This window comes from Salvelinus namaycush, unplaced genomic scaffold (genome assembly GCF_016432855.1).
Source record: "Salvelinus namaycush isolate Seneca unplaced genomic scaffold, SaNama_1.0 Scaffold638, whole genome shotgun sequence".
In the NCBI taxonomy this organism is placed as follows: domain Eukaryota; kingdom Metazoa; phylum Chordata; class Actinopteri; order Salmoniformes; family Salmonidae; genus Salvelinus; species Salvelinus namaycush.
In genome coordinates, this window is record NW_024061351.1 from 852 (window position 1) to 60,267 (window position 59,416).

General features: G+C 43.5%; 3 protein-coding genes across 3 annotated transcripts in view; 1 reads left to right on the plus strand and 2 right to left on the minus strand.

Annotated features, from left to right (window-relative positions):
• LOC120042221 (spermatogenesis-associated protein 5-like protein 1) overlaps nt 1–5,462 on the minus strand; it is a gene marked incomplete at its 3' end in the record, with an annotated part of 6,287 nt that extends 825 nt beyond the window's left edge. The window contains exons 1-5 of the mRNA XM_038987083.1: nt 5,336–5,462; nt 2,105–2,604; nt 930–1,596; nt 409–594; nt 1–172 (exon numbers count right to left, since the gene is read on the minus strand). The exon at nt 1–172 is cut by the window's left edge and continues 113 nt beyond it. Of these exons, the coding sequence (XP_038843011.1) occupies nt 1–172; nt 409–594; nt 930–1,562 (991 nt within the window). The remainder of the gene's footprint in view (nt 173–408; nt 595–929; nt 1,597–2,104; nt 2,605–5,335) is intronic.
• A 4,864-nt stretch (nt 5,463–10,326) lies between these two features.
• On the plus strand, nt 10,327–37,411 carry LOC120042219 (NAD(P) transhydrogenase, mitochondrial-like). The gene is made up of 23 exons (XM_038987081.1): nt 10,327–10,480; nt 11,271–11,458; nt 21,870–22,099; nt 22,657–22,874; nt 23,020–23,107; nt 23,303–23,391; nt 24,228–24,415; nt 24,644–24,777; nt 24,887–24,987; nt 25,242–25,332; nt 26,958–27,111; nt 27,211–27,372; nt 27,757–27,867; nt 27,961–28,106; nt 28,209–28,404; nt 29,471–29,704; nt 30,872–31,032; nt 32,034–32,213; nt 32,435–32,594; nt 34,870–34,951; nt 35,331–35,449; nt 36,249–36,364; nt 36,995–37,411. The coding sequence occupies exons 2-23, from the start codon at nt 11,323–11,325 to the stop codon at nt 37,139–37,141; spliced, it is 3,243 nt and encodes a 1,080-aa protein (XP_038843009.1). The 5' UTR covers nt 10,327–10,480; nt 11,271–11,322; the 3' UTR covers nt 37,142–37,411.
• Nucleotides 37,412–40,194: 2,783 nt separating this feature from the next.
• LOC120042220 (tRNA-uridine aminocarboxypropyltransferase 1-like) lies at nt 40,195–45,617 on the minus strand. Its single transcript, XM_038987082.1, has 5 exons — nt 45,533–45,617; nt 42,394–42,700; nt 41,903–42,046; nt 41,391–41,709; nt 40,195–41,199 (listed from the first exon to the last, which is right to left on the minus strand). The coding sequence occupies exons 2-5, from the start codon at nt 42,676–42,678 to the stop codon at nt 40,970–40,972; spliced, it is 978 nt and encodes a 325-aa protein (XP_038843010.1). The 5' UTR covers nt 42,679–42,700; nt 45,533–45,617; the 3' UTR covers nt 40,195–40,969.
• Nucleotides 45,618–59,416: the final 13,799 nt, after the last annotated feature.

Genomic DNA, 59,416 nt, shown 5'->3' on the forward strand with positions numbered 1-59,416 from the left:
GCAGTTGAGCGACCAGCCGGTTCTCGGGTGCGGAGGATCCAGTCCGTCTGGGACAGAGAGAGTCCAGCTCATCCAGGAACAACACACAAGGCCCTTCCTCTGCCGCTGCCCGCGCCCGACCAAACACCGCCCGCAACCTCTCCTCACTCTCCCCTGGCCGAGACCCTACTACCTTGGGCGTGGAGGAGGCAAGGTAAAGTACAATTACATTCAGCCAGTATGTGTGTGTATTGTGTAACATCGAGCCCACAAGCTAAACAACATATGTAAGAAGGCTGGGTAAATCTTGCTTCATGTAAGCAAGTATTCAAGTGTGTGTTGTGTAATACTCTGTGTGTGTATATGCATGCATATTTATGTGACTGTGTGTGTGCGTTCATGTTTATATGTGTATATATGTACTCTTACCTCTGGTCCTCGGACTGTGATCAGGCTGGCCCCCACCTCCCCCACCAGGCAGCGGACCAGCAGGGTCTTTCCGACCCCCGGCGGCCCAGCAAGGAGCACTCCTCTGGGGCAGGACAGACCCAGGGAGCCCAAGGTAGCAGGGTACTGCAGAGGCAGGCGCAACATCTCTCTCAGACACGCTGACACCTAGAATCGCAGACAATAAAGACATGATTAGACAGACACTGAAGGGTCTTTCTCTCCTTCACCTCAATAGTCTACAGTGACTTCCTCCACTCGTCTCCTCTCCTCCAACTGCACTGACTAACTGAAGACTTCAGGAGAAGAGAAAAGAGATTCAAGAGGCATCCTAGAGTCCATATTGCTTTCACCTACTGAGTCACATCAGAGTGAACGATGTGACAATTGAAATTGACTATTGAGGAGGACAGGAGAAGACGTCACTGTAGATTATTGAGAAGGAGAACAGGAGAAGACATCACTGTAGATTATTGAGAAGCAGCATCTTCCTGGGTCCTCACCTCCTCCAGTCCTCCCAGTAGGACCTGGGGCTGCTCCTGGAGCTGTCCTCTGTAGTATCGGAGGGTCCTCGTCCCCATTATTTCCACCCCTGTCTTAGATGTAACCAAACCAGTCACGGTGGACTCTGGGTTCAGGCTCTCGATGACGATCAGTTTAATGTCCGTGTCATGGTCACCCACATCTATCACGTGCTTCTGGTGGACATATGTCCCTTTCAGCATGTCCTTCACTAGTTCATGGATGAAACTGGGAGGAGTGGTTTTCCGGAACTCCACACTCTGAACCACCACTGTTATTCTGATGCCTTTCAGCTTGGGGCAGGAGACTTGGGTGAGGCTACGACTTAGGCATGGGCTGGGGGGAAGTGGGCTAGAGCTGAGGTGTGTGGGTGTAGCTTTGTTTAAGATAAGATTTGAAGAACAACATTTCATGTCTATCTGTATGAATCCGTCAGCCAGGTCAGGCCTGGGCCAGGCAGTACAGAGACAGGACCCTCCAGACAGAGCCACCAGAACAGGAGAGCCCAGCCCCAACCCCAGGGAGGACATCAGCCCTGGGCCCAGTCTGACCCTCTGGGTTCCCCGGTCCGCTGGGTCCATTGGGAGCACTCTCAGAGACACCTCCTCCTCCATCGCCGTCACAGCTGGAGAGAAGACACAGGCTTGTCTGTGGGAGGCAGAGATTGAGAGACAGGGATATGGGGTTTATTCATCAAGAACTCTCTCAATGAAATACAGACACTAACTGACAGACACACACAATCACATTTACTTTTCTTGTTTATGAGATACAGATTATTTTCAAGTTATTTTCATCATATATTATTGTTTTTGTTGTAGTTTGTTTTAGTTTTAATATAATCTTTCAATAATTAATAATATTCATGACGTGACAATATTTTTATAAATACACATTGCATAATAGAAGGCAGACATTTCAAAGATAAATACTGACATTTGTTGGACAGAGATAATCACCTGAACTTTTCATACATTTAGAAATATTAGATGGCAGACCACTACTGATAAAAAAGTTATGCTTGTAATTTTGCTTGTATACAGTTGTTAATGACCTTTTTATTTAATGATACTCATTGAGGGCTGTTTTTTATATCTCTTTTCGAGTCTTTTTGTGGTCCCCTTTTCCTGAGGGGAAGAGACAGGCTATTTCTTACCACTGTTTGATGGATGGGTACCTTCGTTGGAGCTGGAAGTGTCTGGGGGCAGAGGAGGGTAGCCACTAGGGAGATGGGAGGCAGCCGGAATACTGGCAAGGTTTGGTGGATCGTCATCATGAGCCTCCATTTGAGTGGACCAGTCTGCTGCAGGACCTGTGTCATCAGGGAGGGAAGTGTCTCGTGATGGCTCTTCCCTGGCAGACTCGAAGCTGTCATCGTTCTCCTCTTCATTGTGGCTGTTGCTCTCGGGTTTGTGATGTTTCTCCTCTTGACCTCTCTGTTCCCTTGTCCTGCAATCCTTCACCTGGTGGTCCATGGCATTACAGATTTAGCAGCGGGTGGTCTGTCCTGGGTAGAATATTCTGCTGCTGTGTGGCCACAGTAGGATGTTGTTGGGGATCACGACAGCTTCACCATCAGTTCTTCTATTCGTCCGGACCTTGTACCCCCTTAGGCCATACCCATATACCATTGTCGTCTACTGGTTTCATGGCAGGCTGAAGGAGAGTGCAATAGCGTTGCAGATACAACTCTGTCATGGTCAGAAACTCTTCCTCTACAGAACTTCAAAGGTATAGCCTTCTCGTCCACGTTAAATTGGGAACTCCGCTTCCCAATCACTCCATTTCTGCTCATGTGCATTTTCGTTGCGCCGATTTGGGAGGGTTATTTAGGAATAGTGGTCTGCAGCAGTGATCGAACTATAGGTTTTCTGCCACACCGAGGTAAAGACAGTTTCAAGTTGGATATTCGACGGATATTCACGCTTTCAAACCTCAATAGCTTTCAAACCACTTGAGCCACAGACTCCAAATAAGTGTCATTATGTTGGAAAAGTTGCGCACAACAATGCACAGGTCTTATTTTCACGATTTGGACATTAATTCGCTTTCCAAAGCTAATTAACATGTGGAAATGTGAGCAGCATTTTGTATTCCTAGTTGAATTAGTTAGTACAAACTTTTTTTACATTTGAATTTCAATAGCTCATTGGTCATGTGACATACTTGACTCAAACAAGGTCCAGAATGTCCACTGACTACCCTTCTATATTGCACACCCTTTAGTTAGTCCATTTTCATCTCACAAGATTTTACATACATTTTTCAACATTTAGAATTTCAATAGCTCCTTGGTCATGTGACCTATTGACTTCAAACAAGGTTCAGAATGTCCAGTCAGTGGGCCTACACATTGCACACCCTTTAGTTAGTCAATTTTCATCTCACAAGATTTTACATAAATTTTTCAAAATGTAAAATTTAAATAGCTCCTTGGTCATGTGACCTGCTGACTTCAAACAAGGTTCAGAATGTCCACTGACTATGCCTTCATAATCGCACACTCTGATGTTTGTCTACTTTCATCTCATGCTATTAGACTTAAATCTGTAAGCCTGAGACCCAGTAGGTGTGGACATTGCTGTACAGTTGACAGCCACTCAATTCTACCACTGACTAGTCTCTCATGCCCCTATGAACGGGGACACAGGGCAATAGTTTTTAATCTAAACCAGACCTTTTTTACTGGAGTACACTAATCCCTAATTGGGGCTCTTTTCTTGACACACAGTAGCAGCTTACCAGATAAGTCAATATCAAAAAGTATTGTTGTAAGGGTGTATTACGTCCTGTGCTGGCCCCATTGTCATATCCATTTCTGGATTCTGGGTGGTAAAATCATAGCTGAAAAATTGCCTATGTATGTGTAAACTGTATGTGGGGAATGTCTTATGTCTGTCCTACATGTAGTGTTGGTTCATGGAATATTCCTCAACTGCATAGATCATAAATTGCTATGCAAATAGAAGTATTATGTTCAACAACTGATATTTTCAGATATTATTTTGACAAACATACTTTAACACACTTTGGTGGTTACAATTCATTCTCTATTGTCATAGATTTGATGGGCACTGTCATCTGTGATCTTTGTGATGTGACTTTCTTTAAGTACGTACTGATGAAACTGTCACTTAATATTTTTTTTCTTAAAGTCTACACTCTACATTTATTCACTCTGTGATAGGGTTGGATCCTATATGCTATTTTTATTATTGTCCTGTAAATGGTTCAGTGCCTATAATTTAGGCTGTGTGTATAATGGGGCATGACGGAAATTACCTCTATTAGATTATAGTGTTAAGGGAATCAGCATACAGTTTTGGCCTGTGTATTCATTTGCCTGTAACTAATCAGAATCCCATTATGTTTACATAAAAAAGAGAATACTTCAAAATGAGAAGATCCTGCCATGGAAAAGACGACTGGGTGGACATAAAGTGTGAAGGAAGGGAAATAACTCACACCATACAGCAGGACACCTTCAGCTGCGGGGTCTTTGTAATGCAGGTTTGATAGTTATATTTTCTATAATGAATGGTTAGATGTTATGTGACAATTAGGTCAAAAACTAAATTTTATTTTTTGGTGTAGATGGCCAAGGAAGTTGCACAGAACTTCCCCAACAAACCCCTCCCAAATTGATATAGAACCTTCACAAAAACACATGGAGCAACTGCGAAAATAAATGGCTGATATACTAAAAATGTCTGGTATGTAATGACATTTAACTCAAAGTAATGTAAATTCTTTCTTTTTTATGTATTTGTGTGGGACAGCCCATATGTTCAGTTCATGCCTATGATTTCAGAGTTCAACAAAGCCTGCTTCATGTGTGCCACTGATAAAGAACCTGGATGTGGCCCAAAGACTGACTGGGTTAGTAACTTTATTTAACATGTTTATAATCTTTTGACAACAGTGACGGCATGTAAGACAATTTATGATACAACACAATGGATGGCTAATCTGTCATACTGTATTGATATTTGATATTTATATTATTTGTTTTGAATGTTTTGCTGTTGGTGGACGTAAGGAGAACTACAGGCGAATATCCAACCTGAAACTGTCTTTACCTCGGTTTCAGCCACATACTCTCTAGTACTAGGCACCTCTCCTTCCCCAACGAAGCGCAGCCTGACCCAGAGTTGCTAAGGTCGGACTGCAGAGCTCCCAAAATTGGGAGCCATGATGGAACATTTGCTCCGTTATAAGTTGTGAAATCACATTTACCATCACCAAAATAGTTTAGCAACCCTATCCCAGCCTGATATCTACTTATGCTGTCTGGTCACGGTGGCTAGCTGGCTGACTTCTCTAGCTAACAACACCATAAAGGCCACACATATAAAGACACAGTAGCTAGTTAGCTATAGCCACTTACCAATATGAGTACTAAACGATCTTCAACCACGTTTGTTTCACTCTTATTTCACTAGACGAATAGTTTGACAGCTAGCTAGACGCTATCATGCTGCATTTTTATGTTTACCGCAGCCATGCGTGTCGAAAATGAGATGGCCAACAATAAGCATTCCCTCGAACGATTTGTGGGGGTTAGCTGGTTAGGGATTATAATTAAGATATTATTTTACATGGTAGTTTGTTTAGAATGGTAAGACTAGAATATTTGCTCGAGAGTTGGTTAATGAATAACTTTGAAGTGATGAAACATCTTGGAAGCAGATGCGCGGAAGTTTCCGCCTCTTTAAAACCCCGGTTTTATCACAGTCGCCCAGCTACATAAAGCTATCATTCAAAACATGTCTCACTGGCGTCATCTTGTGTACAACAATATGCAAACAACTTCTTGTGCAACATTACATTATTGATGGCGATATAGCTTGTGAAAAAAACATGGAGTGATTTTAATTACAGAAAGTCCTTAGAGCATTCTCCATTAATGTCACCAAATCTCGATGAATGTCAGCCTGCAGCGGTATTAATGTGGTTATGAGAGACTCGCATAGTCTCCATTTTTTTATATTTTTAAATATATTTAAAAAAATATATTTATTTTTATTAACAACAAATCAATACAGGAAATACATGAGGGAACACAAGTATATATGGATAATATACAAAGGACAATTGAGCTAGGGGGTACAATATCACATTACACAAGGACCTTGTGTGACATACATACACTTATAATTCTAACAGCTTTTTTGTTAGTAGAGTATTTAATTGTCTTAAAATACAGTTCAATTTCTTTTTGTAGGGTAATAAAATGTGTTTTTTGTTTGTAAATGTACATTTGTGAATATGAAATTTGGCCAAAAGAATATTGAAATGTATTACATTAAAAATGTTTCAGCTTATTCCTATCGTAGGTAAAGAATCCAAGCAGTACATTTCTCCACAATAGTGTAAGACCTTCATAAATGTGTTCAATTATAAATCTACTGATGTCTTGCCACAGTTTTCTTACATGAATACAATGCCAAAAAAGATGCAACACTGTTTCTGGGTGGTCATTACAAAAAGAGCAATTTGAGTTGATGTTTTCCTTAAACTTCTTCATATAATGGTTGGCAGGATAATATTTTTGAATAATTTTAAAGGAAACTTCCTTAATTTTGTTAACAAGTAGGTATGTGTGTGGCAACATCCAAACTTTTTTCCAACAGATATTATCAATAAATCCATTCCAATAAGGCATGACATAAGGTATACAACATCCTGCTGAAACAAGGTTCGTATCGCTCTGTTGTTGAATGGACCAAAAGAGAAACAAATCTTTCCTACTGATGAGTCAACAGGGTCAATGGAAGGCAGGCTCTGAGGGTCAGGTCTTGACACGTTCCTGAATAATAAAGCAACACCTGAGGGAATGGCATCTAAAACAATTGCAAAATCTTTAGGTGTTACAGGGACCTTGTAAAGTGATAAGAATTCCTTATAACTGAGTAAGAGACCCTCTGCATTACCAATTGGCTCACCAATAGGATATTATTTCGGTACCAAAATTCTAAAAACAAAGAAGTATTTTTATACAATATATCCCGATTATTCCATATATAATATCTGTGTAGAGAAAAATTATGTTTATAAATTAAGGACCATGACAAGAAAACCTGCCGATGAAAAGCAGAAAGTTTCACTGGAACTTTGTCAATACTATCATTGCAAAACAACATGGTAGGGGTAGGGTAGGGTAGGGGGCAGCATTCGGAATTTTGGATGAAAAGCATGCCCAAAATTAAACTGCCTGCTTCTCGGGCCCAGAAGATATGATATGCATATGACTGTTAGATTTGGATAGAAAACACTCTAAAGTTTCCAAAACTGTTAAAATAGTGTCTGTGAGTATAACAGAACTGATTTGGCAGGCGAAAAACCTGAGAAAAATCCATTCAGGAAGTCGTTTTTTTTTGTTGGTTTTTGTAGTTTTCTATTCAATGCCATTACAGTATCCATTGCCTTAGGACTCAACTTGCAGTTCCTTTGCCTTCCACTAGATGTCAACAGTCTTTCAAAATTGTTTTCAGGCTTGTATTCTGAAAAATGAGGAAGTAAGAGCAGTCTGAATGAGTGGACCCTAAAGTGTCACAGAGCTTTCTCATGCGCGAGACCGAGAGAGTGCCTTTCTTGTTTTCCTTTTAAATTGACGACGTTATTGTCCGGTTGAAATATTATCGATTAGTTAGGCTAAAAAACAACCTGAGGATTTAATATAAACATTGTTTGGACATGTTTCTATGAACTTTACGGATACAATTTGGATTTTGTCTGGTTTGACTGCGTTTGAGCCTGTGGATTACTGAAGAAAAAGCGCAAACAAAACTGAGTTTTTTTGGATATAAAGAGACTTTATTGAACAAAAGGAACATTTATTGAGTAAATGAATGTCTGCTGAGTGCAACCATATGAAGATCATCAAAGGTAAGGGATTCATTTTATCTCTATTTCTGACTTGTGTAACTCTTCTACTTGGCTGGTTACTGTTTTGTAATGATTTGTCTGCTGGGCTATGTTCTCAAATAATCGTAAGGTATGCTTTCAGCCGTAAAGCATTTTTTGAATCTGACACCGTGGTTGGATTCACAAGAAGGTCATCTTTAAACCTATGTAAAATATGTTTTGTTTTCTGAATTTTTATAATGAGTATTTTTGTATTTGAATTTGGCGCCCAGCAGTTTCACTGGCTGTTGAAGAGGTGGGACGCTAACGTCTCACGTACCAAGAGAGGTTTTTAAGGCCACCAAAAGTAGAGAAGACATGAGGAATAAAATTTCCAGATAGAAGTGGGACTTCTTATGAATTGTTTAATCCAATTGATCTTAAAAGTATTATTTAAGGTAGTAAAGTCCAGAAAATTCAGCCCACCATTCTCATAAGTGTTCATTACAACAGTTTTCCTAATGTAATGGGTACGGTTTCTCCACAGAAAGTTGAAAAGCATCTGGTCTATCTCCTTGCTTATTTTACTGTCAAGATATAAAGATAGAGCGCCATATGTTAGTCTAGAGATACTTTCAGCCTTGGTTATTAGGACTCTTCCTTTTAAAGATAAGTCCCTCTGTAGCCATTGATTTAGCTTTTTCTGTTTTTTTTTTAATAAGAGGGTTAAAATTTAGGAAGCCTCTAGACTTCTGATCCTTTGTAATGGTTATGCCTAAATATGTAAGTTCTTCTTTTACTGGAATACCATAATATGAAGGTGTCACACAATCTTTAACAGCTATGAGTTCACATTTATTAATGTTAAGGTATAGACCAGACGCTTTGGAAAAGGATTGTATCACATCGATATGGGAATTTGGTTAGCGTCTTTCAGAAAAAGTGTAGTATCATCAGCCAGCTGGCTTATAATAATTTCTTTACCAGCTATGGAAATACCTTGTACAGGACTATTATCTAAAGAATTTGCAAGAAGTTTGGTGATTCATAAAACAGGTACGGAGAGATAGGACAACCGTGCCTAATTCTTCTCTTTAATTCAAATCTAGGCGAGGTGCCATATTTCAATTTGATAGAGCTGTTACCATTTGTATAGAGAGTCTTAATAGCCTTACAGAAAACATCCCCAAAGCCAAGTCTCTCAAGGGAGTGGGAGAGAAACTGATGCTCTACTGTGTCAAATGCTTTATAAAAATCTAAAAATAATATGAAGCTATCCTCAGTTATTAGGTCTGAGTAGTCAAGTATGTCTAATACTAGTCTGACATTGTTAGAAATATGTCTGTTCCTCATGAAGCCAGACTATGTTTCATCAATGATTGCATCCAGGACTTCTTTAATTATTTTTGCAATTAGTAAGGCTAATATCTTATAGTCATTATTAACAAGACAAATTGGACGCCAGTTATCGATGAGCAGCACTCTTTTTTAGGCTTAGGTATCAGTGTTATTAACCCCTGACTCATTGTAGGAGGGAGAACATTGTTTTTAATACTCTCTAAAAAAGACTTCAAATAGGAAGGGAGCTACTTGTTCAGAAAATAATTAGTAAAATTCTGATGTAATTCCATCAACACCTGGTGATTTATTGTTCTTTAGATGTTGATAGACTCTATAATCTCTTCAACTTTGATGGGTTCATTACACTGTTTAGATTCTATATCACTGATAGAGTGAACATTATTCAGTGAGTTAAAAAAACATATCTGTGGATTCCTGACTGTACGTAGATCTATACAATTTTCTGTAAAAATTGCTACAGTATTTAGCTATACATTTTTGGACATCTGTAATAACACCATCAATGTTTAATTTATGGATAGTGTTATTTTTAGAGTGAAATTTCTCAAGTCTAAAGAAATAGGATAAATTCTGTTCTCCCTCCTCAATCCATTTTTTCCTTGATCTAATTAACGCTCCTTCTGCTTTTAATCTATATATATTGTCCAGTTTATTTTGTAACTCAATTAGTTCCATCTTCTCCTCCCCCGAGAGGCTGGCTGGGGACCTTTGAGAAAGGGAAGTTATCTTAATGATCACCTTTTCCTCCTCAGCTCTTCTGGTCTTAGCAAGATTACTACCATATTTTCTAAGGTATTTGGACACCTCAAATTTAAAGAGCTCCCAGTTCTTGCAATAAGATTTTTCTTCACATGCCCTTTTCCAAAAATGTGAAAGCAGATCCCTAACCTCAAACTTAACTATATCATTATTTAATAATGAGCTATTTAGCTTCCTGTAGGATGCTCTACCAAGGTTAGTATCAGGGGTAAATATTTTGATATCAATGTAAATGGCCCTATGGTCTCGCATAGTCTCTATTGTCAATGATATATGCATTGTTGACGTTATAGTCAGAACTAGGAAACTCGGAAATGTCTGACTTGCTAACTGGCTGTAGTTGTACACGTGCCGCGCTCAACCAATTAGCAAGTCGGACATGTTCGAGTTTCCTGGTTCCGACTTTCATATGAAGGCGACAATAAACCTGCGATACCGAAACTTTGTTCCGTGCACCCGACAAATGAAAAAGTGAAGGTCTTTCCGACAAAACAAATTGCCCTACTGTATTTTATAACTGATCAAGCAGGATCTGATTTCCGGCTGAGACGAAAACTACCAGAAGGTTAGTTCAGAAATCTTTTGTAGCTACCCTAATAAAAAAACTTTTCTCGAACTTTTTTGTTTATTCTTGCAGGAATGAATGGAAGCAACAGTCATGCACGGACAAAATGTATAGCTACAGGTTGTTGTAATAGAGACTTGTGTCCCAGTTTCCCACCCTGTCTGAGTTGTACTCCAATGGTGCAACAGCAGCAGAGAGCGAGAGAGTGAGTGTATGAATGAATTAGAGGTTGTGTGTAGATCTACTGCCTGTCTCCAGCCTCTACCCCAGCCCTACCCTTTCTGTTCCTGTCCCTACCCAACCCCCTCCCCTGTCTCCAGCCTCTACCCCAGCCCTACCCTTTATGTTCCTGTCCCTACCCAACCCCCCTCCCCTGTCTCCAGCCTCTACCCCAGCCCTACCCTTTATGTTCCTGTCCCTACCCAACCCCCTCCCCTGTCTCCAGCCTCTACCCCAGCCCTACCCTTTATGTTCCTGTCCCTACCCAACCCCCTCCCCTGTCCTATGCTCTCACCCAGCAGTCAGGAGTGCTCTTGTCACAACCACACTGTCATATTTCCAGATCTCGCGTAGCTTTGTGTAGTGTGTATACAGCCCTGCGTCCTGTCCTGCACAGCTGAAATGTCACACTGCCGTCGCTAGGCCCAGCAGCTGAAGAGAAAGTGTGTGTGTGTTCAGGACTTTCCGGGGGCAGTTAAGATAAGGAAGGCTGGCTGAGGAAGCAGCAAGCAGACGTAGTGTTAGAAGACATCCCCACCTGTAACACACACACACCTGTTTGTGTCTCTAGGTGTTGTTGACCAGAGGTACAGCTACAGGCCTGTCCCTCAGCAGCACTAGCCATGTCCTCTCTGCTGCGCTGTGTCTCCTGCTGCGGCTCCACTGTCACCTTGCTCCAGCAAGGTGTTCGCCACCACACACCTGGCCGACGGGCCTTCAGGACCTTCCCACAGCTCTGGAACTGTGAGCCTGCTAAAGGTAGGACACATAACTAGAACTCCTTAACAAACACACAAACTCCTTAACACTATCTTCTGATAATTGTATTATCTGTATATTTGCCACAGTAGGCAGTCTAGGCCTGGCTGCTTGCTTGTTTTTTTTTATAGCTTCTCCTCTCTGTCCTACTAAAGGCATTGGGAAACTAAACAGCAGTTCAGTTAAGGACATTTCTCCCCTGGCTGGAGGAGTGGAAAAACTCCCACAGAGCAGTGGCGGTTGTGTTTGGAATAGGGGTTGTTAGGGAATTTGTTGAAATAGGAAACAATAGGACCGTGAATCAACTTAGCTAACGTTTCTATGGGGTGCTAACCTGACCGTGGCTAACTCCACTCTCTGTTGCTAACCTGCAAAGAGAAACATGTAAGAGAGGTCAGTTAAAGGTGAAATGTGTATTCTGCTGTTCCGTGGCAGATCTACTTTTTATAAACACTACCCTGTGTTGTCACTGACTGAGGTAGCTGTGCTGGAGTGTATGTTGTGTGTTTGTGGAAGTTTGTGTGTTACTGGGGCGTTTAGCGGAGCAGGGTTTGGGTCTGTGTGTGAGAGACAGAGCAGGCCTCGTCATGGTGTGGGTACTGGCTCGCAGCCAACCAGCTGCTAATAATGTTTCTGTGCTGGGGAGGTCACCACACCGTTTAAGGACTGATATGTGAAACCCCGACTCATTCCACCGGGCCTCTCCCGGCCCAAACTTCACCCTTTCCGCTGCAGAAACTACACTGTCCTTCTAGTCTCAACTTACACAACTACAGTAGTAGTCACTACGGCCTAGTACACTACAGCCTGCCTTAGTATGATTTACACACTACAGTAGTAGTCACTACGGCCTAGTAAACTACAGCCTGCCTTAGTATGATTTACACACTACAGTAGTAGTCACTACGGCCTTAGTACACTACAGCCTGCCTTAGTATGATTTACACACTACAGTAGTAGTCACTACGGCCTAGTACACTACAGCCTGCCTTAGTATGATTTACACACTACAGTAGTAGTCACTACGGCCTAGTACACTACAGCCTGCCTTAGTATGATTTACACACTAGCAGTAGTAGTCACTACGGCCTAGTACACTACAACCTGCCTTAGTATGATTTACACACTACAGTAGTAGTCACTACGGCCTAGTACACTACAGCCTGCCTTAGTATGATTTACACACTACAGTAGTAGTCACTACGGCTAGTACACTACAGCCTGCCTAGTATGATTTACAACACTACAGTAGTAGTCACTACGGCCTAGTACACTACAGCCTGCCTTAGTATGATTTACACACTACAGTAGTAGTCACTACGGCCTAGTACACTACAGCCTGCCTAGTATGATTTACACACTACAGTAGTAGTCACTACGGCCTAGTACACTACAAGCCTGCCTTAGTATGATTTACACACTACAGTAGTAGTCACTACGGCCTAGTACACTACAGCCTGCCTAGTATGATTTACAACACTACAGTAGTAGTCACTACGGCCTAGTACACTACAGCCTGCCTTAGTATGATTTACACACTACAGTAGTAGTCACTACGGCCTAGTACACTACAGCCTGCCTTAGTATGATTTACACACTACAGTAGTAGTCACTACGGCCTAGTACACATACAGCCTGCCTTAGTATGATTGCACACTACAGTAGTAGTCACTACGGCCTAGTACAACTACAGTAGTAGTCACTACGGCCTAGTACACTACAACCTGCCTCAGTATGATTTACACACTACAGTAGTAGTCACTACGGCCTAGTACACTACAGCCTGCCTTAGTATGATTTACACACTACAGTAGTAGTCACTACGGCCTAGTACACTACAGCCTGCCTTAGTATGATTTACACACTACAGTAGTAGTCACTACGGCCTAGTACACTACAGCCTGCCTTAGTATGATTTACACACTACAGTAGTAGTCACTACGGCCTAGTACACTACAGCCTGCCTTAGTATGATTTACACACTACAGTAGTAGCCACTACGGCCTAGTACACTACAGCCTGCCTTAGTATGATTTACACACTGCAGTAGTAGTCACTACGGCCTAGTACACTACAACCTGCCTTAGTATGATTTACACACTGCAGTAGTAGTCACTACGGCCTAGTACACTACAACCTGCCTTAGTATGATTTACACACTACAGTAGTAGTCACTACGGCCTAGTACACTACAGCATGCCTTAGTATGATTTACACACTACAGTAGTAGTCACTACGGCCTAGTACACTACAGCCTGCCTTAGTATGATTTACACACTACAGTAGTAGTCACTACGGCCTAGTACACTACAACCTGCCTCAGTATGATTTACACACTACAGTAGTAGTCACTACGGCCTAGTACACTACAACCTGCCTTAGTATGATTTACACACTACAGTAGTAGTCACTACGGCCTAGTACACTACAGCCTGCCTAGTATGATTTACACACTACAGTAGTAGTCACTACGGCCTAGTACACTACAGCCTGCCTTAGTATGATTTACACACTACAGTAGTAGTCACTACGGCCTAGTACACTACAGCCTGCCTAGTATGATTTACACACTACAGTAGTAGTCACTACGGCCTAGTACACTACAGCCTGCCTTAGTATGATTTACACACTACAGTAGTAGTCACTACGGCCTAGTACACTACAGCCTGCCTTAGTATGATTTACACACTACAGTAGTAGTCACTACGGCCTAGTACACTACAGCCTGCCTTAGTATGATTTACACACTACAGTAGTAGTCACTACGGCCTAGTACACTACAGTAGTAGTCACTACGGCCTAGTACACTACAACCTGCCTCAGTATGATTTACACACTACAGTAGTAGTCACTACGGCCTAGTACACTACAGCCTGCCTCAGTATGATTTACACACTACAGTAGTAGTCACTACGGCCTAGTACACTACAGCCTGCCTTAGTATGATTTACACACTACAGTAGTAGTCACTACGGCCTAGTACACTACAGCCTGCCTTAGTATGATTTACACACTACAGTAGTAGTCACTACGGCCTAGTACACTACAACCTGCCTTAGTATGATTTACACACTACAGTAGTAGTCACTACGGCCTAGTACACTACAACCTGCCTTAGTATGATTTACACACTACAGTAGTAGTCACTACGGCCTAGTACACTACAGCCTGCCTTAGTATGATTTACACACTGCAGTAGTAGTCACTACGGCCTAGTACACTACAGCCTGCCTTAGTATGATTTACACACTACAGTAGTAGTCACTACGGCCTAGTACACTACAGCCTGCCTTAGTATGATTTACACACTACAGTAGTAGTCACTACGGCCTAGTACACTACAGCCTGCCTTAGTATGATTTACACACTACAGTAGTAGTCACTACGGCCTAGTACACTACAGCCTGCCTTAGTATGATTTACACACTACAGTAGTAGCCACTACGGCCTAGTACACTACAGCCTGCCTTAGTATGATTTACACACTGCAGTAGTAGTCACTACGGCCTAGTACACTACAACCTGCCTTAGTATGATTTACACACTGCAGTAGTAGTCACTACGGCCTAGTACACTACAACCTGCCTTAGTATGATTTACACACTACAGTAGTAGTCACTACGGCCTAGTACACTACAACCTGCCTCAGTATGATTTACACACTACAGTAGTAGTCACTACGGCCTAGTACACTACAGCCTGCCTCAGTATGATTTACACACTACAGTAGTAGTCACTACGGCCTAGTACACTACAACCTGCCTAAGTATGATTTACACACTACAGTAGTAGTCACTACGGCCTAGTACACTACAACCTGCCTCAGTATGATTTACACACTACAGTAGTAGTCACTACGGCCTAGTACACTACAACCTGCCTCAGTATGATTTACACACTACAGTAGTAGTCACTACGGCCTAGTACACTACAGCCTGCCTCAGTATGATTTACACACTACAGTAGTAGTCACTACGGCCTAGTACACTACAGCCTGCCTCAGTATGATTTACACACTACAGTAGTAGTCACTACGGCCTAGTACACTACAACCTGCCTCAGTATCATTTACACACTACAGTAGTAGTCACTACGGCCTAGTACACTACAACCTGCCTCAGTATGATTTACACACTACAGTAGTAGTCACTACGGCCTAGTACACTACAGCCTGCCTCAGTATGATTTACACACTGCAGTAGTAGTCACTACGGCCTAGTACACTACAGCCTGCCTTAGTATGATTTACACACTGCAGTAGTAGTCACTACGGCCTAGTACACTACAACCTGCCTTAGTATGATTTACACACTGCAGTAGTAGTCACTACGGCCTAGTACACTACAACCTGCCTTAGTATGATTTACACACTGCAGTAGTAGTCACTACGGCCTAGTACACTACAACCTGCCTTAGTATGATTTACACACTGCAGTAGTAGTCACTACGGCCTAGTACACTACAACCTGCCTCAGTATGATTTACACACTACAGTAGTAGTCACTACGGCCTAGTACACTACAGCCTGCCTCAGTATGATTTACACACTACAGTAGTAGTCACTACGGCCTAGTACACTACAGCCTGCCTCAGTATGATTTACACACTACAGTAGTAGTCACTACGGCCTAGTACACTACAGCCTGCCTCAGTATGATTTACACACTACAGTAGTAGTCACTACGGCCTAGTACACTACAGCCTGCCTCAGTATGATTTACACACTACAGTAGTAGTCACTACGGCCTAGTACACTACAGCCTGCCTCAGTATGATTTACACACTACAGTAGTAGTCACTACGGCCTAGTACACTACAGCCTGCCTCAGTATGATTTACACACTACAGTAGTAGTCACTACGGCCTAGTACACTACAACCTGCCTTAGTATGATTTACACACTACAGTAGTAGTCACTACGGCCTAGTACACTACAGCCTGCCTTAGTATGATTTACACACTACAGTAGTAGTCACTACGGCCTAGTACACTACAGCCTGCCTTAGTATGATTTACACACTACAGTAGTAGTCACTACGGCCTAGTACACTACAGCCTGCCTTAGTATGATTTACACACTACAGTAGTAGTCACTACGGCCTAGTACACTACAACCTGCCTTAGTATGATTTACACACTACAGTAGTAGTCACTACGGCCTAGTACACTACAGCCTGCCTCAGTATGATTTACACACTACAGTAGTAGTCACTACGGCCTAGTACACTACAACCTGCCTCAGTATGATTTACACACTACAGTAGTAGTCACTACGGCCTAGTACACTACAGCCTGCCTCAGTATGATTTACACACTACAGTAGTAGTCACTACGGCCTAGTACACTACAACCTGCCTCAGTATGATTTACACACTACAGTAGTAGTCACTACGGCCTAGTACACTACAGCCTGCCTCAGTATGATTTACACACTACAGTAGTAGTCACTACGGCCTAGTACACTACAGCCTGCCTCAGTATGATTTACACACTACAGTAGTAGTCACTACGGCCTAGTACACTACAACCTGCCTCAGTATGATTTACACACTACAGTAGTAGTCACTACGGCCTAGTACACTACAACCTGCCTTAGTATGATTCACACACTACAGTAGTAGTCACTACGGCCTAGTACACTACAACCTGCCTTAGTATGATTCACACACTACAGTAGTAGTCACTACGGCCTAGTACACTACAACCTGCCTTAGTATGATTTACACACTACAGTAGTAGTCACTACGGCCTAGTACACTACATCCTGCCTTAGTATGATTTACACACTACAGTAGTAGTCACTACGGCCTAGTACACTACAGCCTGCCTTAGTATGATTTACACACTACAGTAGTAGTCACTACGGCCTAGTACACTACAACCTGCCTTAGTATGATTTACACACTACAGTAGTAGTCACTACGGCCTAGTACACTACAGCCTGCCTTAGTATGATTTACACACTACAGTAGTAGTCACTACGGCCTAGTACACTACAGCCTGCCTTAGTATGATTCACACACTACAGTAGTAGTCACTACGGCCTAGTACACTACAACCTGCCTTAGTATGATTTACACACTACAGTAGTAGTCACTACGGCCTAGTACACTACAGCCTGCCTTAGTATGATTTACACACTACAGTAGTAGTCACTACGGCCTAGTACACTACAGCCTGCCTTAGTATGATTTACACACTACAGTAGTAGTCACTACGGCCTAGTACACTACAACCTGCCTTAGTATGATTTACACACTACAGTAGTAGTCACTACGGCCTAGTACACTACAGCCTGCCTTAGTATGATTTACACACTACAGTAGTAGTCACTACGGCCTAGTACACTACAACCTGCCTTAGTATGATTTACACACTACAGTAGTAGTCACTACGGCCTAGTACACTACATCCTGCCTTAGTATGATTTACACACTACAGTAGTAGTCACTACGGCCTAGTACACTACAGCCTGCCTTAGTATGATTTACACACTACAGTAGTAGTCACTACGGCCTAGTACACTACAACCTGCCTTAGTATGATTTACACACTACAGTAGTAGTCACTACGGCCTAGTACACTACAGCCTGCCTTAGTATGATTTACACACTACAGTAGTAGTCACTACGGCCTAGTACACTACAGCCTGCCTTAGTATGATTCACACACTACAGTAGTAGTCACTACGGCCTAGTACACTACAACCTGCCTTAGTATGATTTACACACTACAGTAGTAGTCACTACGGCCTAGTACACTACAGCCTGCCTTAGTATGATTTACACACTACAGTAGTAGTCACTACGGCCTAGTACACTACAACCTGCCTTAGTATGATTTACACACTACAGTAGTAGTCACTACGGCCTAGTACACTACAGCCTGCCTTAGTATGATTTACACACTACAGTAGTAGTCACTACGGCCTAGTACACTACAACCTGCCTTAGTATGATTTACACACTACAGTAGTAGTCACTACGGCCTAGTACACTACAGCCTGCCTTAGTATGATTTACACACTACAGTAGTAGTCACTACGGCCTAGTACACTACAACCTGCCTTAGTATGATTTACACACTACAGTAGTAGTCACTACGGCCTAGTACACTACATCCTGCCTTAGTATGATTTACACACTACAGTAGTAGTCACTACGGCCTAGTACACTACAGCCTGCCTTAGTATGATTTACACACTACAGTAGTAGTCACTACGGCCTAGTACACTACAGCCTGCCTTAGTATGATTTACACACTACAGTAGTAGTCACTACGGCCTAGTACACTACAGCCTGCCTTAGTATGATTTACACACTACAGTAGTAGTCACTACGGCCTAGTACACTACAGCCTGCCTTAGTATGATTTACACACTACAGTAGTAGTCACTACGGCCTAGTACACTACAGCCTGCCTTAGTATGATTCACACACTACAGTAGTAGTCACTACGGCCTAGTACACTACAACCTGCCTTAGTATGATTCACACACTACAGTAGTAGTCACTACGGCCTAGTACACTACAGCCTGCCTTAGTATGATTTACACACTACAGTAGTAGTCACTACGGCCTAGTACACTACAGCCTGCCTTAGTATGATTTACACACTACAGTAGTAGTCACTACGGCCTAGTACACTACAGCCTGCCTCAGTATGATTTACACACTACAGTAGTAGTCACTACGGCCTAGTACACTACAACCTGCCTCAGTATGATTTACACACTACAGTAGTAGTCACTACGGCCTAGTACACTACAACCTGCCTTAGTATGATTTACACACTACAGTAGTAGTCACTACGGCCTAGTACACTACAGCCTGCCTTAGTATGATTTACACACTACAGTAGTAGTCACTACGGCCTAGTACACTACAGCCTGCCTTAGTATGATTTACACACTACAGTAGTAGTCACTACGGCCTAGTACACTACAACCTGCCTTAGTATGATTTACACACTACAGTAGTAGTCACTACGGCCTAGTACACTACAGCCTGCCTTAGTATGATTTACACACTACAGTAGTAGTCACTACGGCCTAGTACACTACAACCTGCCTTAGTATGATTTACACACTACAGTAGTAGTCACTACGGCCTAGTACACTACAACCTGCCTTAGTATGATTTACACACTACAGTAGTAGTCACTACGGCCTAGTACACTACAACCTGCCTTAGTATGATTTACACACTACAGTAGTAGTCACTACGGCCTAGTACACTACAACCTGCCTTAGTATGATTTACACACTACAGTAGTAGTCACTACGGCCTAGTACACTACAACCTGCCTTAGTATGATTTACACACTACAGTAGTAGTCACTACGGCCTAGTACACTACAACCTGCCTCAGTATGATTTACACACTACAGTAGTAGTCACTACGGCCTAGTACACTACAACCTGCCTCAGTATGATTTACACACTACAGTAGTAGTCACTACGGCCTAGTACACTACAACCTGCCTTAGTATGATTTACACACTACAGTAGTAGTCACTACGGCCTAGTACACTACATTAGTAGTCACTACGGCCTAGTACACTACAACCTGCCTTAGTATGATTTACACACTACAGTAGTAGTCACTACGGCCTAGTACACTACAACCTGCCTTAGTATGATTTACACACTACAGTAGTAGTCACTACGGCCTAGTACACTACAGCCTGCCTTAGTATGATTTACACACTACAGTAGTAGTCACTACGGCCTAGTACACTACAGCCTGCCTTAGTATGATTTACACACTACAGTAGTAGTCACTACGGCCTAGTACACTACAACCTGCCTTAGTATGATTTACACACTACAGTAGTAGTCACTACGGCCTAGTACACTACAGCCTGCCTTAGTATGATTTACACACTACAGTAGTAGTCACTACGGCCTAGTACACTACAACCTGCCTTAGTATGATTTACACACTACAGTAGTAGTCACTACGGCCTAGTACACTACAACCTGCCTTAGTATGATTTACACACTACAGTAGTAGTCACTACGGCCTAGTACACTACAACCTGCCTTAGTATGATTTACACACTACAGTAGTAGTCACTACGGCCTAGTACACTACAACCTGCCTTAGTATGATTTACACACTACAGTAGTAGTCACTACGGCCTAGTACACTACAACCTGCCTTAGTATGATTTACACACTACAGTAGTAGTCACTACGGCCTAGTACACTACAACCTGCCTCAGTATGATTTACACACTACAGTAGTAGTCACTACGGCCTAGTACACTACAACCTGCCTTAGTATGATTTACACACTACAGTAGTAGTCACTACGGCCTAGTACACTACAACCTGCCTTAGTATGATTTACACACTACAGTAGTAGTCACTACGGCCTAGTACACTACATTAGTAGTCACTACGGCCTAGTACACTACAACCTGCCTTAGTATGATTTACACACTACAGTAGTAGTCACTACGGCCTAGTACACTACAACCTGCCTTAGTATGATTTACACACTACAGTAGTAGTCACTACGGCCTAGTACACTACAACCTGCCTTAGTATGATTTACACACTACAGTAGTAGTCACTACGGCCTAGTACACTACAGTAGTAGTCACTACAGCCTGCCTTAGTATGATTTACACACTGCAGTAGTAGTCACTACGGCCTAGTACACTACAGTAGTAGTCACTACGGCCTAGTACACTACAACCTGCCTTAGTATGATTTACACACTACAGTAGTAGTCACTACGGCCTAGTACACTACAACCTGCCTTAGTATGATTTACACACTACAGTAGTAGTCACTACGGCCTAGTACACTACAACCTGCCTTAGTATGATTTACACACTACAGTAGTAGTCACTACGGCCTAGTACACTACAACCTGCCTTAGTATGATTTACACACTACAGTAGTAGTCACTACGGCCTAGTACACTACAACCTGCCTTAGTATGATTTACACACTACAGTAGTAGTCACTACGGCCTAGTACACTACAACCTGCCTTAGTATGATTTACACACTACAGTAGTAGTCACTACGGCCTAGTACACTACAACCTGCTTCACTCCCTGCCTCACTTCCATACTTCCTTACTCTCTTCCCTGCCTCTTCCACAGTCTCATCTGCAGCCTCTTTTACCCTGAACCTGTCAGTCTCTCCCAGATTCTCACCTAGTCTTGATAACGACAAACAGCATTGTTTTCTGAACTCAGAATTGGGTTACTCTTCATGCTGTTAATTGTAATGCTATACTCATGTCTCCCACTCATGTATCTGTATAGGTGTGTTTGTGTGTGCGCACTGATTCAGTGTGTGTAAATCACACCCATTGTTTTTCCCCAAGGTGTGTTGTATCTTATGTGGTTGTCCTCAAGTGTTTGTTAAAATGAGGTTGTGTGTGTTCATACAGGACGGCTGTATAAGGACCTGGTGGTAGGAGTTCCTAAGGAGATCTTTAAGAATGAGCGTCGTGTGGCTGTGTCCCCTGCGGGGGTGGAGCTGCTCGTCAAACAGGGCTTCAACGTCCAGGTGGAGTCTGGAGCAGGAGACCACGCTAAGTTCTCTGACCAAATGTACAGAAACGCTGGAGCCTCCATCACAGACACTAACGGGGCCTTCGGATCTGACCTGGTCCTCAAGGTCAGTACTGGGCTGTGGAACTCAAACTAAACTCAAACTCAGTGTGGTCAATACTTGAACCCAGGGCTGCAGGGTTACATCTGAGAGGATCGGCCTGATCAAGGCTCTGTGCAGAATCATGGATCTACAGATCATCTTGCATTCCATGAACTACTCATAATGAGATCAAGATTAGTTGTTCCACACTCAGGCAGATCCTAGCTCAGGCAGATCCCCTTGAACGTGCTGTTAGGCAACAAAATGTGTTAGGATCTGGCCCTCAATAGTTCATAACTTCAGATAGACACATGTTGAAATGGAACTTTATTGTAACTCATACTTCACACTTATAGTATGTCAATGGGAGTTTTACACAACAAATTGAGTGAGGAATGAGTTTTGCCCTTCCAATGTATTAGGTATGGGATAACACTGGTGTAACCAGGTGAAGTCTGAGTAAATCCTTGTTGCTGGTTGTTTAAGCTAGTAGAGGAAACAAAATAAACATTTCAATCTCTTAGACATTGTTGGCCCCTGGTAACCTCTGACCCATCTTCTCTCTTGAACTTTCTGTCCAGGTGAGAGCTCCAGTGTTGAATGAGGCTACTGGCAAACATGAGTCAGAGCTGCTGAAGCCTAAATCCACCCTGGTGAGCTTCATCTACCCAGCCCAGAATCCTGATCTCATGGAGAAGCTGGCCCAGAGTCAGACCACCGTGCTGGCCATGGATCAGGTCCCGCGCGTCACCATCGCACAGGGCTACGACGCACTCAGCTCCATGGCTAACATTGCAGGGTAAGGGGAGACATGCACAGAGACCCAGACATGCAGACCCCCACGCATGCACACACGCATACGTACACACACAGTAACGCATATGTCTTAGCCTCCAGCTCTGAAACTTGTTCAATGTGTTCATAGAACTGTGTGTGTCCTGCAGGTACAAGGCTGTTGTTCTGGCTGCTAACCACTTTGGCAGATTCTTCACTGGTCAGATCACAGCAGCAGGGAAAGTCCCCCCAGCCAAGGTAAGTCCTTCTATAGCAGTTATATCAACTATATCAATGTGAATGTACCTGTCAAAACTGAACAACTGTGACATCTCAGAGCATTAACTATATTATAGTGTTTTGACTAGCCTGTCATCTGGACTGCACTGCAGAGTCTGTGGGATCAATGTAACGTCGCTGTATCTCTGACCGCCATCTTGTTAACCCTTCCAGGTCCTGGTCATCGGAGGTGGAGTGGCTGGTTTGGCTGCAGCTGGAGCCGCCAAGTCTATGGGAGCTATCGTCAGAGGCTTCGATACCAGGTGAGCTATCGTCAGAGGCTTCGATACCAGGTGAGCTGCAGTCAGAAGCTTCGATACCAGGTGAGCTGCAGTCAGAAGCTTTAATTCCAGGTGAGCTGCAGTCAGAAGCTTTAATACCAGGTGAGCTGCAGTCAGAAGCTTTAATACCAGGTGAGCTGCAGTCAGAAGCTTTAATTCCAGGTGAGCTGCAGTCAGAAGCTTTAATACCAGGTGAGCTGCAGTCAGAAGCTTTAATATCAGGTGAGCTGCAGTCAGAAGCTTTAATACCAGGTGAGCTGCAGTCAGAAGCTTTAATACCAGGTGAGCTGCAGTCAGAAGCTTTAATACCAGGTGAGCTGCAGTCAGAAGCTTTAATACCAGGTGAGCTGCAGTCAGAAGCTTTAATATCAGGTGAGCTGCAGTCAGAAACTTTAATACCAGGTGAGCTGCAGTCAGAAGCTTTAATACCAGGTGAGCTGCAGTCAGAAGTTTTAATACCAGGTGAGCTGCAGTCAGAAGCTTTAATACCAGGTGAGCTGCAGTCAGAAGCTTTAATACCAGGTGAGCTGCAGTCAGAAGCTTTAATACCAGGTGAGCTGCAGTCAGAAGCTTTAATACCAGGTGAGCTGCAGTCAGAAGCTTTAATTCCAGGTGAGCTGCAGTCAGAAGCTTTAATACCAGGTGAGTTGCAGTCAGAAGCTTTAATACCAGGTGAGTTGCAGTCAGAAGCTTTAATACCAGGTGAGTTGCAGTCAGAAGCTTTAATACCAGGTGAGTTGCAGTACCAGATGAGTTGTAGTTAGTCTTCGATATCAGGTACAGTATTGATGATGGTGATGTTCTGTATCCACCCTCAGACCAGCAGCTCTGGAACAGTTTAAGTCGTTCGGGGCGGAGCCTTTGGAGGTGCACATTAAGGAGTCCGGGGACGGTGTTGGAGGTTACGCCAAGGAGATGTCCCCAGAGTTCATTGCAGCTGAGATGGAGTTGTTTGCCAAGCAGTGTAAAGACGTGGACATCCTCATCAGTACTGCTCTCATCCCAGGTGAACATTCATTAATTCAGTATCTCATTCATTCATGCTCTCATTCATTCATTCAGTATCTCATTCATTCATGCTCTCATTCATTCATTCATACTCTGTCTCTTTGTTCTCCTCTCTTTGTTTCTCTCCTACGTCTCTCCCTCCTTTCTCTATCACCATCAATATGGTCTTTCTATCCTAATAATTTCCCTTTCTATAATGATCCGTGACCATGCCCTCTGTCTGTAGGTAAGCGAGCTCCCATCCTGATCAAGACAGAGATGGTGGAGTCTATGAAGGATGGCTCTGTGGTGGTGGATCTGGCTGCTGAGGCTGGAGGAAACATTGAGACCACCAAGCCTGGAGAGCTGCACGTACACAAGGTGAGGAGACCAGCTCAGTTCTGGAAGAATAATACTGTCCCTAGAGTGTGTATAGTTGGAGTTTGTGTGTGTGTGTGTGTGTAACAGAGCTGTGTGTGTTTCTCCTCAGGGTGTGACACACATCGGCTTCACGGACCTACCCAGCCGTATGCCCACCCAAGCCAGCACCCTGTACTCCAACAACGTGCTCAAGCTGCTCAAGGCCATCAGGTAGAGAGACGGGTGGGTGGGTGGACAGGTTTTTGGATGGATAGACACTTTATTATACTACTAGACAGGAACAGTAATTTTCCCTAGGACCGATCACGTTACCTGACCAGGAAAAACACCTGGCCTTTGTTATAGCCCCACAGACCCTGAGTTGTTCCTGGTCAAGTCTAAAAGGATTGGAGTTTGGTGAAGGTGGTACAGTATATAAATGTGATATATTAATGTATGATTTTAATTGTGATTATTCCCATCAGCCCAGACAAAGACTACTTCCACTTTGAGCCCAAAGAAGAGTTTGATCACGGGACACTGGACCACGTCATCAGAGGAACCATGGTCATGCAGGTGTGTAGTATGTGTCTCTATTGATACTGTATGTAGAATATGTCCATTTTGGTACTCTTTTATTTATTGTTTTGTGTAGTCTTGGTCATTTTGACAAAAATATCATTAAGTCACATTTTTGTCATTTGACTAATGATTTAGTCTAGTTATTGTCAAAATGAATAAAACAGTGGGCCATTTTAGTCAACTAAATGCCCTTTCAATTTAGTCCCATTTTAGTCAACTAAATGCCCTTTCAATTTAGTCCCATTTTAGTCAACTAAATGCCCTTTCAATTTAGTCCCATTTTAGTCAACTAAATGCCCTTTCAATTTAGTCCCATTTTAGTCAACTAAATGCCCTTTCAATTTAGTCCCATTTTAGTCGTCCCATTTCCATTGTCTCATTAACCTATAGTAAACATAACTTCCATGTGCGCAAACACACTCAGCCTTGTCCTACCAACATATTGTAGATTCTTTTCCCAACAGCCAGATTGGCAGAAGAACACATTACTCTGCAGCAGATGATAAATCACAACCTTTGACATACTGTAGCGTATTGCAATCAAAGTTCTGTCATAGTTAGTTAGTTACTACTTAACTAGCATTAATAATCTGTTATTACCTGAGCGTATATATTGTGAGGACTCTCTTTCAGATGTCTCTTGAGGTTGGCAGTATTTTTTCCCCCGTCAAATTGTGGGTGCAAATGCTGTCTTCTCCCGTGAAAAAAGGTTGGATTCGGTTTTGTTTCAATTGACACGATAAGTAAAGTGGCTCCAAAGTAGGCGAATCAGTCACACTGAGACTGAAGAAAGCAGGGAGTTTTAAACGTGATATTTCACTCCAAAATCAAAGTTTGGCAGATCTTCTCTGTTGAATGAGTTGAAGAGTCCACGTCCCTTCATGCTCAGACTTTCTCTGCCTCCCAAATGGCATCCTATGGGCCCTGGTCAAAAGTAGCTCCCTATATAGGAAATAGGGTGCCATTTGGGATGCAGGCTGTTATTTCTGAGTGAAGCGTCACCATGACCCATAAGCCACCCTGCTATAGTCTCTCAGAGCTGGAATCCAGCTGGCTGCACATAGCACAGTTTACGTGAGAAACAGGAATGCTAGTTATGAAATATCTTTTTTAAATGCACTTTTCCAGGAATGTCTTGATTTGACAGTTTTGACACTTTGACAGTGTTTATGGCAGACTAGAGAGGCAGAGAAAGCATGAGGTGTGTCACCTTACCACGTATTAAACAAATAATTATTAATGCTATTTAAATGTGATTTTTCTCGCTAGCTATGTTCCATCGTTATATCCCCGTGGTTGTTACTCAGGTCCCTTAGGTAGACACATGAAGAATCCTGTCTTCAACTTGCACGTGATTGGTCAGTCTCTTATTTTCAACCTTGCGTGCCGTAGAAACTCACTTTTTAAAAAGCAAGGATTCCAATTAAATCCATGACAGGATCCCTCCATTTCTAACAATAACCTTCCATTTAGAATATTCTTCAATTGCTCACGTGTTTCTCAATGTGTGTATTTGTCACGTGGATTTCTAACAACGTGTATTTTTCATCTTGTGTATTTTTCACATTGTGTGTTTCTCATATTGTGTATCTCTCACGTTGTGTTTGTCACATCTCCAGGAAGGCAAGAGCCTGTTCCCATCCCCCCAACCTAAGACACAACCCCCGGCCGCTCCAGTCAAACAGAAAAGTGTAGCAGAGCTAGCGGCAGAGAAGGCAGCTGTGGTCTCACCCTTCCAGAAGACCTTGACCAATGCTGGTGTCTACACCGCAGGTCAGACACTCACACCGCACACACTTACGCACATGCACACACACACACACACACACACACACACTCTAATTCTCTCCCTCTCTGCTGTCCTGTCCCCAGGTCTCTCTACATGTCTGGCTCTGGGCTTGGCGGCGCCCAACGCAGCCTTCACCCAGATGGTCACAACTTTCGGCCTGGCCGGCATCGTGGGATACCACACGGTGTGGGGCGTCACCTCCGCCCTCCACTCACCCCTCATGTCCGTCACCAACGCCATCTCAGGTAAGAGGTCAGGGCTCAAACAGTGTCACTGCTGGGTCCTGTTTATTTGTGCACATTTTAGTAAAATGTATTAAAACGCTTTGCAATGAAAAACAAGCATTTATTGGACAGGTTTTGTCAGTCCTCCTCGTGTGGGTCAGTTTTCAGCTGTTTGGTGTCTAGTGAATACGACCCTGGTGTGTCAGTAGGTAATGGTCACCCTATTCTCCATACTGGGTGTGTCTGTAGTATTTAGCTGTGTAGTGTAACAAAGCCCTCCGCTTATTTTCTCCCCCTAAGAAACCCCTGCAGAAACTGTTACATTATTCCATTTCTTTACTCCTTCAAGCACCTGGACGTTGAACAAGGTGTGTGTGAACATGTTGTCTTCTCTCCCCATGGCAGGTCTGACTGCTGTGGGTGGTCTGGTCCTGATGGGGGGAGGTCTCCACCCCTCCTCCTTCCCCGAGGGCCTGGCTCTGGCTGCAGCCTTCGTCTCCTCCATCAACATCGCAGGTCCGGCACACACACGACACACACATGCGCACACGCACGCACACACACAAGCGCGCACTCACTCACTGTCTCAACCTGTCTCTGTCCTCCCAGGTGGGTTCATGATCACCCAGAGGATGCTGGACATGTTTAAGCGTCCTACAGACCCTCCAGAGTACAACTACCTGTACGGTCTGCCAATAGGAGTCTTCATAGGAGGTTACGGGGCCTCTGTGGCTGCTGGCTTCCACATCGAGCAGGTGACACTGATGTGCTGTTTTACAGATGATGTAACTACCTGGGGTCAGGAAGCCAACTGTGTTGTGTAGGTGTGTTATGTTGTGTAACACTGTGTGTTCTAGATGATGTACCTGGGGTCTGGTATGTGCTGTGTGGGAGCATTGGCAGGGCTGTCTTCACAGGGCACCAGTCGTCTGGGTAATGCCCTGGGCATGATGGGGGTAGCAGGGGGCATTGCTGCCACCCTCGGCTCCCTGAAGCCCTCTCCTGAGCTGCTGGCACAGATGAGTGCCGCAATGGCCACCGGAGGAACCCTGGGTACGTAGACCTGCCACACCACACAGCCATATACAGATACACATACATACCATGTCAAATCTAACCAAAATGTATTGAAACTGTGTTTAAACATCTAAAAATACTTTCTGATTCAAATGGAAACTAAAAAGCCCATGGCCACCAGAAGACACTGGGTAAGTAGGCCCTCCAAGACCAGGCTTAATCCGTGTCCGGGAAACGGGCCCAAGTCAACTTTTCCAGCTAGATGCCATATTTCTACCTCTGAGCTTTTCCTTCTGCCATTGGTGATGAGGATTTTGGTCTGGACAACACAGGCAGAAAAGTCTAGAAATATCTGATCTCATACACCATTCCACATTTGTTTAAAAGTGTATAAAACCATGATTAAGGTTTTTACATGTTATCGACTTTGCATATTATTTCTGAAGTCTTTGAAAAATTAGTTTGAATTATTGAAACTATGATGGACCATCCATCATGCTGTCTAGATTTACAGATATACATGTTCTGATATCTTCATGGTGTCAGAGTACTTTAGGTGTGTGTGGGTTCTTAAGTAGTGGTGTGTTATACTGATATGATGTTATTATTCTCTTAGGCCCTGGCAGCTGTCAGACACACACACACACAGGGCATGTGTGTTTACGCAGTCTGATATTAGTAATATTATCCTTTAGAGAACTAGTTGTTATTTTATTAGGGTTTTTGACAACACTGTTTAGAGCGTGCCTCCAGACTATTCTGTTACTTCTGATGTTAATGCCCAATATGAATAGAGAAGTAACTCAGTCCAGATGGTTGCCTTCCCAGCGAGTACAGTATGTTGTAGCACTAGGAGTTAGTCCAACTCTATGTGAAGCACTGTGAGACCAGGAGAAAAGACTTCCATACAACATGTCTTATACATTTGGCCACCTTCAGAGATTCAGGGCTGTTCTTTGTTGTTGCTGAATTCCAAATCAACTGCTAGGACCTACAGCCATCGGTACTTGTATAGAACTGACGGTCTCTAATGTGACGGCGTGTCTGTTTCCCCCTGTGCCCTACTGCGTGTTTCTGACCCTCTGCTACTCTGCTTCCCCAGGTCTGACCATTGCTAAGCGTATTGAGATCACCGACCTCCCTCAGCTGGTAGCTGCCTTCCACAGCCTGGTGGGTCTGGCTGCAGTGCTGACCTGTGTGGCAGAGTACATGATCGAGTACCCCCACCTGGACGTGCACCCTGCAGCCAACATGGTGAAGACTGTGGCCTACCTCGGCACATACATCGGAGGGGTCACCTTCAGTGGGTCACTGGTGGCCTATGGCAAGCTGCAAGGTACTGTAGACCGCCATTAACACACGTGAATGCAGGAACACAGACAGACACACACACACTCTCTCTCTCTGAGCTCTCTGTCCTGTGGTACTGATTGCCTCCTTTGATCTAGCCAAAGCTCAAGATCCCATGGGAAATCCAGGCCAGGATGGTGTGTGTGTGTGTTAGTGAGTATGGCTGATTATTGCGTGCCTGACAGAGTGGAAGGGCCGGGAGGCTTGTAGGAGTTCTATGTTGGTAAGGTAACAGTTGTTAAAGGAAAAATCCACCAAAACCACTACAATGTACAGTGTTAAATAACACATGTCAGAGCAATATTTTTTGTGATTAAATGTTTCATTTTGGCGTTTAAAATAAGGTTGGTAGAAACGTAAAAATCAGAGTGGAGTTTGACATTCGCAACGGCACCATGCAATGCACCCTGGACTGAAGAGGCAGACATAGGAGAAATGTGCTAGACCCTCTGTTAAATTTTACATTTCTCGACGGGTGGAATATCTAAAAAAATATGATCATTGAGTCATTTGAGAGAAGACAACCTCCCGTGTCATCGGCCAGTATTGAAATCTGACATGTATGAGAGACGTTTTCACCATCTTAAAGTCCTATTCCTATTAACTTCCAGGGTAGTGAGACTTTATCACAGCGCTACGTCAAACCGGATGGATGTCTGCCTGCTTGAACACCAGTAACTCAGATACTCATGAAAACATTAAATGACCCAGGAAATCGATAAAACATCACTCAGAGATACACAAAACAATATAACATTCAAAATGGGTGAATCTTCTCTTTCAGTGTGTGGGGGGACTGCTTCTCTATGGAGGGGAGGTATTTTTCTGGCCCACACGTGAGAAACGGTTGTCTATTGCGTTTAGAAACCGTCAGTTCTCTGTTCCCTCTGTGATCACTGGTAATGAGAGACAGACCAAAGGCAGGAGTCCCTGCCAGATCTGGTCTGTTATCAATATAATAGAACGCTCCACCTGACCTCCACCCCTCACTCTAATCAATGTGATATATCAATTCAACCCTACACCATCTCCTTCCAGGATTCCCCGTTCCACTCCTCTCTGTTCCCAATTTCCAGTTCAGAATGATCTGAGTTCAGAGTTTTGAGTTCCGGGTGCAGGTTTGTGAATATTGTTCTGTATTCCCTCCTGTCAGGCGTTCTGAACTCCGCCCCGCTGATGTTGCCGGGGCGTCACATGATGAACGCCGGTCTGATGACGGCGTCTGTCGGTGGTATGATTCCCTTCATGCTCAGTGCTGACTACGCTACTGGCATGGGCTGTCTGGTTGGAGTGTCTGGACTCTCCACCATCATGGTGAGAACATGGCTAAAGCTGTAATGTTTTATACAGACATGGTGAAGAAAGACCACTAATGACCAATAGTGTTATTCAGCTCTAATCAGAATAAGAAAAACTTTGACACTCAACAATGTTGGTGGGACTGACCTTGATAAAGGCTACAACGACAACCAAAATCTACAGCAGGGTTAGGCAACAGGCGGCCCGCTGGCCAAAACTGGCCCGAGTGTTTACATTTTTTTTGTATAGTTTGTTTCAGCTCCAACAAAAATCATTCCACGGCTTAATCTAGTTGCCTACCCCTGATCTAGAGGAAATAACACAGTATCATAAAGTTACATAAAGTTACTGTGAGGGGTTTATCTATTGACTACCCAGCAAACCAAAATTGGCTCTGTAAAAGTTCCCAGAACATTCGCTAGGTTGCGGCAAATGTTCTCATAACACAAAACTTGGCCAGTTGGCTCATGATGACACAATGTTTGTATAAAAAAATTGCCTGATGTTGCCAGAACATTCCCAGAACATTGCTCCTATATTTCGTTGCTGCAGTATGTTCTAAAAACATTACTGGTGCATTACTACCTTACCTGGAAACCTAATGAGAACGTTTGGGGAATGTTCTGGGGTGGTTGTTACAGGTGTTGTGCACAACCTTTCAGTGAATGTTAGGAATACATTCCAAGGATATTACATTTAAAACATTTTCTGAAAAGAAAAAAACATTATTTGAATGTTTTTGGGATGTTATCATCCTAATGTTAGATAAAACACTACCTAGAACTTAATGGGAATCTTAGCTAATGTTCCCGGTTTGCTGGGTAGAGTTCCAAGATTCTAGTAACTTTCCAAAGAATCGCAGCTTTTCGAGAAATCGAGGTTGGAAGATTACTGGAACCAGTGGGGAATTAACAGGAAATCCAGGAATCCTCCAACTGGTATTTCTGGAAAACCTGGAAATGTTGCAACCCTACTAGTGACTGAAGCGTGTCCTGACCGTGATTCTGTTCCTGTAGGGTGTAACCCTGACGATGGCCATCGGGGGCGCTGACATGCCCGTGGTCATCACTGTGCTCAATTCCTACTCTGGTTGGGCACTGTGTGCCGAGGGATTCCTATTGGACAACAACCTCATGACCATTGTAGGAGCTCTGATTGGCTCGTCTGGTGCTATCCTCTCCTACATCATGTGTGTGGTGAGTACTGCTAAACACTCAGTCGCATTCACACACACACACTCTCTCTCAGCCTCTCTCACTCAGACACTCACCTGCCAGTCAGGTAGCCTTGTCATCTTAATTTTGCTCTTGCACTTTGAGATTTTTTGTTTTTGGAATTCGTCAAAAGATTTGGCGCGCTCCCCATAGAGATATAATATAAATGTTGTATTTAATCCTGATTACACCCCTCTTTCCAGGCAATGAACCGTTCCCTGCCCAACGTGATCCTGGGAGGGTTCGGTACTAGCTCCACGGCGGGGGGGAAACCCATGGAGATCACAGGCACCCACACAGAGGTCAATGTGGACCAGTCCATCGAACTCATCAAAGAGGCCAACAGCATCATCATCACCCCAGGTACACACATTCTCTCTCGCGCACACACACACACACAAAAGCACACATGCAGCACAAATGCAATCATGCGTACGCACAACACGCACGTTCTGGGTAGGGTTCAGAGGTAGTCTTATGTAACACACCTGTGTTCCAGTGTTCATCACTGTAGGAGGGTTGTGTGCAGAGTCATGTATCTATATGTCTGTGTGTTCTGCTCTCCTCCCAGACTGAACTCTGCTACCAGGTCATTTAGTAATGAACCCTGGCATAACATCTGTACTGGAGCCTGACAGACAGGGAATGTCCAGTAGAGGGTGCGGTTTGTCTGTCCCTGTGAAGCGGAGCTAGCTTGTTCGCCAGGCAGACAGGCAGGCAGGCAGTCAGACCTCAGAGGTAACTGGTAATATAGAAGACTACAGTGGCCCAGGGGTTAGAGGTCAGGGGGATTTGTTCCAAACAAAGTTGATTAGTTGTAATCAACATACAGCACTGGCCTCTCACCTCTCAACTCTACCCAGTATCAGAACACACCTCTATCCAGTATGCTGATACCCCAGGACAGTTACACAGGCAGGTGTTAGACAGACACATGGGAGCGGGGGTTCCTCTTGCACGCATGCCCTCTTCTTCACCCCCCGCCCCATAACACACACACACAACCCCATAACACTTACAGGCAGGGGAAAGGGGTTTCCTCGCACGCACCACCCCCAGACAGTAGAAATCCTATGATTTAAGACAGAAGGGAGAGCAGAGGGGAGAGATGGAAGAGAAAGGGCTGGAGAGGAGGGGAAAGTGAGAATAGAGGGCGAAATGGGTCAAGAGGAGGTGAAAAGGGGGAGAGGTAAGAGAGAGATAAAGGAAGGGTATTGGGAGAGAGGTACTGCAGCCCTGGTCAGGAGAGGAGAACAAATTGTTTCAAACAGACCTTATTCACTTCTGTTTTTAGTCTTCTAAGAATAACCTCTGCATCAAGTTACCTCTATCATTTATCTGGTCATTAAGTTACCTCTATCATTTATCTGGTCATTAAGTTACCTCTATCATTTATCTGGTCATCAAGTTACCTCTATCATTTATCTGGTCATCAAGTTACCTCTATCATTTATCTGGTCATTAAGTTACCTCTATCATTTATCTGGTCATTAAGTTACCTCTATCATTTATCTGGTCATTAAGTTACCTCTATCATTTATCTGGTCATTAAGTTACCTCTATCATTTATCTGGTCATTAAGTTACCTCTATCATTTATCTGGTCATTAAGTTACCTCTATCATTTATCTGGTCATTAAGTTACCTCTATCATTTATCTGGTCGACATGATATTTCTCTGCCATGTCTTGAAGGTCACATCAACCTGAACCATCAAACACATTAAATGTAGAGTTATGACGTGGCCACAAGCAGCACCGCAGATATTAAGATGAGCATGATGCAAGACCTTGCTCTCAGTCGTACAGGGTATATGTGCATGTGTGCGGGTGCACTCCTCGCTGCTACAACATGGTAGCTTCGGGACCAAAACAGCAGAGGTTCAACCTCGCGCTTCAACACTCTTAGTTGTTGTGGAAATCGGCCCAATATTCTGTTTACCAGTGGTGGAAAAAGTACTCAATTGTCATACTTGAGTAAAAGAAAAGATACCTTAATAGAAAATGACTCAAGTAAAAGTGAGTCACCCAGTAAAATATTACTTGAATAAAAGTCTAAAAGTATTTGGTTTCTAAATATACTTAAGTGTCAAAAGTAAATGGAATTTCTAAAATGAACTTAAGTATCAAGTAAAAGTATAAACCATTTCTAATTGCTTATATTAAGCAGACGGCACCATTTATTTGTATTGACGGATAGTCAGGGGCACACAGACATCATTTACAAACTAAGCATTTGTGTTTAGTGAGTCCACCAGATCAGAGGCAGTAGAGATGACCAGGGAAGTTCTCTTGATAAGTGTATGAATTGGACCATTTTCAAATGTAACAAGTACTTTTGGGTGTCAGGGAAACTGTATGGAGTAAAAAGTACATATTTGCTTTAGGAATGTAGTGAAGTAAAAGTTGGCAAAAATAAATAGTAAAGTACAGATTAATCGGTCGACCTCTAGTACAGATCCCACAAACTACTTAAGTAGTGCTTTTTTGAGTATTTTTACTTAAGTACTTTACACCACTGCTGTTTACTTCGTGCATCGCTGAGTCATACCTTTTAACAGTAACATTTTAACTTTACCTACAGTGACACTGTGATTGTGTAGGTTGGTCTGCTTATAGTGTGTGTGTGTGTGTGTGTAGGTTGGGGTCTGTGTGCGGCTAAGGCCCAGTACCCCATCGCTGACATGGTGAAGATGCTGGTAGAGCAGGGCAAGTCTGTCAGGTAGGTCTTCACAATAATACAATCCTCTCTGTCTCTCTCTCTCCTCAATCATCCCTCTCTCTTCACTCTGTTTATTTTCATTGGGGACCATCAGTCCTCCTCTCACAGAGTGAGATAACGATATCTTCCTGTATTAGTCTGAGTACTAAAATAACATTCTTTCTAGTTAGTTTTACAACCCCACTGACCATCTTGAGTTTCCTGGTCAGGAACACTGGCAGGTCACCTTTTATGTTCAAGGAAGACAAAACACATCTGGGTCTAAAAGCTTTAGAGTGGAAAACATCTTTATTCTCCAAATTCAGAGCGAAGCCCTGACTGACTGAGGAATTGCATAAAGACAATATTAATGTGTGTGTGTGCACACGTGTGTTTCTAGGTTTGGTATCCACCCTGTGGCAGGTCGTATGCCAGGCCAGCTGAACGTGCTCCTGGCTGAGGCAGGTGTTCCATACGACGTGGTTCTGGAGATGGATGAGATCAATGAGGACTTCAAAGGTCAGAACACACACACTCACACTGATCAATTTACTGAACAAAAATATAACACAACATATAAATTGTTGGTCCCATTTTTCATGAGCTGAAATAAAATATCCCTGAAATGTTCCATACACACAAAAAGTTTTGCCTCTATAATGTTGTGCACAAATGTCTGTACATCCCTGTTAGTGAGCATTTTATCCTTTGCCAAGATAATCCGTCCACCTGACAATTGGCATGCTGACCGCAGGGATGTTCGACAGAGCTGTTGCCAGAGAATTTAATGTTTATATCTTTACCATAAGCTGCCTCCAACGTCGTTTTAGAGAATTTGGCAGTACATCCAACCGGCCTCACAACAGCAGACCACGTGTAACCGCACCAGCCCAGGACCTCCACATCCGGCTTCTTCACCTGCCAGATTGTCTGAGGAGTATTTATGTCTGCAATAAAGCCCTTTTGGGGACAAACTCATTCTGATTGGCTGGGCTTGGCCCCCAAGTGGGTGTGCCTATGCCATCCCAGGCCCACCCATGGCTGTGACCCTGCCCATTCATGTGAAGTCCATAGATTAGGGCCTAATTTATTTATTTAAATTGACTGATTTCTTTCTATGAACTGTAACTCAGTAAAATCTTTGAGATTGTTGCGTTTTATATTTGTGTTCAGTATAGATTGATCGATTTATTGATTTGATCATAATGACCAGCAGGCATCCCTCACACTTGGTTGTTTGTATCGCTGCCTGGCTGGTTCCATCCATAGTTTCGCCAGGGTCTCGGTACTTGTTTTACTGAATGTGTGTGTCCCACAGAGACTGACCTGACGCTGGTGGTGGGTGCTAACGACACAGTGAACTCAGCAGCCCAGGAGGACCCCAACTCCATCATTGCTGGCATGCCAGTCCTGGAGGTCTGGAAGTCCAAACAGGTAGGGAATGAAGAAGGTAGTATAAGAGTATTAGTACAGGGCCCTCTCACTGGTTTACAAAAGGAAGGATGCAAAATATTGTCTTGTTCTGCTCTCTGGTGTTGAGTCCTCCTACTCTTTGGGTGACAAGGGCTCTCACAGGTAGAGCATAAAAGTAGATTGTGAAGTGTGCAGTCTTCTGTAGGGGATTGTGATGAGATCTCTGACTAGTTATTTTAAACATATTTCTGACACTATTTATTTAGACCAGTCATACGCAACAGACGGGCCGTGGGTCCTGAACTAAAATGATAAATGAGGGTTAGCCATGCCTCGACCCCTGGTATCATATGAACACACTTAAGACATGATAAAATGTGTAGAATTGCAGGAAATTAGCTGCACAGTTCTCTCCACCAACAAGAGGGGTGTGAACTGTTTGGGGTTGCGAGGTGGGGGTTTGTTACGCCGATAAATGACAATATCCATCGGGACCTTTGCTACCTAGGAAATGTGTGTGACCGTACCCCTGATTTCGACAGTTGGAAACAGAGGGTGGACGTGGGGATGGAAGCCAGTCTCCGGTGGGAAGAGGAATATACAAGGTGATGTTAGCCATGTCTCACCCCTGTTCCCCTCCCTGTACTGTAGGTGATTGTGATGAAGAGGACCATGGGTGTGGGCTATGCTGCAGTAGACAATCCCATCTTCTACAAGCCCAACACATCCATGCTGCTGGGAGACGCCAAGAAGACCTGCGACACACTACAGGCCAAGATCAGAGAGGCCTACTACTAGAACACAGAGATGGACAGTACACACACACTCCCTATCGGCTTTACGGATGTATTTATTTGTCTTTCATCCAGATGCAGGTGTATGGTTCCGTAAAGATTAGTAAACAACGTTGAATATTTTTACACTTAGTGGCTTGATGATTGAATGCTGGGCAGTGATGATGTTGAACCAAAGATGAGATTACTTCTTTTTAATTGGAGAAATATAAATATTTAAATAAACCCATGCTGCATGCCCTAATTTGTAAATAAAAATCTGTTTTAAATGTGATCTGTTGGCTAGAGTTCCCTATTCAATTTTATCTGTAAGAGCTTGTCAGGTATAATTTCACACAAAAGCACTGAGCAGCGCCACACACTCCCAGTAGCTAACGATAGACTGGCTCTCAACCAGTAAACACCAGCAGCTCAAAACCCTGCAGCGTGTTGACCTAGCCTGTTAAAGGTAATGGAACCTACATGCACAGCGTTCACATACATACTCATTATGAACAAGCCGCATTGACAGATGTCCAGCGTAATGAATTCAACCCCAGCCGTTATCAAAATCTTTACACTTCTGTATTCACATAAATGCAGTACATTTTCTTTAGTCATTTTCTACAGACCAGGTGATATACCGTTCATAATTCAACATGACATGTTGCACAGTAACAACCATTCCTTAGAACATCACATCTGATGGGTGAACCTGAATCACTGAAAGACAGCGCCAAGAGTTTCAAGCTCTCGAATTAGAGCTGTACTTTGTCCTCCACATAAATCAAGAGTTTTAGACAGTAGCTAGGTTTCCATCAGAAAATTCTAAAATCTGCATAAAAACTATATGCATTTTCCCACCAGAGATGTGTTTACCAAATTGACTTGTGGATAAAAGGCTGATGTAGTGCACATACAAGTAACTTTAAAAAATAAATGGGGTTCCATCACATTTAACTCTACTGATGGTTTTGTTGCGTTCTATAGCAAATGGATCCACTCTGGACTTGGCATGTGCGTTCCAACCAACAGCTGCACTCGCAGATACAGTGTAGCTATAGCCTACATGAGATTATTATGGACAAAGAGCCAGATACAGTGTAGCTATAGCCTGCATGAGATTATTATGGACAAAGAGACAGATACGGTATAGCTATAGCCTACATGAGATTATGGACAAAAAGCCAGATACAGTGTAGCTATAGCCTACATGAGATTATTATGGACAAAGAGCCAGATACAGTGTAGCTATAGTCTACATGAGATTATTATGGACAAAGAGCCAGATACAGTGTAGCTATAGCCTGCATGAGATTATTATGGACAAAGAGCCAGATACGGTATAGCTATAGCCTACATGAGATTATGGACAAAAAGCCAGATACAGTGTAGCTATAGCCTACATGAGATTATTATGGACAAAGAGCCAGATACAGTGTAGCTATAGCCTGCATGAGATTATTATGGACAAAGAGCCAGATACAGTGTAGCTATAGCCTACATGAGATTATTATGGACAAAGAGCCAGACACAGTGTAGCTATAGCCTACATGAGATTATTATGGACAAAGAGACAGATACAGTGTAGCTATAGCCTACATGAGATTATTATGGACAAAGAGCCAGATACAGTGTAGCTATAGCCTGCATGAGATTATTATGGACAAAGAGCCAGATACAGTGTAGCTATAGCCTACATGAGATTATTATGGACAAAGAGCCAGACACAGTGTAGCTATAGCCTACATGAGATTATTATGGACAAAGAGCCAGACAGTGTAGCTATAGCCTACATGAGATTATTATGGACAAAGAGCCAGATACAGTGTAGCTATAGCCTACATGAGATTATTATGGACAAAGAGCCAGATACTGTGTAGCTAGAGCCTACATGAGATTATTATGGACAAAGAGCCAGATACTGTGTAGCTATAGCCTGCATGAGATTATTACAAAGAGACAGATACAGTGTAGCTATAGCCTACATGAGATTATTATGGACAAAGAGACAGATACAGTGTAGCTATAGCATGCATGAGATTATTATGGACAAAGAGACAGATACAGTGTAGCTATAGCCTGCATGAGATTATTATGGACAAAGAGACAGATTCTTTATTTGTCAAAACGGCAACAAAGCATCGATCATCATGTCACCAGAATAAGACCCTGGATATTTACTTTGATATCTATCTCAATATTAGTGCATAAAAGCATTTCCACTGCCATTTCTTGCATTATACATTTTAGACACAAAAAGATACTACCTCGTAGAGGTCGACCGATTAATCGGAATGGCCGATTTCAAGTTTTCATAACAATCGGTAATCGGTATTCCGATTACTAGTCCAACGCTCTAACCACCGGCCCTACATTGCACTCCACGAGGAGCCTGCGTGGCAGGCTGACTACCTGTTACGCGAGGGCAGCAAGAAGCCAAGGTAAGTTGCTAGCTAGCATTAAACTTATCTTATAAAAAACAATCTTAACATAATCACTAGTTAACTACACATGGTTGATGATATTACTAGTTTATCTAGTGTGTCCTGCGTTGCATATAATCGATGCGCCTACTTCGACAAACGTACCTAACCACCAATGTACCTAACCATAAACATCAATGCCTTTCTTTAAAATCAATACACAAGTATATATTTTTAAACCTGCATATTTAGTTAATATTGACTGCTAACATGAATTTCTTATAATTAGGGAAATTGTGTCACTTCTCTTCAGGGTATATGCAGTCAGGGTATATGCAGCAGTTTGGGCCGCCTGGCTCATTGCGAACTGTGTGAAGTCCATTTATTCCTAACAAAGGCCGTAATTAATTTGCCAGAATTGTACATAATTATGACATAACATTGAAGGTTGTGCAGTGTAACAGGAATATTTAGACTTAGGGATGCCATCCGTTAGATAAAATATGGAACAGTTCCGTATTTCACTGAAAGAATAAACATTTTGTTTTCGAAATGATAGTTTCCGGATTAGACCATTTTAATGACCAAAGGCTCGTATTTCTGTGTGTTATGTTATAATTAAGTCTATGATTTGATAGAGCAGTCTGACTGAGCGGTGGTAGGCAGCAGCAGGCTCGTAAGCATTCATTCAAACAGCACTTTCGTGCGTTTGCCAGCAGCTCTTCGCTGTGCTTCTACTGTCTCCCAGCGGTAGTTTTGGCCTCTCTCCTCCCTGCAGTCTCTGCGTCTCCCAGCGGTAGTTTTGGCCTCTCTCTCCTCCCTGCAGTCTCTGCGTCTCTCAGCGGTAGTTTTGGCCTCTCTCTCCTCCCTGCGGTAGTTTTGGCCTCTCTCTCCTCCCTGCGTCTCCCAGCGGTAGTTTTGGCCTCTCTCTCCTCCCTGCAGTCTCTGCGTCTCTCAGCGGTAGTTTTGGCCTCTCTCTCCTCCCTGCGTCTCCCAGCGGTAGTTTTGGCCTCTCTCTCCTCCCTGCAGTCTCTGCGTCTCTCAGCGGTAGTTTTGGCCTCTCTCTCCTCCCTGCGTCTCCCAGCGGTAGTTTTGGCCTCTCTCTCCTCCCTGCGTCTCCCAGCGGTAGTTTTGGCCTCTCTCTCCTCCCTGCAGTCTCTGCATCTCCCAGCAGTAGTTTTGGCCTCTCTCTCCTCCCTGCGTCTCCCAGCGGTAGTTTTGGCCTCTCTCTCCTCCCTGCAGCCTCAGCGTCTCTCAGCGGTAGTTTTGGCCTCTCTCTCCTCCCTGCAGCCTCAGCGTCTCCCAGCGGTAGTTTTGGCCTCTCTCCCCCTGCAGCCTCAGCGTCTCTCAGCGGTAGTTTTGGCCTCTCTCCCCCTGCAGCCTCAGCGTCTCCCAGCGGTAGTTTTGGCCTCTCTCCCCCTGCGTCCTCAGTGTCTCCCAGCGGTTGTCTTAGCCTTGTTGATCAGTGTGTGTAGGTAACAGTAGAAGTACATCAGGTTGTCATACTGTCCTGTGTACTCCTGTCTCAGACACAGCTCCTGGTAGTCCTTGAGGAAGTAGTAGACAGCCTCTATGGTTGCCAGGTAGGTGTCTGGAGAACCTTTCTGATGGCGCCAGAAACACGTCTTCCTGGTCTTCAGCTCCACGCGGAGCAACGCTGCAGGGACAGAGAAAGGAACAGCCCATCAGTCATTATCAGGGCCAGGAGTTTTTCCTGTTCACGTTGTGACCCGACCAGGAAAAACTCTGGGCTCTAGTTGTAGGCTATAACTAGGTAATAACAAAGTAGTTCCCCCATGTAATGTACAGCACTTTAAGCTACATCAATGCTATATCTATCATAATTACCCTGTAGTCTCTCATCTGTGATGATTCTGGTGGTCTGGTTCCATGTGCTGTCGATGAACACCACTCTCTGGAGGGGACAGGCTCCTGGTGTCTCAGTCTGGCCCTCTATCCCTGCTGCCCCTCCCCTCCCCTCTGTGTGTGTGGCTCCTGATGTCTGTCCCTCAGCCTGCTGTGTGGCCCCTGGCTCCTCAGCTCTGGGCCTCTTTGGGGACGGTTCCTCGTCAGGGGAGGCAGCTGACTTCATGTCAGCCAGGTTCTGTAATCTCCATGTCATCTCCTCCACTGAGACTGATCCAGGACCAGGGAACACCAGCACTACCTAAACATGCATGCGCGCACACACACACGTCATTTCAAGTCAACATAATACAAATGGTATTAATATTATCTAATAAGGTTACGTTAGAATGACACATTTTTATGTATATGACGTGGTAGACAAACTGTTTGTTTGTTAATCAGGCTCACATTGTTCTCTGAATATTTGTTCATACGAGGAAAAGCTGACTAACTTTGTCTGTGTCATCTTCATAGTCAGGTATGCAGGGGTAAGTGTAGATGGTGACATCATCAGGGGCGAGGATCTTGGCGTGTATGGCTGTGCTCTTCCCATCAACCTCACTGGGATGCTTGATGATGTCAATCTTTATAGGGAGCTGCAAACACAAGTTAGAGGAAGTTTACAGTGTGACCAACCATGTTCATCAATTACAGGTCAGGTATTACCAATACAAACAGTCAACACATGTACTGTGAATTGTCTCAAACTTGTATCTATGTGTTCTTTCATGTTTGGCTGTAACAAAAGCCTGCATCTGCACCAGAACCGAAGTACACTTCAATCTAGTGTGTGAGGCACCGTAAGTAGTACTACTATCTCTGACACCCCATGTCTGCAGGCTAGTGCTTTAATAAAACCAATCAGATTAGGCCACTACAAGCCTGTGTGTGTTAAATTTAATAGGACCAATAAGGAGAACCGAGCGCCAGATCTTTCCCTGACCTTGACGGAGGGGATTTCCTGCTGGCTGACGCCCACTAAAGAGCAGCAGGTGTAGCAGAAGAACATCCGGGAGCCTCCGCAGCTAGAACACTTCAGCCTGCCCCTCTGCTGCGCCTGCTCCAGCTCCCTGTGGGGAGCCAGCTTCAGGCCATGGAGGGGAGGGGAGGCAGGGACAGGGTTCTGTTTGGAGTCCTTGTCAGGATGTTGGGTTTTAGCCAGTGGTGATTTGGGAGAGGAGGACATGTCCACGCCGCCGGGACGGGCTAGCACGTCCGAACTGGACATCCTGCTGACTAACTGGAGGTGGCTGACAACAAACAAAACATCAAACTGGAGAATCAGGTGCACAGCCTGGGACGTAGTTATACCAGTTAGCTAGGTAGTTGGCTCGCTACTAAGCAAGTCACAACAAATAAGTCAAAAGCCTGCATTTCAAAACATTGCAATGTGGATAACTCATTCAAAAGATATAGAATTTTAAATCAATGGTCACTTCAATTGTCACAAGAAAATGCAATGAGTAATTTCAACAACAAAAAATATATGGTTTTAAATACATTAATACCAATAACGAAAAAATACAATGTTGACACAGGTATGTTGAGAATATTGGTCTATAGAGAGAACTTTTCTACCCATCTCAGTTAAAGTGGGGTGGGAAATACTCAGTAGGTTCTCTACTAACCAAATATGGTTCGTTTTGGAGTGGGACTGTAATACATACCCAGCAGCACTTCGTTCTCTACCCCCTCTAACGCCCAATGCAATATACTGTAATAGACAGTACATGGGATACATATTGGCTTGTAGAGAGAAAGGTATAACAAGTTGTCTCAGCTAACATGGGCTGGGAAATACTCCGTAGGGTCTCTACCAGGGTTTCCATTAGCTGGTAATTGCCTGCTTTAAGACGTTCTTTTTTTATGCAGATATAAATTCTGCTTGACCGGGAGAAAAAAACAATGGTAGACAGCCTATCAGTGCATCACCCACCACTTCACAATGTGAGCTGGAGGCAGTATGCATGTTTAAAACATACTTAATTGTTTGAAACCTGAATGTTTTACCACATTGTGAGGCATGTCTTACATTGCTTGAAAATCCAACCATAGAAACATGGAGGGAATTATTTTATAAAGACTTCATAGGCGTCACACGAGTTTCAAGTTTGGGGAGCATATTTCTTCTACCGATCTGTGCCAGTTATGATCTTCATACGCACATTTTCATGGAATAGTTTCATTTCAACAATAACATTTGTGTTTCTCAATCATTGTCTCGTGGTTAATCAAAACATTCTTAATGTTAATCAGCACCAGTCTCTGACATATGGACACATTTATACACTGATCATTGGCGGTTAAATAGCTTAAATGATCGCATGGAGCTCAGAGATGGCCAATGCAGCCGTTGGCCTAGAACTTTCATTATCAACTAAGTTAAAATACATAAAGCCGACAAATAAAAACAGTAGAAAATATACTGATAAATTCAGATTCTTTCACATTCATCTCTCAACTCAGCTTGTCTGCATGTCTCCCTTTATATCTGTCTGTCTTGGCTTGAGCTATCACTAGTGAAGCGCAACATTGTATCAAATCAATCAACTGGATCTGACCCAAAGCTGTCTCTAGTGAACTTGTAACGATCAACTAGTCTATTCCGGGCCCTCAGAGTTTCCCAGATTTTTGCGCAAGGGAAAAACTTATAGATTGTTGGAAATCGTTTTCAAATAGGCCTACTGTAAGGAACTATTAGGCAATCATTTGCAATGGATGTAATTAAAAAAAATCTAACTTTTGACTGACTGTGTGAGGTGAAGAAAAAATTACTGAGAAGCTCAGCTTATTAGTGGTGGACATGATGATTTAAGACAATCAAAAATCGAACATCCCCAAATGGGCATTTTCTTACATTTGCGTGCAGCAGGCCAGGTAGGCTACTTCTATGCGTGCTCAGGCGTGTGTGTTCCCTCAACATTAACAAGACAGAAACAAGGCCCATGCTCATTGCTCACATGGAGCACTCCAAACAAATGACAATGACTACTGACTATTTCCCAACCCACTTTAGCTGAGACTGGTCAAAAAGTTCTCTACAAGCCAATGTGTATTGATTTGGGGACTATAGATTTTTTTATTTAACTAGGCAGATTGGGTGGAGTGAAAAGCCAGCAGCAGGCTGTGCGACACAGCCCACCTCCAAAACTAGTAGAGACCCTACTGAGTATTTCCCACCACACTTTAGCTGAGACAGGCATAGCCGCAGGAAGTAGGGGTGCTGTATCGCAAAAAAAATTGAAATAAAAAAAACGGAACCTTTTTTTGGGTGGGGGTTCCACAAAAGTAGTGCACAGAACAATGAGACAGATATTTCACCGGATGTATAAATGTGAAACCTCCGCTTGGCGTTTCCATTCACTACCAAATATGGTAGTAAGAGGAAGCCCAATGGGAGAAGATGGATTTTGGCCGATATTGTGCAAATTTTCTCATTGATGAAACATTTGATCTCAGTACAGTTTTCTGTTCCCAAAACTCGAATATGTTATTTACAGAGTGGACTGCGTTTTGTAGACTTTAACCTTTACCAAAGTTGTAAAAAATTGCGTGGTTTAGAAGGAGCGCAAAGGTGAATTGAGTTATTGCACACTTCAAAGTTGGAGTTCCTAACGGAAATATGCATATTATTGCTAGAACGGGCTAATATAATCTCGCTAGCTCGTGCTTGGCTCTGCCCACTATGACTAATTTGTTCCGATTGGAAACGACAGACTGTGGTCTATCTTGGTTTAGTTATAAAAGTATTTGGTTGTACTGCACCAGAGTGCTAAAATATATATATATATATATATATATATATATATATATATTACCAAAGTTTAGCATGTCTTTGCAGGGGGAATGCCGGGCATAATATCCTGTTGCTAGGAGAACGGTAATGTCAGCACTGCAGCGTGCAAGCAAAGAGTTTTATAACTAACCCATTGTGCTAACTTAGTTAGCTAGAATCTTGTTGCAGATAATGATAGCTAGCTAAATTAGCTTGAGGCTATAAACACGTTCATATAGCGATACAAGAAATGTTTTTATGTAACAGTGGAAGACATAAATCCCATTTCACAATTCATTAACGTTACCTGTTTAAAATGAGACTTGATCCAATTGATTTAGAGCAATTGTCGATGTACTCTGAAGCGGAGCAAGCATGGACTCGTTCTACGCCGGAAGTGTCAACCGGAAGAATTTAGCGGCGCGAATGTTAATTACAGCTGTTACCTAGCAACGGAACACATGCGTAATATTTTGACAGTCAGGGCTAAGCATCTTTGGAGCGTCAGAGACAAAACATGGCTAAACAACAAGACCCAGAGGACGATGAAGAAATCCTGAGCACGTTTGAAAAGTTTGTTCGGAATCAGGGACTGGTAAGAAAAGCCTTATAAACAATGGCTATTTATTAGATACTGCTGCCAATGTGTTAATTTGACGTTAGCTAACATTTACATTACATTTAAGTCATTTAGCAGAGGCTCTTATCCAGAGCGACTTACAAATTGGAAAGTTCATACATATTCATCCTGGTCCCCCCGTGGGAATTGAACCCTGGTCCCCCCGTGGGAATTGAACCCACAACCCTGGCGTTGCCATGCTCTACCAACTGAGCCACACGGGACCACACGTTAACAAGTAGTTCCTAGCACAGTCCAGGCAAGAAAGATTACATAGTGTAGGCAATTTTGTTTTCTACCATGTGTTAAGCTGTAAGAATTCACTTGCTAATTGTATACACTACCGGTCAAAAGTTTTAGAACACCTACTCATTCAAGGGTTTTTCTTAATTTTTACTATATTCTACATTGTAGAATAATAGTGAAGACATCAAAACTATGAAATAACACATATGGAATCATGTAGTAACCCAAAAAAGTGTTAAACAAATCAAAATATATTTGAGATTCTTCAAATAGTCACCCTATTTGAAGGAGTTCCTACATATGCTGAGCACTTGTTGGCTGCTTTTCCTTCACTCTGCGGTCCGACTCATCCCAAACCATCTCAATTGGGTTGAGGTTGGGTGATTGTGGAGGCCAGGTCATCTGATGCAGCACTCCATCACTCGCCTTCTTGGTAAAATAGCCCTTACACAGCCTGGAGGTGTGTTCGGTCATTGTCCTGTTGAAAAACAAATGATAGTCCCAAACCAAGCCCAAACCCGATGGGATGGCATATTGCTGCAGAATGCTGTGGTAGTCATGCTGGTTAAGTGTGCCTTGAATTCTAAATAAATCACAGACAGTGTCACCAGCAAAGCACCCCCACACCATCACACCTCCTCCTCCATGCTTTACGGTGGGAAATACACATGCAGAGATCATCCGTTCACCCACATCACGTCTCACAAAGATATGGTGGTTGGAACCAAAAATCTCTAATTTGGACTCCAGACCAAAGGACAAATTTCCACTGGTCTAATGTCCATTGCTCATGTTTCTTGGCCCAAGCAAGTCTTTTCTTCTTATTGGTGTCCTTTAGTAGTGGTTTCTTTGCAGCAATTCGACACTGAAGGCCTGATTCACACAGTCTCATCTGAACAGTTTATGTTGAGATGTGTCTGTTACTTGAACTCTGTGAAGCATTTATTTGGGCTGCAATTTCTGAGGCTGGTAACTCTAATGAACTTATCCTCTGCAGCAGAGGTAACTCTGGGTCTTCCTTTCCTGTGGCGGTCCTCATGAGAGCCAGTTTCATCATAGCGCTTGATGGTTTTTGCGACTGCGCTTGAAGAAACTTTCAAAGTTCTTGAAATGTTCCGTATTGACTGACCTTCATGTCTTAAAGTAATGATGGTCTGTTGTTTCTCTTTGCATATTTCAGCAGTTCATAATATGGACTTGGTCAATTACCAAAATAGGGCTATCTTCTGTATACCACCCCTACCTTGTCACAACACAACTGATTGGCTCAAACGCATTAGGAAGGAAAGAAATTCCACAAATGAACTTTTAAGAAATGCATTCCAGGTGACTACCTCATAAAGATGTTTTAGAGAATGCCAAGAGTGTGCAAAGCTGCATCAAGGCAGAGGGTGGCTATTTGAAGAATCTCAAATATAAAATATATTTTGATTTGTTTTACACTTTTTTGGTTACTACATGATTCTATATGTGTTATTTCATAGTTTTTATGTCTTCACTAATATTCTAAAATGTAGAAAATAGTAAAAAATAAAGAAAAACCCTTGAATGAGTATAGGTGTTCTAAACCTTTTGACCGGTAGTGTAGGTATTTGAGATGGATAACAGCATGATAATAATCAACATAAATACTCACATAGGTCTACATCATGATACTGAAACGGTCTCTCAACATTTTCTGTAGGTTGACTGGCCCGTGGCGTTTGAGGAGAATATAGAGATATCATCCCACTTCAAACATTACAGTCATCCCAGACAGATATATGACTACTTTAAAGTAAACGTGCCATTCCCAGTGGACGTCACCATGTCCTTCTCCAAGAGCATAGAGGAGCTATATTCCAAGATAAAACTACATGCATCCATAATGTCACAAGAACAGAGCAAAAACCAGAATGCGGAGTCAGTGTTTGATGACATGAATAAATGTAAGTAGCTACACTACCCACAGCTCTCAAATCCACCAGCAGGCCAAATTGTGTATTTCTAACCCAGGTCATTGAAACATAGGGCTGCTGTGAAGTGGTGATACCGTTGCCATTATCTCAATGTTTCTTTCTCAGATAAAATGTATGTGCAAAGAGCACATCGAATCATCAAAGAGCAGGTAATGATTTTTAGACAGTGAAATTGCAGAGTTGCAGTTATAATTATTTGTATTAGATTTGATCATTTATATAGGATGATTCTGATTCACAACAACATTGACTGTTTCATTCCAGAGTGAGGCAGTGTCGCGGAGCTTGGACATCAAGGTGAGTCTGTTGTCTTGTCTGTTTATGGCTCTTTACACCATGAGGGACATATCTCTCTGGTGTTTACTTAGTTAAACTAATGAGTTGTGTTTCTCCAGGACTATGACTACCCAGGGTTTGATGTAGTCGAGGACACTGACATCCCAGGACATCCTGATGCCTTACAGCATTTGGACAGCGTCTCAGAGGCCCAAGGCTTTAATGTACGTACCTGCAATCTCGTGTGTGTGTGTGTGTGTGTGTGTGTGTGTGTGTGTGTGTGTGTGTGTGTGTGTGTGTGTGTGTGTGTGTGTGTGTGTGTGTGTGTGTGTGTGTGTGTGTGTGTGTGTGTGTGTGTGTGTGTGTGTGTGTGTGTGTACGTACCAGACCAGAGTTCTGCTCTCCCTCATCACAGGGGAATACTGTGGCAGCTCTGCAACCAATCACGTTCATCTAAGGAGCAGCCAGGCTCCTATTAAAGTCCTGTAGTATTAACAGTCCCAGGCTGCATACTAAATGGTACCCTATTCCCTATATAGTGCACTACTTTTAACCAGGACCCGTAGAGTTTCCCATAGGGCTCTGGTCAAAAGTAGTGCACTATACAGTATACAGAAACGGAGAGACAAATGAAAGGCAGAGTTAACCAGCGCTGGGCTAGGTCTTATTTATGACCACAAACACTAATATCCATCCATTGCGCTGAAAGCCAGATGTGGCCGGTCCGGGTGATGGAGAGCAGACTTGTTATGTTATGTCAGGTCTCACAGATACCTGAGCTGTCACAGCTTTTAGGAAAAAGAGAAAGGGATCGCATGCAAACTTCGCATGCACGTCAAGCACATGTGTATTGAATGTGGCCTTCTCCCGCTCTCGTGCATGCGATCGGATTCGACTGCATTCCAAACACATATGATTAATCTCTCACATATGTACTGTAGCTATGCTGCTGTGTGGCAGTCTTTAACGGTAGGGTGGATTGGTATTCATTGAAAAGTAGATTAGAGATTAGCTAGTTATCTGTAATGCTTTATTTAACACTCCTGTGTCAGCTGGTATTTACCGACACAATTGGTAACAACCTACCAACAGCTAAGGTCGTGGTGGCTGTTTCAATGAGTTATCAAAATACTAAAGAATAATTATTGTGCAATTATTATGTAATTACCACTTTGCAATTACCATTTAATTGCTGTGTACATAACAGGACAATTCCTTCTCATTGGGGTCAGGCTAATCATCATTAATCCTGCCGTGTGTGTGTGTGCATGTGTGTGTGATTCTTTACTGCAGCTAGGCTTCCTGAAGATCTGGAGGCCGTTCTTTCTGTGTGATCTGTCCGTGGCTGTTCTCAAAGACACATTCTGGTGGTTCTTCCTCCACACATTTAAGGTGACTTCACTCCAACCTTTGTGATGCACTGTATCAACGCACAATGCAACCAAGACATGTAACTTTGATACATATATTAATATGAGGCAGATGATGGGGGAGACTAGTCTTTTCCTCCAGCCATCATCCATCACTGGTAATATAGTATTTATAGATGAATGTGATTTATAGGAAATGCGTGCAGTGATGATCTTATCTGAAGGTTTCTGCCAGATTCCACAACTAAGTTATGATATGCTCAGTATTAAGTAGAGGCAGTCTTCCACACGTATGCACAATAGAAAGCGTATGCACAATAGAACTATTGAAATATCTAAATATTGTACGTAATAGTTCCTGATAGAGTTGAGTAAATGATGAAATGTATGGCTCTGTGCGTACATTTATTTTAGAATATGTTCTGACAGTTGTTGGATGCTGTCAGGTTAGGTAGCCTGCAGTACCTTACAGTGTGGAATTGTGTGTCAATATCCTCCCAGCCTAATGTGGAGGAGGAGAGCCAGTTGTTTGATCGGATTTCTGGAGCCTTTGTCTCTCTGCTGATGACCGTTCAGATGGACCTGAAGGACAAGCTCTTTAAGGTACTTATGTATATTTAACAAACACTGTTATCCAGAGAGACTTACATTCAGAGCATTCAGCTGTCACAGTCATTGCAAGTAGAACCTTCTTCAAAAACAGCTGCTGTCTGCAAAATCCCTGCCCTTAACTTACTTGAAGAAAAGACAAGTGTGAGTGTTTGTGCAAGACAAGACAGGTGCACCAGTTACAGTAAAGACTGTGTGTGTTCCAGGTGTATGCAGACTGCCTGGCCCAGGCGGTTTACGCAGCGTTCTACGGAGCGTTCCCTGAGTCCATGGAACGTCTAGGCCATGACTTCAAGACAGACCTGACTGACCTCATCTCCCTCTGGGTGTCAGGTTAGTGTTATTGTTTGGGTCTGGTGATCATGGCATGCAACCACATCACGCTGTATTTAGAGAGCAGTTTAACATCTCAATGCATTACAGACTTTCTAAACAACAAAATGACAAACTGTAAATGACAAAGAACAACAAATATCAAATCAAAATGTATTTGTCACATGCTTGGTAAACAACAGGTACAGACTAACAGGGAAATGCTTACTTACGGGCCCTTCTCAACAATGCAGAGAGAAAATAGAAACATTTTAGAATGAAATTGTAACACGAGGAATAAATACACAGTGAGTAATGATAACTTGGCTATATACACGGGGTGCCAGTACTGAGTCGATGTGCAGGGGTACAATGTAATTTAGGTAGATATGTACATATAGGTAGTGGTAAAGTGACTATGCAAAAGGATAGATAACAAACAGTAGCAGCAGCGTATGTGATGAGTCAAAAGAGTTGGTGCAAAAAGGGTCAATGCAGATAGTCCGGGTAGCTATGTTGTTAACTATTTATCAGTCTTATGGCTTGGGGGTAGAAGCTGTTCAGGGTGTTGTTGGTTCCAGACCAACAACACCGGTATCGCTTGCCATTCGGTAGCAGAGACACCAGTCTATGTCTTGGGTGGCTGGAGTCTGACAGTTTTTGGGCCGTCCTTTGATAAGAACAACATACAGTTAGTGTTTAAAAATAGTTTGTCTGTCTCCCGTGTGTCTCTGTTAGGTGTGAAGCCCACCCTGTTGTCATGGCAGAGCTGGAATCTGGGCTGGCTGGATCCTGTAGACACGTCCGGGAAGAGCCATGGAGAGTCAGCATGTGGTAAGACCTGATCTACTGACCTGTTGTTTCAGATTCACAGAGGGTTTACATCTACTGACCTGTTGTTTCAGATTCACATCTACTGACCTGTTGTTTCAGATTCACATCTACTGACCTGTTGTTTCAGATTCACATCTACTGACCTGTTGTTTCAGATTTACTGAGGGTTTACATCTACTGACCTGTGGTTTCAGATTCCCGGAGGGTTTACATCTACTGACCTGTTGTTTCAGATTCACGGAGGGTCTACTGACCTGTTGTTTCAGACTGACTGAGGGTTTAGACTAAACCTACTGACCTGTTGTTTCAGACTGACTGAGGGTTTAGACTAAACCTACTGACCTGTTGTTTCAGACTGACTGAGGGTTTAGACTAAACCTACTGACCTGTTGTTTCAGACTGACTGAGGGTTTAGACTAAACCTACTGACCTGTTGTTTCAGACTGACTGAGGGTTTAGACTAAACCTACTGACCTGTTGTTTCAGACTGACTGAGGGTTTAGACTAAACCTACTGACCTGTTGTTTCAGACTGACTGAGGGTTTAGACTAAACCTACTGACCTGTTGTTTCAGACTGACTGAGGGTTTAGGCTAAACCTACTGACCTGTTGTTTCAGACTGACTGAGGGTTTAGACTAAACCTACTGACCTGTTGTTTCAGACTGACTGAGGGTTTAGACTAAACCTACTGACCTGTTGTTTCAGACTGACTGAGGGTTTAGACTAAACCTACTGACCTGTTGTTTCAGACTGACTGAGGGTTTAGGCTAAACCTACTGACCTGTTGTTTCAGACTGACTGAGGGTTTAGACTAAACCTACTGACCTGTTGTTTCAGACTGACTGAGGGTTTAGGCTAAACCTACTGACCTGTTGTTTCAGACTGACTGAGGGTTTAGACTAAACCTACTGACCTGTTGTTTCAGATTGACTGAGGGTTTAGACTAAACCTACTGACCTGTTGTTTCAGACTGACTGAGGGTTTAGGCTAAACCTACTGACCTGGTGTTTCAGACTGACTGAGGGTTTAGACTAAACCTACTGACCTGTTGTTTCAGATTGACTGAGGGTTTAGACTAAACCTACTGACCTGTTGTTTCAGACTGACTGAGGGTTTAGGCTAAACCTACTGACCTGTTGTTTCAGACTGACTGAGGGTTTAGGCTAAACCTACTGACCTGTTGTTTCAGACTGACTGAGGGTTTAGGCTAAACCTACTGCCTGTTGTTTCAGACTGACTGAGGGTTTAGACTAAACCTACTGACCTGTTGTTTCAGACTGACTGAGGGTTTAGGCTAAACCTACTGACCTGTTGTTTCAGACTGACTGAGGGTTTAGACTAAACCTACTGACCTGTTGTTTCAGACTGACTGAGGGTTTAGGCTAAACCTACTGACCTGTTGTTTCAGACTGACTGAGGGTTTAGACTAAACCTACTGACCTGTTGTTTCAGATTGACTGAGGGTTTAGGCTACATCTATTCTGTCACATAACGCTGTGATGTAGTGAAGGCATGACTTGATAGTTAGACGTTAAACTGTCCAGTCATCCTGACTGTGGTGCCGTGGCCTCGCTGAGTGTTGGCACACAACAAACCATCACTGCACTGTGGACAGCTTTAGAGGAGGGACATAACTGAATACTTACCAGAAAGTGGGAAATGAAATTCATTCACTTATATTCTCACAATATTCTGTTGATCTTGGTTTGTAGCTTGTGCTCATAACTCTCAGCCATGGATTTATACGGTGTGTGTGTGTGTGTGTGTGTGTGTGTGTGTGTGTGTGTGTGTGTGTGTGTGTGTGTGTGTGTGTGTGTGTGTGTGTGTGTGTGTGTGTGTGTGTGTGTAACTGATTATCTCTCTCTGTGGTTTAGATTTGTCACTAGACAGGAGAGTGTGTAATGTTAGTGCTGTTTCAAAGTGTTGTGGTGTTCTGGGGGTTCCGTGCTAAGCTTCCAAACACTCCAGACTCTCTGGGGGAAACAAGGTTCAAATGTATCAAGTTCAGCTGCTGCCAGGGCCTCCCTGGGTCTCCCCCTCCTCTACCTCCCCCGAGTCTCCCCCTGGAACCCCCTACACCCTCCTGCCTCTCCCCTTGTTTCCCCTCTCACCCCTACCCTTCCCTCCACACATGCTGTTGGCATTAAGCACACATGTTGTCTCATTTGTTCCTGCTTCGCCACAAATGCATGCAGGGCCTACTGCCGTCCGCTGTGCTTAAAGTGTGTCTCTGGATCGTAGTAGATCGTTCCTCACATTACTTTAACAAGTGGAGAGTTTGCTGCTGTGCAACACTGATGTTGCTGATGTTACTGTAGCTGATTCCACTCATCACCAGCGTTCATGCCACTCTGACTCGATCTGCATCCCAAATGGCATCCTATTCTCCTTGGTCAAAAGTAGTGCACTATATAGGGGATTTGGTGCCATTTGGGTTTAGACTAAACCTACTGACCTGTTGTTTCAGACTGACTGAGGGTTTAGGCTAAGCCTACTGACCTGTTGTTTCAGACTGACTGAGGGTTTAGACTAAGCCTACTGACCTGTTGTTTCAGACTGACTGAGGGTTTAGGCTAAGCCTACTGACCTGTTGTTTCAGACTGACTGAGGGTTTAGGCTAAGCCTACTGACCTGTTGTTTCAGACTGACTGAGGGTTTAGGCTAAACCTACTGACCTGTTGTTTCAGACTGACTGAGGGTTTAGGCTAAGCCTACTGACCTGTTGTTTCAGACTGACTGAGGGTTTAGGCTAAGCCTACTGACCTGTTGTTTCAGACTGACTGAGGGTTTAGGCTAAACCTACTGACCTGTTGTTTCAGACTGACTGAGGGTTTAGGCTAAGCCTACTGACCTGTTGTTTCAGATTGACTGAGGGTTTAGGCTAAGCCTACTGAACTTTTGTTTCAGATTGACTGAGGGTTATCCTTTTCATTATCCACATTCACAGTATTGTTGAATAATAGTGTTGAGACCAGTCAGGCTACTGTTCTGCCTGTCTCAGGTTCCATCTTGTTTTGGTGATGTTCTTTAGGCCTTTTGGTTGCAGACCACAGGACAAACATAATATACAACAAACTGGAATAAAAGAGACTGGACGACCCCTAATATTTGTATGGTTTCTATTTCTACAGCCAAGCAAAAGGGAAGGAGAGGTGATCGTCTTGGAATGTTTGGGATACATGTTTGACTCCCTACAGATGTAGGATCTTAATTTGATCACCCTGTTGAAGGATAACTTTCCTGCAATGCAGGACATTTAAAACTTGTAGTGTATTTTTGGTTAGAAAAGGCTTCTGAAGTTTGTAATTTCCACTATGTGTCTGTCTTCCATTATTTATTTTAGACAGGTCTAAAGAAATGTAGTCTATTTCAGAAGAACAGAAAAGCATACTCTGAGACCTTATGTTAGGCCCTGATCTGGCTATGTCATATGGTTGTGGGCTACACTACTTCATTGGGCTCCTGAGTTGCGCAGCGGTCTAAGGCACTGCATCTCAGTGCTACAGACATCCTGGTTCGAATCCAGGCTGTATCACAACCGGCCGTGATTGGGAGTCCCATAGGGCGGCGCACAATTGGCCCAGCGTCGTCCGGGTTTGGCCGGTGTAGGCCGTCATTGTAAATAATAATTTGTTCTTAACTGACTTGCCTAGTTAAATATAGGTAAAAATATATTTATAATAAAAAAATATTAAGCAGACATGTTTGCTTAGAATTCCGTGGAATTATTTTATAGTATGAAGAATGCAATTGAACATAACTGAATAAAATATAAATGATATTTTCTCCTAACGATTGGAGGGAGTGCGCACATCCGGCTATTCTGTGTTGACCAGTTAACAAAGAAACAGGTCCTCCTATATGCTTCATTTAGAGTTATTTATGCAACTTTAGTTGTGATACAAACATTGGGCTGTATGTTTAGATTTTTAATACATTCTAAGGCTGTATGTGACTCTAATGATGATATGAAAAAAGTTGCATGAAAGGCCTGAGCTCTGCTTTGTTTCTTTACACAGGCTGAACACACTTCATCACTCTCATTCACAATTTGACAAGCACTTGATCATGCCTCGAATTTCCCAGTGGCATCCCACTGAAAAAATCATTCCTTTTGCGGCCAGTGGATGTTGTGTCCTTGGATTGAATATAATAATTATAAGTCCCTTCTCCCGACTGCGTGCGCCGAAGCATCTCTCACTCACATGGCTCTCTCAGATAACTAATTTCTTATTAGCCAATGCACGTCATGTGATCAGATCCTTTTCACAGGCTAAAAGTGAAGACAGACCCATCTGGGGCATAACTGCACGTCCTAATCAAATTCCTAAGTGCATATTGAAGATGTTGGAAGATATTGGAACTGTCCACATTTACTTTTCGTCTGCCAACAAGATGAATAGGCCTAACGAACAGCAAAAGCACTAGCCTATGTCAATCTACAGTCGTGGCCAAAAGTTTTGAGATTGACACAAATATTAATTTTCACAAAGTTTGCTGCTTCAGTGTCTTTAGATATTTTTTGTCAGATGTTACTATGGAATACTGAAGTATAATTACAAGCATTTCATAAGTGTCAAAGGCTTTTATTGACAATTACATGAAGTTGATGCAAAGAGTCAATATTTGCAGTGTTGACCCTTCTTTTTCAAGACCTCTGCAATCTGCCCTGGCATGTTGTCAATTAACTTCTGGGCCACATCCTGACTGATGGCAGCCCATTCTTGCATAATCAATGCTTGGAGTTTGTCAGAATTTGTGGGTTTTTGTTTGTCCACCCGCCTCTTGAGGATTGACCACAAGTTCTCAATGGGATTAAGGTCTGGGGAGTTTCCTGGCCATGGACCAAAAATATCGATGTTTTGTTCCCCGAGCCACTTAGTTATCACTTTTGCCTTATGGCAAGGTGCTACATCATGCTGGAAAAGGCATTGTTCGTCACCAAACTGTTCCTGGATGGTTGGGAGAAGTTGCTCTCAGAGGATGTGTTGGTGCCATTCTTTATTCATGGCTGTGTTCTTAGGCAAAATTGTGAGTGAGTCCACTCCCTTGGCTGAGAAGCAACCCCACACATGAATGGTCTCAGGATGCTTTACTGTTGGCATGACACAGGACTGATGGTAGCGCTCACCTTTTTTCCGGATGCCCCAAACAATCGGAAAGGGGATTCATCAGAGAAAATGACTTTACCCCAGTCCTCAGCAGTCCAATCCCTGTACCTTTTGCAGAATATCAGTCTGTCCCTGATGTTTTTCCTGGAGAGAAGTGTCTTCTTTGCTGCCCTTCTTGACACCAGTGTCACGAATCCCGTTTCCTGAGTCGGTGTTTTGCCTGTGTTCTGTCCTGGAGTGTTTTTTCCGGCGTCCTGGAACGCACCCTGTCTGGTTGCCGGGCAATGTAGCCAGTTGGGAGTTCTGATTACCCGCACCTGTATCCCATCAGCTATCTGCACACCTGGTCCTGATCATCATCTCTCCTCTTCATAAGCCCGGACCTGACATCCATTCCCTGCCGGATCGTTAGCCATGAACAGTATGTTGTGCCATAGTATCAGCCTCAAGTTGGATAGAATTTGTTTTGTTGTTTTTTACGTATTGCTTGCCTTAAACTTACCTCCGTTTGTTTTGTCTTCAGTTACTCACCCGGATCATTTACCCCATTCCCGCCTGGTCGTCGGAGGATTCTGCTACCCCATTGGATCCACCTATTTACTCCCATCAACTCACCACCGCTGCCCGCTACGCCACCTGGATATATCTACCCATTCACATTCACTTGTAAATAAATACTCACCTTCTTCCTACTCTCCTTGTCCTGGTCTGCTTCTGGGTTCGATTTTGAAAGAACGTGACAGAACGATCCGGCCAAGGATGAACCCAGCGGACCTGGACTCCGTTTGCCATGCCATTACCCAGCAGGGGAAGACATTGGGACAACACAAGATGACGCTACAGGAGATAGCGGGTTCAATCCAGAATTTATCTGCTAGCTTGACACAAATCCAGGATCAGCTCAGTTTGCCGGCGATTCATTCACCACCTGTTTCACCCATCTCACCTGCCGTGTCTGGAGCGGTTTCCTTCCGTGAACCCAAGGTACCGACGCCTGATAAATATGAAGGGGATTTGGGAAGATGCCGTTCGTTTCTTATGCAGTGTGGGTTAGTGTTTGATCTGCAGCCCCATTCTTACGCCACTGACAAGGCTAGGATAGCCTTTGTTATTGAACTGCTGCGTGGAAGAGCTCTGGAATGGGCTTCAGCCGTTTGGGAACGACAGGGGACCTGCATGGCTTCATACCTGGAGTTCACGGGAGAGATGAGAAAGCTTTTTGACCATCCAGTCCGAGGTAAGGACGCAGCTAAACGTTTGTTCACTCTTCGCCAAGGAGCTCGCAGTGTGGCAGACTTTATGATCGAGTTCAGGACATTGGCTGTGGAGAGTGGTTGGAATGAGGAGTCACTACAAGCGGCTTTTTACCAGGGGTTGTCGGAGCAACTCAAGGACGAGCTGATATCCTATCCAGAGCCTAGTGACCTAGACAGCTTGGTCACTTTATCTATTCGGGTAGATAATAGAGTCCGAGAGAGAAGGAGGGAGAAGCAGTGGGGCCCATCCAATCAATCAGCAACTCGGTTACCATTCGGTTCAGGAAGTGAACCAGAACGTATTGATCGTTATTCCCCACACGGGATTAGTGGAGGGGTCTTGCCACCAGATTCTGAACCAATGCAAGTGGGGCGACACGGGCTAACTAAGGAGGAGCGCCAACGTAGACGTGAGACCAACAGCTGTTTCTACTGTGGTAGCTCGGGACATTACATCTCCGCTTGTCCACAGCGCCCGTTAAACTGCCCGGCTCGCTAGTTTTGGGAGGAATTTTAGCGAGCCAGTTTCAATCTCTCAAGGATCCTGTCAGACCCCGTTTTCCTGCGACCCTTATGAGTAAGGATCAGAGCTTAGAGATGAACGCTCTTATCGATTCAGGTGCCGATGGCAGCTTTATTGATGCCGACTTGGTGGAACAGCTGGGGCTTTCCAAGGAGCAATTGCCGGAAGCCATTGAAGCAACCACTCTGAACGGCAGTAGTCTGGCACGGATCACTATGAGGACTGAACCGGTTAAGATGTTGGTGTCGGGGAATCATTCAGAGTTTATCTCCTTCTTCATTCTGTCCTCGCCCCATGTTCCTCTGGTTCTTGGTTACCCCTGGCTGAAGGAACACAATCCCTCGTTTGATTGGGTGACGGGTAAGGTAACTAGTTGGAGCATTGAGTGTCATGCTAACTGCCTTAGGACTGCCTGTTCTCCTGCTGTTTCCAGTCAGGTCAGTGACTCTGCTCCTCCTGATTTGTCCCTGGTTCCAGAAACATATCACGAGTTGGGTGAAGTATTCAGTAAACAGAAGGCTCTGTCCCTTCCTCCCCACCGACCTTATGACTGTGCGATTAATCTGTTTCCTGGAGCTGCCTTTCCCAAGGGACGGTTATACAGTATCTCTCGACCTGAACGTGAGGCCTTGGAGACCTACATCAAGGAGTCTCTAGCTGCAGGTCTCATTCGGCCCTCGTCATCACCTCTGGGAGCAGGATTTTTTTTTGTGAGCAAGAAGGATGGCTCTCTTCGACCGTGTATTGATTATCGGGGTTTGAATGATATTACGGTCAAGAACAAGTATCCTCTGCCCTTGATGAGCTCGGCTTTCGATTCCTTACAGGGTGCTACGGTTTTTACGAAGCTTGATTTACGTAATGCTTATCATTTGGTTCGGATCAAAGAGGGGGACGAGTGGTTGACTGGGTTCAATACTCCGATGGGACATTTTGAGTACCAGGTGATGCCGTTTGGACTGACCAACGCTCCTGCTGTGTTCCAAAGTATGGTGAATGACGTTCTGAGAGATATGATTGGTATTTTTGTGTTCGTTTACCTGGATGATATCCTCATCTTCTCGAAGGAGCTTTCT

Bases quoted from the DNA above. Each gene is read 5' to 3' on its own strand.
- LOC120042219 (XM_038987081.1), top strand. From the start codon at position 11,323: ATGTCCTCTCTGCTGCGCTGTGTCTCCTGCTGCGGCTCCACTGTCACC. The intron at 23,108-23,302 runs GTAAGTCCTTCT...TAACCCTTCCAG, and splicing joins GGAAAGTCCCCCCAGCCAAG to GTCCTGGTCATCGGAGGTGG. The intron at 31,033-32,033 runs GTGAGAACATGG...CTGTTCCTGTAG, and splicing joins CTGGACTCTCCACCATCATG to GGTGTAACCCTGACGATGGC.
- LOC120042220 (XM_038987082.1), bottom strand. From the start codon at position 42,678: ATGTCCAGTTCGGACGTGCTAGCCCGTCCCGGCGGCGTGGACATGTCC. The intron at 42,047-42,393 runs GTCAGGGAAAGA...TTGTGTTTGCAG, and splicing joins AGGAAATCCCCTCCGTCAAG to CTCCCTATAAAGATTGACAT. The intron at 41,200-41,390 runs GTAATTATGATA...CTGTCCCTGCAG, and splicing joins CACAGATGAGAGACTACAGG to CGTTGCTCCGCGTGGAGCTG.